Source organism: Triticum urartu, chromosome 1, assembly GCF_003073215.2.
Source record: "Triticum urartu cultivar G1812 chromosome 1, Tu2.1, whole genome shotgun sequence".
NCBI lineage: Eukaryota > Viridiplantae > Streptophyta > Magnoliopsida > Poales > Poaceae > Triticum > Triticum urartu.
In genome coordinates this window covers 130,660,930-130,733,018 of record NC_053022.1, presented here as the reverse complement: position 1 = coordinate 130,733,018, position 72,089 = coordinate 130,660,930, and positions in this window count along the sequence as shown.

The following is a 72,089-nucleotide window of genomic DNA, read 5'->3' as shown; positions in this document are numbered from 1 at the left end:
ACATCAAGATCGTCACCACGCCATCGTGCTGACGGAACTCTTCCCCGACACTTTGGTGGATCGGGGTCCGGGGATCGTCATCGAGCTGAACGTGTGCTAGAACTCGGAGGTGCCATAGTTTCGGTGCTTGATCGATCGGGCCGTGAAGACGTACGACTACATCAACCGCATTGTCATAACGCTTCCGCTGTCGGTCTACAAGGGTACGTAGATCACACTCTCCCCTCTCGTTGCTATGCATCACCATGATCTTGCGCGTGCGTAGGAAATTTTTTGAAATTACTACGTTCCCCAACAGTGGTATCAGAGCCAGGTTTTATGTGTTGATGTTGTGCACGAGTAGAACACAAGTGAGTTGTGGGCGATATAAGTCATACTACTTACCAGCATGTCATACTTTGGTTCGGCGGTATTGTTGGATGAAGCGGCCCGGACCGACATTACGCGTACGCTTACGCGAGACTGGTTCTACCGACGTGCTTTGCACACAGGTGGCTGGCGGGTGTCAGTTTCTCCAACTTTAGTTGAACCGAGTGTGGCTACGCCCGGTCCTTGCGAAGGTTAAAACAGCACCAACTTGACAAACTATCGTTGTGGTTTTGATGCGTAGGTAAGATTGGTTCTTGCTTAAAGCCCGTAGTAGCCACGTAAAACTTGCAACAACAAAGTAGAGAACGTCTAACTTGTTTTTGCAGGGCATGTTGTGATGTGATATGGTCAAGACATGATGCTAAATTTTATTGTATGAGATGATCATGTTTTGTAACCAAGTTATCGGCAACTGGCAGGAGCCATATGGTTGTTGCTTTATTGTATGCAATGCAATTGCGCTGTAATGCTTTACTTTATCACTAAGCGGTAGCGATAGTTGTGGAAGCATAAGATTGGCGAGACGACAACGATGCTACGATGGTGATCAAGGTGTCGCGCCGATGACGATGGTGATCATGACGGTGCTTCGAAGATGGAGATCACAAGCACAAGATGATGATGACCATATCATATCACTTATATTGATTGCATGTGATGTTTATCTTTTATGCATCTTATCTTGCTTTGATTGACGGTAGCATTTTAAGATGATCTCTCACTAATTATCAAGAAGTGTTCTCCCTGAGTATGCACCGTTGCGAAAGTTCTTCGTGCTGAGACACCACGTGATGATCGGGTGTGATAGGCTCTACGTTCAAATACAACGGGTACAAAACAGTTGCACACGCAGAATACTCAGGTTATACTTGACGAGCCAAGCATATACAGATATGGCCTCAGAACACGAACACCAAAAGGTCGAGCGTGAATCATATAGTAGATATGATCAACATAGTGATGTTCACCAATGAAACTACTCCATCTCACATGATGATCGGACATGGTTTAGTTGATTTGGATCACGTGATCACTTAGAGGATTAGAGGGATGACTGTCTAAGTGGGAGTTCTTTAGTAATATGATTAATTGAACTTAAATTTATCATGAACTTGGTACCTGATAGTATCTTGCTTGTTTATGTTGATTGTAGATAGATGGCCCATGCTGTTGTTCCGTTGAATTTTAATGCGTTCCTTGAGAAAGCAAAGTTGAAAGATGATGGTAGCAATTACACAGACTGGGTCTGTAACTTGAGGTTTATCCTCATTGCTGCACAGAAGAATTACGTCCTGGAAGCACCGCTGGGTGCCAGGCCTGCTGCTGGAGCAACACCAGATGTTATGAACATCTGGCAGAGCAAAGCTGATGACTACTCGATAGTTCAGTGTGCCATGCTTTACGGCTTAGAATCGGGACTTCAACGACGTTTTGAACGTCATGGAGCATATGAGATGTTTCAGGAGTTGAAGTTAATATTTCAAGCAAATGCCCGGGTTGAGAGATATGAAGTCTCCAATAAGTTCTATATCTGCAAGATGGAGGAGAATAGTTCTGTCAGTGAGCATATACTCAAAATGTCTGGGTATAATAATCACTTGATTCAATTGGGAGTTAATCTTCCAGATGATTGCGTCATTGACAGAATTGTCCAATCACTGCCACCTAGCTACAAGAGCTTCATGATAAACTATAATATGCAAGGGATGAATAAGACTATTCCCGAGCTCTTCGCAATGCTAAAAGCTGCGGAGGTAGAAATCAAGAAGGAGCATCAAGTGTTGATGGTCAACAAGACCACTAGTTTCAAGAAAAAGGGTAAAGGGAAGAAGAAGGGGAACTTCAAAAAGAACAGCAAGCAAGTTGCTGCTCATGAGAAGAAACCCAAATCTGGACCTAAGCCTGAAACTGAGTGCTTCTACTGCAAGCAGACTGGTCACTGGAAGCGGAACTGCCCCAAGTATTTGGCAGATAAGAAGGATGGCAAGGTTAACAAAGGTATATGCGATATACATGTTATTGATGTGTACCTTACTAATGCTCGCAGTAGCACCTGGGTATTTGATACTGGTTTTGTTGCTAACATTTGCAACTCGAAACAGGGACTACGGATTAAGCGAAGATTGGCTAAGGACGAGGTGACGATGCGCGTGGGAAATGGTTCCAAAGTCGATGTGATCGTGGTCGGCATGCTACCTCTACATCTACCTTCGGGATTAGTATTAGACCTAAATAATTGTTATTTGGTGCCAGCGTTGAGCATGAACATTATATCTGGATCTTGTTTGATGCGAAATGGCTATTCATTTAAATCAGAGAATAATGGTTGTTCTATTTATATGAGTAAAATCTTTTATGGTCATGCACCCATGAAGAATGGTCTATTCTTATTAAATCTCGATAGTGGTGACACACATATTCATAATGTTGAAGCCAAAAGATGCAGAGTTGATAATGATAGTGCAACTTATTTGTGGCACTGCCGTTTAGGTCATATCAATATAAAGCGCATGAAGAAACTCCATACTGATGGACTTTTGGAACCACTTGATTATGAATCACTTGGTACTTGCGAACCGTGCCTTATGGGTAAGATGACAAAAACACCGTTCTCTGGTACTATGGAGAGAGCAACAGATTTGTTGGAAATCATACATACAGATGTATGTGGTCCGATGAATGTTGAGGCTCGTGGCGGATATCGTTATTTTCTCACCTTCACAGATGACTTAAGCAGATATGGGTATATCTACTTAATGAAACATAAGTCTGAAACGTTTGAAAAGTTGAAAGAATTTCATAGTGAAGTTGAAAATCATCGTAACAAGAAAATAAAATTCCTACGATCTGATCGTGGAGGAGAATATTTGAGTTACGAGTTTGGTGTACATTTGAAACAATGCGGAATAGTTTCGCAACTCACGCCACCCGGAACACCATAGTGTAATGGTGTGTCCGAACGTCGTAATCGTACTTTACTTGATATGGTGCGATCTATGATGTCTCTTACTGATTTACCGCTATCATTTTGGGTTATTCTCTAGAGACGGCCGCATTCACGTTAAATAGGGCACCATCAAAATCCATTGAGACGACGCCTTATGAACTGTGGTTTGGCAAGAAACCAAAGTTGTCATTTCTGAAAGTTTGGGGCTGCAATGCTTATGTGAAAAAGCTTCAACCTGATAAGCTCGAACCCAAATTGGAGAAATGTGTCTTCATAGGATATCCAAAGGAAACTATTGGATACACCTTCTATCACAGATCTGAAGGCAAGACTTTTGTTGCTAAATTCGGAAACTTTCTAGAGGAGTTTCTCTCGAAAGAAGTGAGTGGGAGGAAAGTAGAACTTGATGAGGTAACTGTACCTGCTCCCTTATTGGAAAGTAGTACATCACAGAAACCAGTTTCTATGACACCTACACCAATTAGTGAGGAAGCTAATGATGATCACGAAACTTCAGAACAAGATACTACTGAACCTCGTAGATCAACCAGAGTGAGATTCGCACCAGAGTGGTACGGTAATCCTGTTCTGGAAGTCATGGCACTAGATCATGATGAACCTACGAACTATGAAGAAGTGATGGTGAGCCCAGATTCCGCAAAATGGCTTGAAGCCATAAATCTGAGATGGGATCCATGTATGAGAATAAAGTATGGACTTTGGTTGACTTGCCCAATGATCGGCAAGCAATTGAGAATAAATGGATCTTCAAGAAGAAGACCAATGCTGATGGTAATGTTACTGTCTACAAAGCTCGACTTGTCGCAAAAGGTTTTCGACAAGTTCAAGGGATTGACTACGATGAGACCTTCTCTCCCATAGCGATGCTTAAGTCTGTCCGAATCATGTTAGCAATTGCCGCATTTTATGATTATGAAATTTGGCAGATGGATGTAAAAACTGCATTCCTGAATGGATTTCTGGAAGAAGAGTTGTATATGATGAAGCCGGAAGGTTTTGTCGATCCAAAGGGAGATAACAAAGTGTGCAAGCTCCAGCGATCCATTTATGGACTGGTGCAAGCCTCTCGGAGTTGGAATAAACGCTTTGATAGTGTGATCAAAGCATTTGGTTTTGTACAGACTTTTGGAGAAGCCTGTATTTACAAGAAAGTGAGTGGAAGCTCTGTAGCATTTCTGATATTATATGTAGATGACATATTACTAATCGGAAATGATATAGAATTTCTGGATAGCATAAAGGGATACTTGAATAAGCGTTTTTCAATGAAAGACCTCGGTGAAGCTGCTTACATATTGGGCATTAAGATCTATAGAGATAGATCAAGACGCTTAATTGGACTTTCACAAAGCACATACCTTGACAAAGTTTTGAAGAAGTTCAAAATGAATCAAGCAAAGAAAGGATTCTTGCCTGTGTTACAAGGTGTGAAATTGAGTAAGACTCAATGCCCGACTAATGCAGAAGATAGAGAGAAAATGAAAGACGTTCCCTATGCTTCAGCCATAGGCTCTATCATGTATGCAATGCTTTGTAACAGACCTGATGTGTGTCTTGCTATAAGTCTAGCAGGGAGGTACCAAAGTAATCCAGGAGTGGATCACTGGACAGCGGTCAAGAACATCCTGAAATACCTGAAAAGGACTAAGGATATGTTTCTCATATATGGAGGTGACAAAGAGCTCATCGTAAATGGTTACGTTGATGCAAGCTTTGACACTGATCCGGACCATTCTAAATCGCAAACCGGATACGTGTTTACATTAAACGGTGGAGCTGTCAGTTGGTGCAGTTCTAAACAAAGCATTGTGGCGGGATCTACATGTGAAGCGGAGTACATAGCTGCTTCGGAAGCAGCAAACGAAGGAGTCTGGATGAAGGAGTTCATATCCGATCTAGGTGTCATACCTAGTGCATTGGGTCCAATGAAAATCTTTTGTGACAATACTGGTGCAATTGCCTTGGCAAAGGAATCCAGATTTCACAAGAGAACCAAGCACATCAAGAGACGCTTCAATTCCATCCGGGATCTAGTCCAGGTGGGAGTCATAGAGATTTGCAAGATACATACGGATCTGAATGTTGCAGACCCATTGACTAAGCCTCTTCCACGAGCAAAACATGATCAGCACCAAAGCTCCATGGGTGTTAGAATCATTACTGTGTAATCTAGATTATTGACTCTAGTGCAAGTGGGAGACTGAAAGAAATATGCCCTAGAGGCAATAATAATGTTATTATTTTATTTCCTTTATCATGATAAATGTTTATTATTCATGCTAGAATTGTATTATCCGGAAACATAATACTTGTGTGAATACATAGACAAACTAAACGTCACTAGTATGCCTCTACTTGACTAGCTCGTTAATCAAAGATGGTTATGTTTCCTAACCATAGACATGTGTTGTCATTTGATTAACGGGATCACATCATTAGGAGAATGATGTGATTGACATGACCCATTCCATTAGCTTAGCACCCGATCGTTTAGTATGTTGCTATTGCTTTCTTCATGAATTATACATGTTCCTATGACTATGCAACTCCCGTTTGCCGGAGGAACACTTTGTGTGCTACCAAACGTCACAACGTAACTAGGTGATTATAAAGGAGCTCTACAGGTGTCTCCAAAGGTAAATGTTGGGTTGGCGTATTTCGAGATTAGGATTTGTCAGTCCGATTGTCGGAGAGGTATCTCTGGGCCCTCTCGGTAATGCACATCACATAAGCCTTGCAAGCATTGCAACTAATGAGTTAGTTGCGAGATGATGTATTACGAAACGAGTAAAGAGACTTGCCGGTAACGAGATTGAACTAGGTATTGAGATACCGACGATCGAATCTCGGGCAAGTAACATACCGATGACAAAGGGAACAACGTATGTTGTTATGCGGTCTGACCGATAAAGATCTTCGTAGAATATGTGGGAGCCAATATGAGCATCCAGGTTCCGCTATTGGTTATTGACCGGAGACATGTCTCGGTCATGTCTACATTGTTCTCGAACCCGTAGGGTCCGCGCGCTTAAGGTTTCGATGACATTTATATTATGAGTTTTGATGTACCGAAGTTAGTTAGAAGTCCCGGATGTGATCACGGGCATGACGAGGAGTCTCGAAATGGTCGAGACATAAAGATTGATATATTGGACGGCTATATTTGGACACCGAAAGTGTTCCGGGTGATTTCGGGGAAAACCGGAGTGCCGGAGGGTTACCGAAACCCCCTGGGAGAAGTAATGGGCCTTATGGGCCCTAGTGGAGAGAGAGAGGGGCGGCCAGGGTGGGCCGCGCCCCCCCTCCCCCTCTGGTCCGAATTGGACTAGGAGAGGGGGGCGGCGCCCCCCTTTCCTTCTCCCTCTCCCCCTTCCTTTCCCCCTCCTAGTAGGAGTAGGAAAGAGGGGAGTCCTACTCCTACTAGGAGGAGGACTCCTCCTCCTTGGCGCACCCTAGGGCCAGCCGGCCTCCTCCCCTTGCTCCTTTATATACGGGGGTAGGGGGCACCCCTAGACACATAAGTTGATCCTCGTGATCGTTTTCTTAGCCGTGTGCGGTGCCCCCTTCCACCATACTCCTTGATAATATTGTAGTGGTGCTTAGGCGAAGCCCTGCGACAGTTGAACATCAAGATCGTCACCATGCCGTCGTGCTGACAGAACTCTTCCCCGACACTTTGCTGGATCTGAGTCCGGGGATCATCATCGAGCTGAACGTGTGCTAGAACTCGGAGGTGCCGTAGTTTCGGTGCTTGATCGATCGGGCCGTGAAGACGTACGACTACATCAACCGCGTTGTCATAACGCTTCCGCTGTCGGTCTACAAGGGTACGTAGATCACACTCTCCCCTCTCGTTGCTATGCATCACCATGATCTTGCGCGTGCGTAGGAATTTTTTTGTAATTACTATGTTCCCCAACAAGAGTTGTTTCATATGCCTCACGATAGCTCAAACCACATGAGTTGAATTATGCTACGCATGATTTGGAGTTAGCAGCCGTAGTGCATGCATTGAAAACTTGGAGACATTTTCTCATTGGAAACCATTGTGAGGTGTACATGGATCACAAGAGTTTGAAGTATATTTTCACACAGAAGGAATTGAACCTCGGGCAAAGGAGATGGTTGGAGCTCATCAAGGATTATGATATGAAATTGCATTATCACCCCGGAAAGGCTAATGTAGTAGCTGACACATTGAGCCGTAAAAGCCACGTCAACACACTAATGATGGGACATTTACCAAGGGAGTTAGCCGAAAATCTTCGAGAGCTATGTTTAGAAATAGTTCCAAGAGGCTATGTAGCAGCATTGGAGATTCAGTCTACTTTGATGGATAAGATCAGAGAAGCTCAAAAGACCGACAAGGAGATTGCCTCTATAAAAGAGAAAATGAGCAAAGGAAAAGCTAAGGGATTTCGTGAGGATGAGCACGATACCTTATGGTTTGAAGACCGTGTTTATGTGCCAAATGATTCGGAGATCAGGAAGTTAATTCTGCAAGAGGCCCATGATTCACCATATTCGATTCACCCAGGAAATACCAAAATGTACTTCGATTTGAAGGACACCTTCTGGTGGACCGGAATGAAGAAGGATATTGCGGAGTATGTAGCAGTTTGTGATGTATGTCAGAGAGTAAAGGCAGAGCATCAGAAGCCAGCAGGATTGCTACAGCCGTTGCCGATACCCGAATGGAAGTGGGATAAGTAAGGCATGGATTTTATTACAGGATTTCCCAGAACACGTTCAGGCTATGACTCGATATGGGTTGAAGTCGATCGTTTGACAAAGGTAGCTCATTTCATTCCAGTAAAGACTACCTATACCAGTGCAAAGTTGGCAAAGATATACATGACCAGAATCGTATGTCTGCATGGAGTTCCAAGGAGCATAGTATCAGATAGAGGAACCCAATTTACCTCAAAGTTCTGGAATCAGTTGCATGAAACTTTGGGTACCAGACTGGAGTTTAGTACAGCTTTCCACCCGCAAACAGATGGACAGACCGAGAGAGTCAATCAGATTTTTGAGGATATGCTGAGAGCTTGTGCGCTAGATTACGGATCTAGTTGGGACGAGAATTTTCCATATGCAGAGTTCTCTTACAACAACAGTTATCAATCCAGTTTGAAGATGGCCCCTTTCAAAGCCTTCTACAGAAGGAGGTGCAGGACCCATTGTCTTGGGATGAAGTTGGAGACCGCCAGTTGTTTGGACCGGATCTGATAAAGGAGTCTGAATAGAAAGTGAAATTGATCCGTGATAGGCTCAAGGTAGCTCAATCCAGGAAGAAGAGTTATGCAGATTCTAAACGCAAGGAGACAGTTTACGAAGTCGGAGACCGAGTTTATCTTCGAGTATCTCCACTTCGAGGAATTAAGCGCTTTGGAGTTAAGGGAAAGTTAGCGCCATGTTTTGTAGGCCCATACAAAGTTTTGGAGCGTATGGGAGAAGTAGCCTATAAGTTGGAATTGCCCGAAGGATTGTCAGGAGTTCACGACGTATTCCACGTTTCCCAGTTGAAGAAGTGCCGCGCGGAGATGGCTGATATACCTCTAAGAGACACAGTGCCGCTGGAAGCGATTCAGTTGGACAGTGATTTGACCTATGAGGAGAAACCAGTTAAGATTCTAGAGTATGCCAATCAAGTCACCTGCAGCAAGGTTATCAAGTTTTGCAAGGTTCAGTGGAGCCACCACACGGAGGATGAAGCCACCTGGGAACGAGAGGAAGAATTGCTGAAGGACCACCCTCACCTATTTTCTAGCCAACCCGAATCTCGAGGGCGAGATTCATCTTAAGGGGGGTAGGTTTGTAACATCCCAAATTTTCAATTCGGAATGTTATACACTAGATCATCATTGCATATCATATTTTATTTGCATTTTGGTTGATCCTAGAAAATTCTACGCAACTCAAGGACCCTTGGAGAGAGTTGGGGATTTCGTTATTTTCATATTTGAGTTTTCTCAAATTTTGAAAATAGGATCATTTGATTTTATTTATTTTATCTTCAATTATTTCTATTACAAAAATATGAGAGAGGGAATAAAATGACTTTCCAAAATAAAGAAATATTGAGGATTTAATAGAACAATCAAATAAGATTTTATTTTGGTTTTATTTGCTATTTTATTTGAATGAGGGAAAAAATTTGTGTTTTTCAAAATTGCATTTAGGCCCCAAATAAACATTCATCCTGTGCGGCTTGATTTTAGAAGGCGGGGAAATTTATTTCGGGATTTTTGGAGTCCGTTTAGTATTCCTTTTGTTTTTTTTCTGAGCGTAATTATTTAAAAAAAAGAGTCCGAACCGACCTTGGGCTGTAACCGGCCAGGACTCCGCCCGGCCGGGCCTTCAAATAGCGTCGCCGAGGCCCGAGGCCAGCCCAGCCGCGCCCCGCCCCCGAAACCCTAACCAAGGCTGCCGCCACCGACGCGTCGCCTCGCCGGACCGCCGGATCCGCCGCCGCCGGAGGTAGTTTTTTCGCCGCCGTTTTTTTTAGAAAACCGATCGGTTTTCCGTCGGTTTTGTTCGGGTTTTTTTAGTTTCGTTTTTTTAAATAGATCGGTTTTTCCAGTTTATTTAATTAGCGAGCGTTCGTCCGTTCGTTCATTTTAACGAACGTTCGTCGTTTTTCTTTTTCTCGAATTAAATCCGCGATTTATCTGATCACGATTCCTGATCCGATTGTCGTTTTAGTCTAACTTTTCGCTCGCTTATCGGAATCAGGCGATTCAAGCGCCTGGAGTTTCGTCTCGAAACCCTCTTTCTGTTTAACCAACTCAAACAAGTTTTTGCCACTGTAAAAATTGCCCTAGATCCAGAATAGTAAACGAAGCCTGTTTCTTTTGTCGTTTGTCTTTCGTTGCTTCGTTCGATTTGATTCTTTTTGCCAACCGGAGTTCTTAAGTTGAACTTTCTGGTTAGATCTTTTATTTGTGTTTTACCTGTGCATTAGTTGAGTACTTATTGTATGCTTGTTTGTTTGCGATAGAGTACCCGGAGTGCGTCGCTTGCTACTTCGAATCGCTAGGTTTTGCGGATCATCAGCAAGGCAAGTAACACTTTGATCATACTTCCAATTACCCAATTTTATTGCATTAGATCAATCCTCACACATTGCATGATTAGGATCTAATTAAATTGTGGGCTTGGGAAGTAGTTGAGGTAGTACCTATTACCTGTTATTATGAAACCGTTGGGAGTTACTTCTACGTTTGCTTATTGTGCCATGCTATGCTAGTAGACGTGGATTGGGTGAGTGTATCCATGACAGATGTGAGATTGTTAAATTAATGGTTTATCTAAGGTGGAAACTTAAATACACATCTGGGTGGATTAAGGCACCTAGGTATTCCAGCGATTGCCTGTTTTTTTATGGACCGCCACCCAGACTCAAAGGGATCATGAGATTATTCATGCTAGAAAATTCCGTGTGCAGCCACAAGCTACTATGGACTCTAGCATAGTTGAATAAGTTGTGCGAACTCTTACAGTGGTAGACTAGCAGATGTAGGGGAAAGTAGGTGTAACGGTCTACCCGATCGTAAGGTGCTAGCGCTTCTGAAAGACTATGTATCGGTCATCCGTTTCTCAAACACCATGTAGTGCGAGAAATCAAACGGAGGCGACCGAGTCTTGTGGGGAAAAGTGCACAAACCTCTGCAGAGTGTATAAACTAATCATGGTTAGCCGTGTCCCCGGTTATGGACATCTTGAGTATCTAGTACTTGGATTATCATGTGAATCTCATCATGTTACTCTAAAATTAATTTTGTTGGGTTTTGTTTAATGATGATGCTTAATTGGGATTGAGAATGCTGTCAACCATTCTCAATGTTTAACAACTACCATGATAGTTAAATAAAATGTATTCCTTTGCAGTAGGGAAAAATTGGCTTTACGCAAAACTGTAACCATAGAGCTTTCCACCAGCCAAATATGCACATAGAATAGCCTATTTCAGTCCATTACTCTCTATGTGTTACTTTGCCAGCATATTCCATGTGCTGACCTGTTTTGGGCTGCAACGTTAATGTTGCAGACTTTTTAGACGATGATTAAGGTGCTTTTAGGTCGTGGTTCTATACTCAGTGATGCCATTGGAGTTGATGGACACACTTATCTTCCAAGCCTTCTGATGTTATCGTTATTAGATGGCCTTAAGCCATATTTATTGTAATAAGTTCTCTTTTGAGACACTCGATGTAATAAGCGTGTGATCGCTACTCTGTTATAAATCCTTCTAGTACTGTGTGGTGTCAGCATTTCTGATCTAGGGATGACACCTGAGCACAAAGATTGGACCATTTGAGGTCTGGTCGCTACAAGATGGTATCAGAGCACACGCTGACTGTAGGACACAACCACTAAGCTAAAAGACCTAGATCACTACTCACTCTCTTCTCTTTCTGACTTCTCATCTTTTCTACTCTTTTAGGATGGCGGATGCAAGGAACAAGTTCACACAACCGGATGAAGATACACCCTTTGGACGTCACTTGAAGGAAGTCTCTAGATACCTGAACATAGGAGTACCAAGCTTCACTGGGACCTACAACGCCACTTTACCGGAAGAAGAGTGCTGGATGATTCAAGTTCAAGTTCCAGGAAGGACATTCATGCCAGTCACTGAGCCCATAGAGTTTTCTTTTGATGCACCAACTTGGGATCTAGGAAAGAGCATGGCAGCTCACATCGCCATGGGACGCATTAGAGAAGTCTACCGCAATGATCTCAAGGATACAATCTATCAAATTTGTGGGCGCTGAGATGAGCACTGGGAGATCATCAGCACCAGGAAGGATAGATCAATTGCAGCTTTTATCCAGGAGTTAAACCAGCACATTCGACGTCAGGATAACTAGATGTGCGCCGACATGATAGATCTGAAGAAGGCAAAGACAAGAATCAAGGAACTGGAGGAAGAACTCAAGGCTACACGTGAAGATTATGAAGAGGAAATTGAAGTACTAGTGGAGAAAAATGACGATCTGATCAAGAAGATTGGAATATTTATGGGAGGCCCTACACCGGTAGAAGAAGACGAGGAACCCAAGGAGATTCGCCCGGAAGACTACATCATCATCGACGACACCGACTCGGATCCAGATGATAGCGATGATGACTATGTTGATGAAGCTGAGCAGATATCATGGAGTCTGTAACCGAAGAATATTTCTAGTAGACCACCAAATCAGTAGTAGTCCACCATGTAAATATAGTAGTCCGAGCACTTCTGCGATAGTTAGATCGGTTGTATGCCCTTGTTTGATTGATTGAATGAAGTGAATTGTTTGCTTTTGTCTCATATGCATATGGGTAGTGTTTTCTCTTTAGACCCCCTCTATTCTTAAATCTCATCTTTTCTAAACCCTCAGATGCCTCCTAGACGTGACCCCGGATTTACCTTCCCACCGGAGCTCACTCAGTTGATCCAGCAGCAGAACACATTGATGCAGTTGCTAGTCCAGAACCAGAATCAGGGGAACAACAACAACAACCCACCACCACCACCACCACCTGTTGATCATTTAGCCCGTTTTCCTAGGCTGAATCCTGAAAGTGCAACTATCCCTAGGTGGTTTTGGTAATTCATAACAACATATAGCTCATTGAGCTAATGCTATTCCAAGATGATTATTTCAGTAAAGCTCGATGATTGGCATGGCATGGATGTGAAAGTGGAACCCTCAAAATGCCAAGGACAAAGGATTGGCTCAAGCTCAAAAGCTCAAGACTCTTCATTTTATATTTTAGTGATCCAAGATCACATTGAGTCTTTAGGAAAAGCCAATACTATCAAGGAGGGATGAGGTGTTGCTTAATGAGCCTCTTGCTTCATGTGCTTAGTGATATGCTCCAAAACCCTCAACTACTTTCCCATATCCACATATGACCTAAACCCTAAGCCAAACTCGGTCCTACCGATTCTTCCTATCCGGCGCCACCGAGTTTCACTTGTCATAAGCCACTGCCAAACCCTAGCAATTCGGTTCTACCGATAGGGATCTCGGTCTCACCGAGATGGGATTGCAAACTCTCTGTTTCCCTTTCGTAACTTCTCGGTCTCACCGAAAGAGCGAATCGGTCCCACCGAGATTGCAATGTAAATTCAGTGTTTCCCCTTTGTAACTTTTCGGTCTCACCGAAAGAGAAAATCGGTCCCACCGAGTTTGCCTGACCAACTCTCTGGTTAGCTAATTACCAAATTCGGTCTCACCGAGTTTGTGTAATCGGTCTCACCGAGATTACCTTATGCCCAAACCCTAACCATATCGGTCCTACCGAGTTGCATGTCAGTCCCACCGAAAATCTCTAACGGTCACTAGGTTTACATTTTCGGTCCGACCGAGTTTGTTGATTCGGTCCCACCGAGATTGGAAAACTGTGTGTAACGGTTGGATTTTGTGTGGAGGCTATATATACCCCTCCACCTCCTCTTCATTCGAAGAGAGAGCCATCAGAACACATACACCATTCCAACTCATATGTTCTGAGAGAGAACCACCTACTCATGTGTTGAGACCAAGATATTCCATTCCTACCATATGAATCTTGATCTCTAGCCTCTCCAAGTTGCTTTCCACTCAAATATTCTTTCCACAAAATCCAAATCCTATGAGAGAGAGTTGAGTGTTGGGGATACTATCATTTGAAGCACAAGAGCAAGGAGTTCATTACCTACACACTATTTGTTACTTCTTGGAGAGTGGTGTCTCCTAGATTGGCTAGGTGTCACTTGGGAGCCTCCGACAAGATTGTGGAGTTGAACCAAGGAGTTTGTAAGGGCAAGGAGATCGCCTACTTCGTGAAGATCAACCGCTAGTGAGGCAAGTCCTGTGTGGGCGATGGCCATGGTGGGATAGACAAGGTTGCTTCTTCATGGACCCTTTGTGGGTGGTTGCTTCTTCATGGACCCTTCATGGGTGGAGCCCTGTGTGGACTCGCGCAACCGTTACCCTTTGTGGGTGGAGCCCTCCGTGGACTCTCGCAACCGTTACCCTTTGTGGGTTGAAGTCTCCATCAATGTGGATGTAGGATAGCACCACCTATCTGAACCATGGGAAAAACATCCGTGTCTCCAATTGCGTTTGAATTCTCCAAACCCTTCCCTTTACATTCTTGCAAGTTGCATGCTTTACTTTCCGCTGCCAATATACTCTGTGCATGCTTGCTTGAATTGTGTGATGATTGCTTGACTTGTCCTAAAATAGCTAAAATCTGCCAAGAACTAAAATTGGGAAAAGGTTAAGTTTTTATTTGGTCAAGTAGTCTAATCACCCCCCTCTAGACATACTTTCGATCCTACAAGTGGTATCAGAGCTTTGGTCTCCATTTGCTTTGATCTCCTTAGCTTTTGGTGGTCATAGCCTTGGTTTCACAACCTAGGAGAGTATGGCGTCTAGCGAGGGAAATTATCACCGTAGAGGTCCCTACTTTGATGGTACTAATTTTGCTAGTTGGAAGCATAAAATGAAAATGCATATTCTTGGACATAACCCCGCCATTTGGGCTATTGTGTGTGTTGGTTTGCAAGGTGACTTCTTTGATGGGAGAGAACCAAACCGTGAAGCTACCGCGGATGAGTTGAAGATGTTGCAATACAATGCTCAAGCTTGTGATATTCTCTTCAACGGATTGTGCCCCGAAGAATTCAACAAAATCAGCCATCTTGAGAATGCGAAGGAAATTTGGGACACTTTGATTGATATGCACGAAGGTACCGACTCCGTCAAGGAATCCAAGTTGGATGTGCTTCAAAGCCAACTTGACAAGTTCAAGATGAAGGATGGTGAAGGTGTCGCTGAAATGTACTCTAGGCTTGCTCTCATCACAAATGAGATTGCCGGCTTAGGAAGTGAAGAGATGACCGATAGATTCATCATCAAGAAGATTCTAAGAGCCTTTGATGGAAAATATGATACCGTGTGCACATTGATCCAAATGATGCCCAATTACAAAGATCTCAAGCCAACGGAGGTGATTGGAAGAATTGTTGCTCATGAGATGTCACTTAAGGATAAAGAGGAACTTCACAACAAATCAAGTGGTGCCTATAAAGCCTCATGTGAAGCCCCTACATCATCAAGTGAGAAACAAGACTTCAATGAAGAATTGAGCTTAATGGTGAAGAACTTCAACAAGTTCTACAAGAGTAGAAGCAAAGATAGAAGCTTCAAGTCAAGGTCCTACAATGACAAAAGATCTTCTAGTCGAGAGCGAAACTGCTACAGTTGTGGAAGACCCGGACACTATTCCAATGAGTGTACGGCTCCCTACAAGAGAAGAGAAGATTCTCCAAAAAGAAGAAGCAAAGAATCACCACCAAGAGAGAGAAGGAGTAGAGATGAACGTTAGGAACGAAGATACTCACGGAGAAGCAAGGATTCGGAAAGGAAGGAAAAATCATCAAGGAGCTACACAAGACGAAGACATCAAGCTCATGTTGGTGAATGGGTATCCGGCTCCGACTCCGACAGCCACTCCGAGAGAAGTTATCACTCCGACTCCGAAGATACTCAAGATGAAGGTGTTGCTGGTCTAGCACTTGTCTCAACCAACTCCTACGACATATTTGACTCACCAAATGAAGGAATTGGAAGATGCTTCATGGCCAAAGGTCCTAAGGTAACACACCCCGAGTATGTTGATTTCAATAGTGATGAAGATGACTTGTTAGGTGATGATTTGCTTATTAACAACTCTAGTGATGAATACTATGATGAAATGTCAATTAATCATGCTAATCAAGATAAAACGAATGACAATGATAAGGAAAAGATTGAGGCTCTAACTAAAGAACTAAACACTCTTAAGTTAGCTCATGAAACTATCTTCGAAGATCATCGAGAACTTTTAAGAGCTCATGAGAAATTACGCTTTGAAAAGCTCAATCTTGAGCAAGAGCATGAGTTCTTAAAAGCAATCAATGATGATCTCCGTAAGAAAAGTTCTTCTTACATTGCCAAGCGTTTACTCTTATCCACTTACATGCCTCAAGTCAAGTCTAGTAACAAGAACAAGAAAGATTCTTCCTCTAGCAGTAACAATGATCATGCTAAATCCAATATTGTTGCTTCTAGTAGTTCTCTTGATTCCACTAATGACTCTCTTAGCAAAGTTACACTTGAGCAAGAAAATAGCTTATTGAAGGGAATTATAGAGAAAGGAGTGTACAAAAGCCTTGCCGGGAGCAAGCAATTCGAGGAAATTGTGCGCAAGCAAGGAATGCACCGGAAGAATCAAGGCGTTGGTTTTGAACGAAAGTTCAATGCCAATGGAGTTGAGTGGGAAGAAGATCAATACCCCAAGACAAAGTTTGTTCCTCAACAAGAGAAGTATGATACTTCTTTCAAGGGGACACAAGCTCAAGATGATCTTCCACCACAAGACTACAAGCAAAAAGGCAAGGACAAGCTTCAAGAGGAAATTGACGCATTTGAAGAAGCTCCTAAGACCTTAGTCAAGTGGATTCCCAAGACTACTTCAAGTTCCACTTCATCAAGTACGACTACAACTCCAAGGATTCCCATCAAGATGATGTGGATCCAAAAGAAGAAGAACTAGAGAGTCCTTGAGGGTGACTCCGCCAACATACTTCACTCTTATCATTTTGGCAAGAACAAGTGCAATCAACTTCCACATCCTGCACTAGTTCAAGGAGTCACAAACCCTCTTGTTGGTAAGACAAGGGACAAGGTAACCTAAAAGTTTCCATGGACATCATATTGTGTGTGCATCACTCTATGTCTATGGATATCCTTGTTTGTTCCTTGTGGGACTAACCCATGTAGGTATTGAAAGTGCAATTCACTCAAATGGATAGCTCCAAGTGATCTACATCAACATTGAGCATCCACATCTTCAACATCTACATGAAGTCATCATCGACGAAACCCAAGGTTAGTTCATCCCTCCAAGGGGGGATATCACATCTAGGGGTGGCTTTACTCTAAGACTTGAGCTAAAGCAACTCTAAAGATGTGAACACAACAATGCTTTATGTAAAAGTGGTAACCCCACCTGAGCTTAAACGATGAGTATGACCTATGATCAAGTGTTCTCACTTGACTCCTAAGTCAATATACTCATATATAGATGACCTTGTCATCGCAAATTGCTTGATAGATGCTAGAATTGGTTGTGCATGCCTTGCCACATATTTCATTTGCCATCTTATTGTGTGAGCATGCTGGTTGCATATTTTACTCATTCGAGGACATCCACTTGTTGTTTTGATCGTTTGGGTTTATTTCCTTTGCCAAGTGGATGGACAAGAATGCCTAAGAACCTCCTCTAGCTATCTATGCTTTTCTCGTCTCAAACTCTATTCATGCTGCATCACAAAATTTGATCAAGTCAGATTCGAACCACTCTGTGTGAGGAGCTCTCGGAGTCCCCGATTCGTCATAGACTTAAACTTCCAAAACCTCTTTATGATTCTCGGTCTGACCGATACCCCACTTTCGGTCCTACCGAGATCATAAGTTGATCTAGGTTTTCGATCTCGGTGCAACCGATTTGAACATTTCGGTCACACCGAGTTTCAGTAACTGCATGCAGTTATGAATCTCGGTGCCACCGAGTTGTTCCACTCGGTCACACCGACAGGGTCGGGCTATATATAGTCACGGGCAAAATTTGGAAATTTCTCTGAACCCCTTCGCCCGCGCGATAGTCTGCTCTGCCAACGTGGTCTCCGGATCATCTTCTCGCCGCCAGCCGCCTCCAGTCGCTGGTCTCCATCGCCGTCAACGGGAATTCTGCCCCGCCATTGCTGCCGTAGCGAGTCTCCGCCGAGCTAGGGTATGGACTCGATCTTTGTGCTATTCTCCAATCCAATTCTCAGCACATTGTGATCATCATGATTCTTGCCATGATTGAAACACTCCTATCCAGTCAATACGCCCGTAGATTAGCTTTGATTCGAAAATTTTAAGGTTAGGTTTCCGCCGAAACCATCTCGGACCCACCGAGTTGAAAAACTCGGTCCCACCGATTTGGCTTATGCCATTGCACAAGTGAGACTCGGTCTGACCGAGAATTACTTATCGGTGTGACCGATTTTGGAACTCTGTGAAACCCTAGCAGTCTCCGTGCCACCGAACTGTGACTCGGTCCAACCGAGTTCACTAGTTTAGGTTCCAAAACTGCTTCGGTATCACCGAGTTTAAAAATCGATAGATCCGAGATGATTTCAGTGGGAAACTAAAACTAAGTTTTTGGATCATTCTTTTGCAAAAATCTCTGCATTTTGTGACGCTCATTATTCTACCTCATCTATAAACTGTTCACAGGGTCAGCAGTCAGCTTGTTCAACATGTCAGATCAGAGTGACAGCCAGAATGTGTCAGAACAGCAAGTGGTGATGAGTGAGGGCACTAGTCCCTCCAGCTCTTCAGATGATGGCAGCAGAAGTACCCCAAGCAATCTGCCAAAAGCTGCCACTAGACAAAGGAAGAAGAGAACTTCTGATTCTGAAGATGAAGATTATGTGGCAGAGGAAGAGGCCACATCAAAGAGAGTTGAGCCAGCTCAAGGCACAAAGCCAGGACTAAAGATCAAAAGGCCAGCAGGCAGGCAGCCTATGTCAAAGGCTAGAGCTTCAACTGAAAAGCCTGCACCCAAAGAGCCAGTTGTTGCTGAAGGCAAGAAGAGGAAGGAAAGGGTCAAGAAGACCGTAGCCAGAGTGCTTGGAAAGGCTTCCATCATGGAAGAGGAAGAGGAAGAAGAGGTAGCTGCACCAGCACCTAAGGCACCCAAGCTGATGGGTGATGCCATAAGATCAGGGGCTACTGCATCTAAGCCCAAAGCTGCCTCCAAGCCAGAACCAAAGAGGAATACAAGGAGCATTCCTGCAGCTGAGAAGAACAAGGCCCCAGTGCCTGAGACTGTTGCTGAAGAAGAGGATGAAGAGCAAGTTCTTAGAAAGCTCAAGCGCAAGATCCCAGACCACAACGATGCTCATCCTGTGGCTGAGGACATGAAGCTCAGGAGAGATTCAGGGCTGAGGAAGTGGAGAGAAGCAGACCCGTATGCTTCAAGGAGAAGGACTGCTGTGGATTACAGATTTCACACCAAGGAACAGCAGGACTTCTATGAGACAGTGCTGCTAGATAAGAAGCCCATTGTTTGTGACATGAGATGGGTCGGCTGGACCTACATGAAGGAAAATGAGGAACACTACCCTGGAGTGTATGACAGCTTTAGTGCGTGTGGAGTTGCAGACTTTGTTGGGCAGAAGCTCACAAAGTGGAACGAGGAGCTTATCATGCAATTCTACTCCACAGCACACTTCTACCCAGATGGAAGGATCACATGGATGTCTGAAGGTACGAGGTACCAATCAACTATTGAGGAATGGGCACAGTTGATCAATGCCCCAGAGGAGCAAGCAGATGACTTGGACATTTATGCCAAGAAAAAGATGGATCATAACTCAATGTCCAACATGTACAAGGAAATTCCAAATGAAGATCTTGACACTTTCAAATTTGGCTCAGTGCATTATCTTCTGTCAGGGCTGCCAACCATCAATTGGATATTGAGGCACACCTTATTGCCCAAGTCTGGAGATCACAAGATGATCAGAGGCCATGCAATCAACTTGCTTCACATCTTTGATGTGCCACAGAAGTTCAAGGTCATGAGCCTCATAGTAGAGACTATCAAGAGGACTGCAGCAGATCAGAAGAGGAGCTGTGGATATGCACCTCAAATTCAGGAGCTCATCAACTCTAAGATGGGCATGGGCATATATTTATTAGACAAGGAACACCTACCCATCCGTCCAAATTTTGAGGACAATCAAGTTGTCATGACTGAGAATGAGCCATCGTCTGCCCAAGCACAAGCAAATAAGGAGAAGGCAAGGAAGGAGAAAGCTGCCAAGATGCCAACTCAAGAGGAGGCATCTGAGTATTTCTTGAAGACCAAACAAGAGCAGCTTGGTTACCTGATTGCATCCACCCTGCGGATTGAGAAAGGACTAGCCACCCTAACTCAAAACCAGGCAAGCCTAGAGAGAATCATGGAACAAAAGTTCTATGACTTGGATGTCAAGGTGACAGAGATTCAGACTGCAGTAGAGCAGCTCCAGGATGACATGCAAGAGAGGAGAGGCAGGACTACCACTCATGCCTTTGCCAGAGTGCCACAAGGTCCGAGGTCGTCTGCCGTGCCAGTTGCTGACACAAGAGCCACCACTTCTGCACCAGCTACAGCTTCAGTTCCACCAGCTCCAGCATCTACTTCAGCTCCAACTCCAGCGTCTACTTCAGCATCTACAGAAGCCTTCGTCCTTGGAGTGATACGGACTCCACCACCACCAGAAGATCAAGCCTGAGCGTCGATCTAGCACTATGCATTTTCTAGGAACTTTTTGGTAACTTGTTGCCAAAGGGGAGAAGATGTATAGATCATAGGCTTCGAGAGAGAGAGTGTGTTGCTTTTTTCTCTCTTGCTTTATTTGGTGGTTTTTTGAACTTGTTTGCTTTTGAGTGCTTGAGATACTATGTCATTGCTTGTGAGACATTGATGATCATGTGTTTGATCATAAGCTACACTTAATGCTTGCTTAATGCTATTATCTTATCTATCTTATGTGATCATTCACTATTCTTGGTGATGAGTGCATGTATTTCATTCTTATCATCTTAAGCGCTCCACCAAGATGTATGTGACATGGAAGAGTAACCCATGACTCTAACTCCTTGTGCATTTGCAGTCCAAAGCAAATTTTAAATATGCACAAACTTAGGGGGAGCTCTTACTTATCACATACTTCTCAAAGCGACGATATATTTCATGCTTACTATCATTTGTCGAAGCTTTGATCTATATGTTGTCATCAATTACCAAAAAGGGGGAGATTGAAAGTGCAACTATCCCTAGGTGGTTTTGGTAATTCATAACAACATATAGCTCATTGAGCTAATGCTATTCCAAGATGATTATTTCAGGAAAGCTCAATGATTGGCATGGCATGGATGTGAAAGTGGAACCCTCAAAATGCTAAGGACAAAGGATTGGCTCAAGCTCAAAAGCTCAAGACTCTTCATTTTATATTTTAGTGATCCAAGATCACATTGAGTCTTTAGGAAAAGCCAATACTATCAAGGAGGGATGAGGTGTTGCTTAATGAGCCTCTTGCTTCATGTGCTTAGTGATATGCTCCAAAACCCTCAACTACTTTCCCATATCCACATATGACCTAAACCCTAAGCCAAACTCGGTCCTACCGATTCTTTCTATCCGGCGCCACCGAGTTTCACTTGTCATAAGCCACTGCCAAACCCTAGCAATTCGGTTCTACCGATAGGGATCTCGGTCTCACCGAGATGGGATTGCAAACTCTCTGTTTCCCTTTTCGTAACTTTTCGGTCTCACCGAAAGAGCGAATCGGTCCCACCGAGATTGCAATGTAAACTCTCTGTTTCCTTTTTGTAACTTTTCGGTCTCACCGAAAGAGCAAATCGGTCCCACCGAGTTTGCCTGACCAACTCTCTGGTTAGTCTATTACCAAAATCGGTCTCACCGAGTTTGTGTAATCGGTCTCACCGAGATTACGTTATGCCCAAACCCTAACCATATCGGTCCTACCGAGTTGCATGTCAGTCCCACCGAAAATCTCTAACGGTCACTAGGTTTACCTTTTCGGTCCGACCGAGTTTGTTGATTCGGTCCCACCGAGATTGGAAAACTGTGTGTAACGGTTGGATTTTGTGTGGAGGCTATATATACCCCTCCACCTCCTCTTCATTCGTTGAGAGAGCCATCAGAACACATACACAATTCCAACTCATATGTTCTGAGAGAGAACCACCTACTCATGTGTTGAGACCAAGATATTCCATTCCTACCATATGAATCTTGATCTCTAGCCTTCCCCAAGTTGCTTTCCACTCAAATCTTCTTTCCACAAAATCCAAATCCTATGAGAGAGAGTTGAGTGTTGGGGAGACTATCATTTGAAGCACAAGAGCAAGGAGTTCCTTACCTACACACCATTTGTTACTTCTTGGAGAGTGGTGTCTCCTAGATTGGCTAGGTGTTACTTGGGAGCCTCCGAAAAGATTGTGGAGTTGAACCAAGGAGTTTGTAAGGGCAAGGAGATTGCCTACTTCGTGAAGATCTACAACTAGTGAGGCAAGTCCTTTGTGGGCGATGGCCATGGTGTGATAGACAAGGTTGCTTCTTCGTGGACCCTTTGTGGGTGGTTGCTTCTTCATGGACCCTTCGTGGGTGGAGCCCTCCGTGGACTCGCGCAACCGTTACCCTTCGTGGGTGGAGCCCTCCGTGGACTCGCGCAACCGTTACCCTTTGTGGGTTGAAGTCTCCATTAACGTGGATGTAGGATAGCACCACTTATCCGAACCACGGGAAAAACATCCGTGTCTCCAATTGCGTTTGAATTCTCCAAACCCTTCCCTTTACATTCTTGCAAGTTGCATGCTTTACTTTCCGCTGCCAATATACTCTTTGCATGCTTGCTTGAATTGTGTGATGATTACTTGACTTGTCCTACAATAGCTAAAATCTGCCAAGAACTAAAATTGGGAAAAGGTTAAGTTTTTATTTGGTCAAGTAGTCTAATCACCCCCCCCTCTAGACATACTTTCGATCCTTCAGAGCTTTGGTCTTTTTTTCGATCCCCTCTAGACATACTTTCGATCCTACAGAGAGGAAGAGGGATGCGGGGGAGAGGAGAGGCAACGTTTTGGCGTAGAGATATGCTCAAGGGTGCGGCTGCCCTACCTCTACCTCTCTATATATAGGGGAAGGGAGGAGGGGGTGGGGTGCCCGTTGGGTTGCCCCTGGGGGGCGGCGGCCAGGGCAGATGCGATCTCCCCTAGGGTGACTTGCCCCCAAGCCGGGAGGTGGGAAGCCCTCGGGGGGCGCCCCAGCCCTCCTCGTTACGTGAGATGGGGTGAGGGGGGCGCTCAGCCCCTTAGTGGGCTGGTTTGACCCCTCCCCTTGGCCCATGGGGCCCGCAACACTTGCTGCCCCTCCCCCTGAAACCCCTTTCGGTGACGCTGGTCATCACCCGGTACCCCCAGAACAATTCTGGACTCCAATACCCTTCATCCAATATATCAATCTTCACCTCCGGACCATTCCGGAGTTCCTCGTCACGTCCAGGATCTCATCTGGGACTCCGAACAACCTTCGGTAACCACCATAATGACTCAACTATACTTATATCATCACCAAACGTTAAGTGTGTAGACCCCGCGGGTTCAAGAACTATGCAGACATGACCGAGACACCTCTATGGTCAATAACCAATAACGGGACCTGGATGCCCATATTGGTTCCCACATATTCTACGAAGATCTTATTGGTCGAACCTCGATGTCAAAGGATTCAGCTAATCCCGTATGTAGTTCCCTTTGTCTATCGGTATGTTACTTGCCGAGATTCGATCGTCGATATCTCCATACCTAATTCAATCTCATTACCGACAAGTCTCTTTACTCGTTCCGTAATACAAGATCCCGTGACTAACCCATTGGTCACATTGCTTGCAAGCTCGTTGTGATAGTGTATTACCGAGTGGGCCCTGAGATACCTCTCTGTCATACGGAGTGACAAATCCCAGTCTTGAGCCATGCCAACTCAACAGACACCCTCGGAGATACCTGTAGAGGACCTTTATAGTCACCCAGTTACGTTGCGACGTTTGGTACACACAAGGTACTCCTCCGGTGTCAGTGAGTTGCATGGTCTCATGGTCATAGGAACGTATACTTTGAAGGAAATATGCCCTAGAGGCAATACTAAAGTTGTTATTTATATTTCCTTATATCATGATAAATGTTTATTATTCATGCTAGAATTGTATTAACCGGAAACTTAGTTCATGTGTGAATACATAGACAAATAGAGTGTCACTAGTATGCCTCTACTTGACTAGCTCGTTAATCAAAGATGGTTAAGTTTCCTAACCATAGACATGAGTTGTCATTTGATGAATGGGATCACATCATTAGAGAATGATGTGATTGACTTGACCCATCCGTTAGCTTAGCACTATGATTGTTTAGTTTATTGCTATTTCTTTCTCCATAACTTATACATGTTCCTATGACTATGAGATTATGCAACACCAGAATACTGGAGGAACACTTAGTGTGCTATCAAACGTCACAACGTAACTGGGTGACTATAAAAAAAGCTCTACAGGTGTCTCCGATGGTGTTTGTTGAGTTGGCATAGATTAAGATTTGGATTTGTCACTCCATGTATCGGAGAGGTATACCTGGGCCCTCTCGGTAATGCGCATCACTATAAGCCTTGCAAGCAATGTGACTAATGAGTTAGTTGCGGGGTGATGCATTACGGAACGAGTAAAGAGACTTGCCAGTAACGAGATTGAACTAGGTATTGAGATAGCGACGATTGATTCTGAGGCAAGTAACATACCGATGACAAAGGGAACAACGTATGTTGTTATGCAGTTTGACCGATAAAGATCTTCGTAGAATATGTAGGAACCAATATGAGAATCTAGGTTTCGCTATTGGTTATTGACCGGAGATGAGTCTCGATCATGTATACACAGTTCTCGAACCCGTAGGGTCCGCACGCTTAACGTTCGATGATGATCGGTATTATGAGTTTATGTGTTTTGATGTACCGAAGCTAGTTCGGAGTCCCGGATGTGATCACGGACATGACGAGGAGTCTCGAAATGGTAGAGACATAAAGATTGATATATTGGAAGGCTATGTTTGGACATCGGCATGGTTCAGGATGAGTTCGGGCATTTACCGGAGTACCGGGGGGTTACCGGAACCTCCCAGGGAGTCAATGGGCCTTATTGGGCCTTAGTGGGAGAGAAGAGGAGGCGGCGAGGTGGAGGGCGCGCCCCCCAAGCCCAATCCGAATTGGGTGGGGGCCGGCCCCCCTTTCCTTCTCTCTCTCCCCCTCTTCCTTCTTCTCCTACTCCTACTAGGAAGGGGGGAAACCGACTCCTACTGGGAGTAGGACTCCCCCCTTGGGCGTGCCCTATGAGGGTCGGCCCTCCCCTCCTCCAATCCTTTATATACGGGGGAGGGGGCACCCCATAGAAACACAAGTTGATGATTTAGCCGTGTGCGGTGCCCCCTCCACGGATTTCCACCTCGGTCATATCGTTGTAGTGCTTAGGCGAAGCCCTGCATCGATAACTTCATCATCACCATCATCACGCCGTCGTGCTGATGAAACTCTCCCTCGGCCTCAGCTGGATCAAGAGTACGAGGGACATCACTAAGCTGAACGTGTGTAGATCGCGGAGGTGCCATATGTTAGGTACTTGATCGGTTGGATCACGAAGACGTTCGACTACATCAACCGCGTTCCATAACGCTGCCACTTTCGGTCTACGAGGGTACGTAGACATACTCTCCCCCTCTCGTTGCAATGCATCTCCTAGATAGATCTTGCGTGATCGTAGGAATTTTTTTGAAATACTATGTTCCCCAACCGTGGCATCCGAGCCAGGTCTATGCGTATATGTTATATGCATGAGTAGAACACAAAGGAGTTGTGGGCGTGGGTATATACATATTGCTTGCCATCACTAGTTGATTCTTGATTCAGCGATATTGTTGGATGAAGCGGCTCAGACCAACATTACGCGTAGACTTACGTGAGATTGGTTCTACCGACGTGCTTCGCACACAGGTGTCTAGTGGGTGTTTGTTTCTCCAACTTTAGTTGAATCGGATTCAATGAACATGGTTGTTTCTGAAGATCAAAAAGCAATCACTATACCGCGTTGTGGTTTTTGATGCGTAGGTAAGAACGGTTCTTGCTAAGCCCATAGTAGCGACGTAAAACTTGCAACAACAAAGTAGAGGACGTCTAACTTGTTTTTTGCAGAGCATGTTGTGATGTGATATGGTCAAGACGTGATTATATAAATTGTTGTATGAGATGATCATGATTTGTAACACAGTTATCGGCAACAGGCAGGAGCCATATGGTTGTTGCTTTATTGTATGAAATGCAATCGCCATGTAATTGCTTTACTTTATCACTAAGTGGTAGCTATAGTCGTAGAAGCAATAGTTGGCGAGACGACAACGATGCTACGATGGAGATCAAGGTGTCAAGCCGGTGACGATGGTGATCATGACAGTGCATTGGAGATGGAGATCAAAGGCACAAGATGATGATGGCCATATCATATCACTTATATTGATTGCATGTGATGTTTATCCTTTATGCATCTTATTTTTCATAGTACGGCGGTAGCATTATAAGATGATCTCTCACTAAATTTCAAGGTATAAGTGTTCTCCCTGAGTATGCACCGTTGCTACAGTTCGTCGTGCCGAGACACCACGTGATGATCGAGTGTGATAAGCTCTATGTTTACATACAATGGTTGCAAGCCAGTTTTGCAGAAGCAAAATACTTGGGTTAAACTTGACGAGCCTAGCATATGCAGATATGGCCTCGGAACACTGAGACCGAAAGGTCGAGCGTGAATCGTATAGTAGTTATGATCAACATAGTGATGTTCACCATTGAAAACTACTCCTACTCACGTGATGATCGGACATGGTTTAGTTGACATGGATCACGTGATCACTTAGATGATTAGAGGGATGTCTATCTAAGTGGGAGTTCTTAAGTAATATGATTAATTGAACTTTAATTTATCATGAACTTAGTACCTGATAGTATTTTGCATGTCTATGTTGTTGTAGATATATGGCCCATGCTGTTGTTCCATTGAATTTTAATGTGTTCCTAGAGAAAGCAAAGTTGAAAGATAATGGTAGCAATTACACTGACCGGCTCTATAACTTGAGGATTATCCTCACTGCTGCACAAAAGAATTACGTCCTAGAAGCACCGTTGGTTGACAAGACTGCGGCAGATGCTGCTGACAACGTTAAGAACGTCTGGCAGAGCTAAGCTGATGGCTATTCGATAGTTTAGTGTGCCATGCTTTACGGCTTAGAATCGGGACTTCAACGATGTTTTGAACATCATGGAGCATATGAGATGTTTCAGGAGTTAAAGTTAATATTTCAAGAAAATGCCCGGATTAAGAGATATGAAGTCTCCAATAAGTTCTACAGCTGCAAAATGGAGGATAATAATTCTGTCAGTGAACATATACTCAAAATGTCTGGGTACCACAACCACTTGACTCAGCTGGGAGTTCATCTTCCTGATGATAGTGTCATTGACAGAGTTCTTCAATCACCGCCACCAAGATACAAGAGCTTCGTGATGAACTATAATATGCAAGGGATGGATAAGACTATTCCCGAGCTCTTCACAATGCTAAAGGTTGCAGAGGTATAAATCAAGAAGGAGCATCAAGTGTTGATGGTCAACAAGACCACCAATTTCAAGAAGATGGGCAAAGGGAAGAAGGGGAACTTCAAGAAGAACAACAAGCTAGTTGCTGCTCAAGTGAAGAATCCCAAGTCTGGACCTAAGCCTGAGACTGAGTGCTTCTACTGCAAAGGGACTGGTCACTGGAAGCGGAACTGCCCCAAGTATTTGGCGGATAAGAAGGATGGCAAAGTGAAAGGTATATTTGATATACATGTTATTGATGTGTACCTTACTAATTCTCGCAGTAGCGCTTGGGTATTTGATACTGGTTCTGTTGCTAATATTTGCAACTCGAAACAGGGGCTGCGGATTAAATGAAGATTGACTAAGGACGAGGTGACGATGCGCGTGTGAAATGGTTCCAAAGTTGATGTGATCACTGTCGGCACGCTACCTCTACATGTACCTTCGGGATTAGTTTTAGACATGAATAATTGTTATTTGGTGCCGGCGTTAAGCATGAACATTATATCTGGATCTCATTTGATGTAGACGGTTATTCATTTAAATCAGAGAATAATGGTTGTTCTATTTATATGAGTAATATCTTTAATGGTCATGCACCCTTGATGAGTGGTCTATTTTTACTAAATCTTGATAGAAGTGATACACATATTCATAGTATTGAAGCCAAAAGATATAAGTTTAATATTGATAGTGCAACTTATTTGTGGCACTGCCATTTAGGTAATATTGGTGTAAAGCGCATGAAGAAACTCCATGCTGATGGGCTTTTCGAATCACTTGATTATGGATCACTTGATGCTTGCAAACCATGCCTCATGGGCAGGATGACTAAGACTCCATTCTCCGGAACAATGGAACGAGCAACAGACTTATTGGAAATTATACATACTGATGTATGCGGTTCGATGAGTGTTGATGCTCATGGTGGGTATCATTATTTTTCCGACCTTCACAGATGATTTGAGCATATATGGGTATATCTACTTGATGAAACATAAGTCTAAAACATTTGAAAAGTTCGAAGAATTTCAGAGTGAAGTGGAAAATCATCTTAACAAGAAAATTAAGTTTCTACGATCTGATTGTGGAGGAGAATATTTGAGTTACGAGTTTGGTCTTCATTTGAAACAATGCGGAATAGTTTCACAACTCACGCCACCTTGAACACCACAGCATAATGGTGTGTTCGAACGTCGTAACCGCACTTTATTAGATATGGTGCGATCTATGATGTCTCTTACTGATTTACCGCTATCGTTTTGGGGTTATGCTTTAGAGACGGCTGCATTCACGTTAAATAGGGCACCATCGAAATCCGTTGAGACAGCACCTTATGAAATTTGGTTTGGCAAGAAACCCAAGTTGTCATTTCTTAAAGTTTGGGGCTGCGATACTTATGTGAAAAAGCTTCAACCTGATAAGCTCGAACCCAAATCGGAGAAATGTGTCTTCGTAGGATACCCAAAAGAGACTGTTGGGTACACCTTCTATCACAGATTCGAAGTCAAGATATTCGTTGCTAAGAATGGATCCTTTCTAGAGAAGGAGTTTCTCTCGAAAGAAGTGAGTGGGAGGAAAGTAGAACTTGATGAGGTAACTGTACCTGCTCCCTTATTGGAAAGTAGTTTATCACAGAAATTAGTTCTAGTAATTCCCACACCAGTAAGTGAGGAAGCTAATGATGATGATCATGAAAATTCTGATCAAGTTACTACCGAACCTCGTAGGTCAACCAGAGTAAGATCCACACCAGAGTGGTATGGTAATCTTGTTCTGGAAGTCATGTTACTTGACCATAACGAACCTACGAACTATGAGGAAGCGATGATGAGCCCAGATTCCGCAAAATGCCTTGAGGCCATGAAATCTGAGATGGGATCCATGTATGAGAACAAAGTGTGGACTTTGGTTGACTTGCCCGATGATCGGCAAGCCATAGAGAATAAATGGATCTTCAAGAAGAAGATTGATGCTGACGGTAATATTACTGTCTACAAAGCTTGACTTGTTGCAAAAGGTTTTCGACAAGTTCAATGAGTTGACTACGATGAGACCTTCTCACCTGTAGCGATGCTTAAGTCCGTCTGAATCATGTTAGCAATTGCCGCATTTTATGATTATGAAATTTGGAAAATGGATGTCAAAATTGCATTCCTTAATGGATATTTTAAAGAAAAGTTGTATATGATGCAGCCGGAAGTTTTGTCGATCCAAAATGTGCTAACAAAGTGTGCAAGCTCCAGTGATCCATTTATGGACTGGTGTAAGCCTCTCGGAGTTGGAATATATGCTTTGATAGTGTGATCAAAGCATATGCTTTTATACAGACTTCTGGAGAAACCCGTATTTACAAGAAAGTGAGTGGGAGCTCTGTAACATTTCTGATATTATATGTGCACTGGTGCGTGTCGGTCCGAAACAAACGGTTTTTAACCCATTTTGGCAACGACCCTCGGAACCGTCGCCAAGTGAGTGTGTGCGATAGGGGGTCCTTCCCACACGACCCAGAAATCGTCGGGGATATGGAACAGTGATCCAGAGGCCTTCCAAAATGTAGTCGTGTGCGATGCAGCACATACTAAATTCTTTCGCACGTGTGAAACCATACGGTCTGTCGTAACGAACTGTTTGGGAAACAGTATGTAAGGCACACGGGCCAACATATGAACTGTGTGCGATTTGTGCCCTATCGCACACGAGTTTTCTGTGTAACCCGTCTGCCATGCTAGACTCCGTCGCACACGTTTTCTAACAATTACCATCTGTGATAATGTTCTATCACAAACGGTTCAGGAGCCCCTCGCACACATACAACTATTGCAAACTGTTTGTGATTTGTTAGGTATCACCGACTTTTGCCGCAAGAGTGAAGTGTGCTTTTCATTTGGGATCCCACACGTTTCCTGGAAAAAAATACGACTGGGATTGTATTTCGCATTAGCCACGGTTTACTGCCAGTTCTCGTGTGCGATAACGTGATATCACAAACAGTTTCGGAGAACCTATGCACACGTAGTAGCGCTGCAAATCGTTTGCGATCTGTTGTGTATCACCAATGGTTCCGCTACGATTGACATATGCTTTCCGACGTGGATTGCACACACTCATTTAGTTGAACCGTGTGCGGAGCAATTGCCAGGTTAAAACAAAAATATCCCATTTTGAATCGGCACGCAAAAAGCAAATTCGCCACAATATTCAATTGAACAAATAAACAAAAATATCCCATTTTGAATCGGCACGCAAAAAGCAAATTCGCCACAATATTCAATTGAACAAATAGTGTCCACAGGAAGAACATTCATCAGATTTCGCAATAGTTGCAATTGAACATATGGTAGCTAAATTCCAATGATTTGTCCACACATATATGCATTACATAATTAATCATAGTGTACGAAACACGAAGACCTCATCAGATGGAAAACAATGGATCCACGTGTTATATGTTTAGCGGCTAACTCTTACTCAATGTTTTAGGAGAACGCATGCTGAAATCTTCATTATCACCAGTGGGATTGATGTAGTGATCCAGGAAGAAGTCACTGATAAATCTCCGAACCATCAGCAATTCACCAGCCGGGAGCGGTTCAGAGGTCCTCGGTTTTAAGATGAGCTGCAGTATTTTTAAGATCAGAATGTGCCATATGAGTACAGTAGAAGATATTAATTAAGATAGACTTACTTGTACTAATTCGCGAGGATCATCACAACTATCAACAGATTTGCAGATGGAGATCATGTGTCTGCAAACATAGTATCCACAAAGGTTGGTCCCTATTTCCGGACACTGAATTTTTTTGTACAAAATTAGTCATGTATTTGTCCTATTAGGAACAACCTAATCGGTGTTAGATGTATTATTTTTCCTTGGACAAAATAGAAATAGGTTTATTTAGAAGCTTGAACATTTGACTAGCATAAGGAAATTTATTTGCAGACTATTGGATAAATTTTCCGAAAATAATGGATTTTGGTGTGTTACCGGAGAAACGATCTCGTGCTGCAGAGGTTATGTCCTCTTTAACAGGTTCCCTGTTTTTGTTTCCCACAATGCGAGCACACTGCAAATGATGATGAATTTTGACAACATCAATTATTGAACTAGATATGAATGCAAATTAATTTCAACATCAGAGAATTCAATACCTATCCAAGAATTGTTGAACATGCATCAGATCCTGAGCGTTTGTTGACTCTCTGAGAGAATCAACGTAGTAAACCATGTCCTTGTTTGGAACAATGAATACCAATATCCAGTGATTTCTACATATTAATAAAGCCATGAACTTATGAATGATGTCGAAATCTGAAAGACAATCAGTGTATGCGTGGTTGTTTACTTGACTTACCGTTCATGATATGGCCAGAGGAATGATTCTGCATGGGACGTGTTTTTGAAGATACGAACAACCGTGTTAATGGCCTAGTCCCCTCGGTCCTTTTCATGTAATATTGTCCCATTTGCTAATATAGGATCTATGAAATACATACTCTCACTTTGTCTTCTCTGCGCATTCAATCCCCTGAGAGGAATAAAATGCACTTAGCTGTTTATTATTTACAGCCTTGTATGGAGAAGTTGATCAGAGTTTATTAAGTATTTACAAAAATCACGCATCTAACAAGAGTGGCATTGAGCACGTTGAAGTTGAAGAAGAGATGTAAGTCCTCAAAACACACAATGATGGAACCAGCATCGTGTCGGAAATGATCTCTATTGTAGTGGACTAGCAAATGGTGATGACCTTATGACATTTGATCCATGCAATATTCATGTAACTCGCGGCAACTGGAGCTGCACTCATCAAAGTATTCACCAACAAGAAATGGCTGGCCATGGACGTAATTCCGTGCTTCAAGTACGCCTGCTTTATTTTTAGCAAGCAACAAACGTACTTCTTCATCACCCATGGCGTCAGAAATAATATTACTCCCTGATTCGAACAAGCTGCTATTAATTTGGTTCTGGGCGATGAGTGCTTTAAGTAAGAGGCAATCGTTCTCTTTCCTCTTCACTTTCCCGCTGCGCTTCCTCGTGGTCGTGGTTGTAGCCTTTTTGCACTACAAAAAAAATACACTTCCGTGATGATACGTGTTTGTCACAATAGGTCATGTTTTCTGTCATGCATGTACATCCATGACAAATTTATGACAGAATCAAGATAGTCATCCCTGTGCTGCCGTAGAAGTGTTCGATGACATTACCAAAATTATCATCACAGAAGTGTCCACTTCCATGAAGATAAATCGTGCATCACAGAAGTGCTTTCATCAAGGGTGACCGACATGTGGCATCCACCGTAACGGAACGTCGTTAAGCTATTGGGTCCGGTTTTGGATCCGATAACCCGTTAACAGCCCCGGCCAATGGGGATTTTCCACGTGGAAAATCATCATTGGCTGGAGGAAACACGTGTCGGCTCACCGTTGGGACATATGTTATCCACTCATTAGACACAAAGCACCTACGATATGTAGACACGTGGCACGACCCCACGGAGGCTCATTCATGTGAAAAGGCTGGCCCGTTTGACTTGGTCAAAAGGTGGCGGACGGGCCCACGACAAGCCTGTTAACCGCATGTTCGCATATATCCCATTTACAGCCCGCTAACCTAGGGCCTGTTTACAGCCTATCCGAATTAGGCCCAATAGCGTCATCTGGGCCATCCAATATAATTCCAGCCCGTTATAACTACCGGCCCATGTATGGCCCATGACGTTTTTTGGAGCATATGAGGCCCTTAGTAACTCTCGGCCCATTAACGACCCGTGGTAAAACTGGCCCGTAATGAACATTGTATCACTTTATACCCATTAACAGCACGTGGTGAAACTGGCCCGTAATGAACAGTGTATCACTTTATACCCATTAACGGCCCATTATTTCGTTGGGCCGTTTCCAGCCCATGTTATCTTTCGGCCTTCCAGGGCCCATTTATTCTTGGGCTCATTTCCAGCATTCGTTTACGTATGGCCCGTTACTGCCATTTTCTGCTTGTGGGCCAAATTTAGCCCATGGTTACAGTCGGCCCGTTTGTGGCCCGTTAATACATTGGGACGTTTTCATAGCGTCATCAAATACGGCCGATTAACAATGGCCCATTATGGTTGGCCCATGAACGGATGATTTCAACTCTAGCCCATTTACGGCCATAATGTGGTCTGTTATTGGCCCATGTTTGGCCAACCGATCATACGTCCCGAAGAAGGCCCATTGATGATACGGCCCGTAGAAGGCCCATTGTGTCTATGACTCGTATAAGGCCCATTGTTTCTACGGCCTGTAGGAGGCCCATGTTAACTACAGTAAATATGTAGCTCATGGTTATTGTGGCCTAGTTTTAAAAAATAGGTTATTATGGCCACTTGCAAACCGCGGAAAAAGAACTACACTGACTAAGAGGAAACAAATAAACAAGACAATAAGGAAATAAATTAGCAAGCAACTTACGCTAGGCTATCACGGCTATTACACATATTACATCCACTGGGCATCAAAGTTCGCCACCAGTGCAAATATAGGGAACAAAGCAGCATATAAACGCCGCAGCAAAACAAGTCCAGCACTATAACCATTTCAGAAGAGCTCAAGAAACAATATCCTGGGTACCCATAATGCTGGCAAGATGCTTAGCAAGCTTATTAACTTTCTCTTGTTTGGCGCTTAAATCCTCCAGCACTTGTTGTTGCACCAGAAAGTATGCATCTGAATTCTGCTGGGACTTCCTCAGTCCTTCGGCTTCCTGTCGCATAACATCTGATCAATGTATTTCAACTTGAAGTTGAGACTCAAAAAGCCGAACTGATTCAGGCAGCGAGTTCGAAGAGCTGGTGCCAGCAGTAGTAGCCAGTAACTCGAACACTACATCAAGACAGGACTTTGGGGTTGTCTCAGTGTCTTCAATATAGTTTTTATCAGCTTTCTTGGAGACCAACAGGGATGTCTCACTATCTTGAACCTTATCTGCATTACTTCCTTTACCATTGCATAATGGGGTACTCTTCCTCAATATTTTAGCCGCGTTCTAAAAGAGAAACAAACAAACAAACAAACACATCACAGGTTTACAATGTAGTATATGAAACTCATTTTGGTAAACCAGTTCAGTAGTAAGGTGGACAGGATAACAACATGAAACAAACATATATCTATGTAGTATGGTCACTGTATGGCCTATATCATTCTAGTTTATGTTGCCAAATCAAGATAGATACAGTTCGAATCATATCTATTTAAGACAAAGCAACATAGACAGAATATAAGTGTGGGAAACTACACAGCAATAACAACACTTGTAATGTGCATGGCATGAGAACATAACTGTTTATTCAATTGAAACTAAAATCAACATAGAGCAAGTTACAACGGCAAACACGTTAAATAAACATGTTTAAAACATACCTGTTGCCCCATTGGAGTTTCAATTGCATCCTTCAAATTTGAAATTAGTTGGTATGAGTAAATACAATGATGCAAGAGCAAAGTAGTATGAACCATAGCTACGGAACCTGACCTGAGAACAATTCTTCTTCTGCTTTAAGCGTTGACTTGGGGTTCGGAGTGGTGGTCCTCGTGCTTTGGGCACCGGAGTTGCCTTACTAATTTCTCGTGTTTGGGTGCTCTGTGGTGGAGACGGTGCTGTGTCAACGGGAACTGGGTTACTATCTGCTAGGGTTGGGGTTAGAAGGGGTGTAGCTGGTTCTCTGTCCAACTGGGTAGGGGTACAATCTGCGTGAGTCTGGGTTATGTGTGGTGGGGCTGGTTCTTGGGCAAGTACAACCATGGTTCTATCTCCATCGACAGGTAGCACGATATTTTCTGAAGACCGTGTTTTTACTCCGAAAGATACTGCCATCACCCCCTCCAATTGAAATGGCTGATAAACAAGAAAAGTAATTGAATGTACAGACATTGTAAGATAGACAGGTGCAATGGATAGTACGGAAGAAAATAGGGCATGAAATAATTCACATTTATGTGGTCTAACTAAACAGAATAGCAGGACATAATTTTACATATATGATGGCTAATTAAACAGGATAGCATGACACAATTTCACATGTATGATGGCTAACTAAACAGGATAGAATGACATACTTCAAAATATGATGACTATGTAAACAGGATGACATGATATAACTATACAATATGTTTATTAAAGTGGTTGGCATGCCATAAATCACAAACATGTCGTCGATGGAAACATGATGGCATGATATAATTCACGGATAGAATGACATAATTCAAAATATGATGACTATGTAAACAGGATGAGATGATATAACTATATTATGTCTTTAGAAAATGGGTTGGCATGCCATAATTCAGATACATGCTGTCTATGTAAACATCATGGCATGATATAATTCAAATATATGATTTATATACTAAGGAAGTCAGCAGAGGGCAATCGCATATATGACGTGTCAACTAAGGAGATGGCATTCAATATCGTGTATATGATGTAAAAACTAAGCATTGCAATACAACATATGCATGATATGAGTAATATAACCCTGCCAAGTTTGAGCATACACCTCAGGGGGATAATAGGACTGGTCATCTGCCTCTGAATCCTCCTCTGAAGAGCTATCTATAACCAGTGATACGTCTCCGTCGTATCTACTTTTCCAAACACTTTTGCCCTTGTTTTGGACTCTAACTTGCATGATTTGAATGGAACTAACCCGGACTGACGCTGTTTTCAGCAGAATTGCTATGGTGTTATTTATGTGCAGAAACAGAAGTTCTCGGAATGATATGAAACTTCACGGAACATCTATTCGGAAATAATAAAAAATCCTTGCAAAAGATGAAGACCAGGGGGCCCACCACCTGTCCACGAGGGTGGGGGCGCGCGCCCTACCTCGTAGGGCCCCTGGAGCTCCTCCGACCTCAACTCCAACTCTATATATTTGCTTTCGGGGAGAAAAAAATCATAGAGAAGGATTCATCGTGTTTTACGATACACAGCCACCGCCAAGCCCTAAAACCTCTCGGGAGGGGCGATCTAGAGTCTGTTCGGGGCTCCGGAGAGGGGAATCCATCGCCATCGTGATCATCAACCATCCTCCATCACCAATTCCATGATGCTCACTGCCGTGCGTGAGTAATTCCATCGTAGGCTTGCTGGACGATGATGGGTTGGATGAGATCTATCATGTAATCGAGTTAGTTTTGTTAGGGTTTGATCCCTAGTATCCACTATGTTCTGAGATTGATGTTGCTATGACTTTGCTATGCTTAATGCTTGTCAATAGGGCCCGAGTGACATGATTTCAGATCTGAACCTATTATGTTTTCATCAATATATGAGAGTTATTGATCCTATCTTGCAAGTCTATAATCACCTATTATGTGTTATGATCCGTTAACCCTGAAGTGACAATAATCGGGATACTTACCGGTGATGACCATAGTTTGAGGAGTTCATGTATTCACTATGTGCTAATGCTTTGTTCCGGTACTCTATTAAAAGGAGGCCTTAATATCCCTTAGTTTCCATTAGGACCCCGCTGCCACGGGAGGGTAGGACAAAAGATGTCATGCAAGTTCTTTTCCATAAGCACGTATGACTATATTCGGAATACATGCCTACATTACATTGATGAATTGGAGCTAGTTCTGTGTCACCCTAGGTTATGACTGTTACATGATGAACCGCATCTGGCATAATTCTCCGTCACCGATCCATTGCCTACGAGCTTTCCATATATTGTGCTTCATTTATTTACTTTCCCATTGCTATTGTTACAATCACTACAAAATACCAAAAACATTACTTTTTCTATCGTTACCTTTTGCTACCATTACCTCTACTATCATATCACTTTTCTACTAAATACTTTGGTGCATATACTAAGTTTCTAGGTGTGGCTGAATTGACAACTCAGCTGCTAATACTTGAGAATATTCTTTGGCTCCCCTTGTGTCAAATCAATAAATTTGGGTTGAATACTCTACCCTCAAAAACTGTTGTGATTCCCTATACTTGTGGGTTATCAAGACTATTTTCTGGCGTTGTTGCCGGGGAGCATAGCTCTATTCTTTGAGTCACTTGGGATTTATACCTTCTTATCATTATGAAGAACTTGAGAGATCCAAAAACCAAGATTTATCCCTCAACTATGAGGGGAGGTAAGGAACTGCCATCTAGCTTCGCACTTGATTCACCTTCTGTTTTGAGTAAGCTTGCGACACCTAACATGCTTCTGCTATTCGTTCTGATATGTCACATGTTATTGATGATGCCACTTCTCCTATGCATGATACTTATGATGAAACTACTTCTATGCTTGATACTACTGTGCCACTTGATGAATTTCTTGATGAACAACTTGCTAGGGTTAGAGAGAATGAAAATATTGAATCTGATAATATTGATGAAAGTGACGATGAAGACTTGCCCCTTATTCCTAAGGGTTATGTTTTTGATAAAGAAGCTTCTTTAGCTATTTTAGCTTGCAAAGATAGTTATGAACTTAAGAGGTTATTAGCTAAATGGAATAAGAAATATCTAAATGCTAGGATGAAGCCTGACCCTACTTTTGCTACTTCACCTATCTTTGTTACTGATAAGGATTATGAATTCTCTGTTGATCCTGATATAATTACTTTGGTTGAATCTGATCCTTTTCATGGCTATGAATCTGAAACTGTTGTGGCACATCTTACTAAATTAAATGATATAGCCACCCTATTCATTAATGATGAGAGAACTCGCTACTTTTATATCCTTAAAATATTTCCATTCTCATTAAAGGGTGATGCTAAGATATGGTTTAAATCTCTTGATCCTGGTTGTGTGCGTAGTCCCCAGGATATGATTTATTACTTCTCTGCTAAATATTTCCCTGCTCATAAGAAACAAGCTGCTTTAAGGGATATATATAATTTTGTGCAAATTGAAGAAGAGAGTCTCCCACAAGCTTGGGGGAGGCTTCTCAAGTAACTTAATGCTTTGCCTGATCATCCTCTTAAGAAAAATGAAATACTTGATATCTTTTATAATGGACTAACCAATGCTTCCAGAGACTACCTGGATAGTTGTGTTGGTTCTGTTTTCAGGGAAAGAACGCCGGATGAAGCTGAAATTCTATTGAATAATATGTTGACAAATGAAAATAATTGGACACTTCCTGAACCAGTTCCTGAACCAACTCCTGAGCCTATTCCTAAACCAACTTTGAAGAAGAGGGGTGTTCTATTTCTCAGTCCTGAAGATATGCAAGAGGCTAAGAAATCTATGAAAGAAAAAGGTATTAAACCTGAAGATGTTAAGAATTTACCTCCTATTGAAGAAATACACGGTCTTAATTTACCGCCTGTTGAAGAAACATATGATCTTAATCCATTACCTATTGAAGAAACTCATGGTCTTGATAACCCGACACAGGTAGTAATGGTAAATTCTCTATATAGATATGATAAATCTGAAATCCCATTTACTAAGTTTGCTAGCCCATGCTTAGATGAGTTTGATAAATTTATGGTTAAGCAAGAAGACTTCAATGCTTATTTTGGTAGACAATTGAAATACAATTCAAATATGCTTGAACACTTGGGTGATTATATGGCTAATGTTAAAGGTGAACTTAAACTTATTAGTAAACATGCTTCTATGGTGACCACTCAAGTAGAACAAGTACTTAAAGCTCAAAATGATTTGCTCAATGAATTGAATAGTAAGAATAATGATAACGATGTTAGAGTTATGACTAGAGGTGGTAGAATGACTCAGGAACCTTTGTATCCTGAAGGCCACCCTAAGAGAATTGAGCAAGATTCTCAGAGAAATAATGTGGATGCACCTAGTCCTTCTAATAGGAAGAAAAAGAAAAATGATAGGACTTTGCATGCTTCTAGTGAACCTATTACTGAAACACCTGAGAATCCAAATGATATTTATATCTCTGATGCTGAAACACAATCTGGTAATGAACCTGAAACTAGTGATAATGTTAATGATAATGTTCATGATGATGCTCAACCTAGTAATGATAATGATATAGAAATTGAACCTGCTGTTGATCTTGATAACCCACAATCAAAGAATCAACTTTATGATAAGAAAGACTTTGTTGCTAGGAAACACGGTAAGGAAAGAGAGACTTAGGCTCAGAAACCCATGCCTTTTCCTCCCAAACCATCCAAGAAAAAGGACGATGAGGATTTTGAGCAATTTGCTGAAATGATTAGACCTATCTTTTTGCGTATGCGATTAACTAATATGCTCAAAATGAATCCTTATGCTAAGTATATGAAAGATATTGTTACAAATAAAATAAAGATACCGGAAGCTGAAATTTCCACCATGCTTGCTAATTATACTTTTAAGGGTGGAATACCAAAGAAACTTGGAGATCCAGGAGTGCCTACTATACCATGCTCCATTAAAAGAAACTATGTTAAAACTGCTTTATGTGATCTTGGAGCCGGTGTTAGTGTTATGCCTCTCTCTTTATATCGTAGACTTGATTTGAATAAGTTGACACCTACTGAAATATCCTTGAATGGCTAATAAATCAACTACTACACCTGTCGGTATCTGTGAGGATGTGCCTGTTGTGGTTGCAAACGTTACTATTTTAACAGACTTTGTTATTCTTGATATTCCCGAGGACGATAGTATGTCTATTATTCTTGGAAGACCTTTTTTGAATACTACAGGGGATGTTATTGATTGCACTAAAGGTAATGTCACTTTTCATGTTAATGGTAATGAGCATACGGTACACTTTCCGAGGAAACAACCTCAAGTTCATAGTATCAACTCTATTGGAAAAATTCCTTCGATTATATTTGGAGGTTTTGAATTTCCTCTTCCTAATGTCAAGAAGAAATATGATATTCTTATTATTGGGGATGTGCACATCCCCGTTGAGGTAACATAGTGTTATTCGAAATTTCTCCGGTTCCATGTTATTCGGAATGAGTTCGTTAACAAGACTTGATCAACCTTGTTAGTGGATTCCTTTTGATGAGCATGAGATGGATGAAACTAGAAGGCACAACCTTCTGTACCCTACTTTTACTTTGTATTATTTATTTTAAATAAAATAAAAATAGTATTTTCTGTCTATTATCTGAATTATTTGTGCAATATAAAAATACCTCGAAAATAAAAGTTCTCCAAATGCCCTGAAATTTAAATATGATTTTTTCTGGAATATTTGAGAATATTTGGCACTGTGAACACAGCAGGAGGAGCTGGCACCTAGCCACGAGGGTCAGGGGCACGCCCTACCCCCCTGGGCGCGCCCCCTGCCTCGTGGGCCCATGGTGGCCCTCCTACATTTATTCCTGCACCCACACACTCCTTCTTCCTCCCACAAACATGAGTATCTAGCTCAAACCCGAGTCCAAGCTCATTTTGCTGCCATTTTCGATCTCCTTGCTCAAAGCACCTCTCACAAAACTGCTTGGGGAGATTGTTCCTTGGTATGTGACTCCTCCATTAGTCCAATTAGTTTTTGTTCTAGTGCTTTATTCATTGCAAATTTGTGCTGCCTAGCTGACCATGTTCTTGAGCTTGCATGTCAAATTTATATGGTAAAAAGTAGTTCTAATGCATGATATAGGCTCTAGGCACTTGTAGGAGTAGTTTCTATCAATATTATTGAGTTTGGTTCACTTTTATTTTGAAGTTACTACAAATTTCAAAAAAAAATCAGAGGAAGAAATATGTTTAGGAAAATGTACCAAGGGGGCTCTTCAAGGAAACAAGAGCCCAGGCTTGCAATGCGTGATGCTGATGATGAGCCACCAAGAAATGCTCCAGTGCGTCCTTGGGAATGGCCTTCGGAAAACTTTATGGATCAAGTGGGAATTAAGGAAGAATTTAATGCATATTTGCGTAACGTTGATCTTGTGAGCTTCGAGGAAGAAAAATGCCGCCAGTATCACTATCTCACTAGTTCCTTTGTGAGGAGGCAAAAGGAAGATATGTTATTACCAGAGAGGAGGCAGATGAGTACGAGAGGAGGGCGGAGGCCGCTCGTCGCCACACTGCAGCTCAGGAGGCGATAGCCGCTGCATCTCAGTACGACCCCAACTATTACTATGGATATTAGCCAGGCCAACTATGGCCATAGACCAACTTAGGCCAAAATCCTAAGCTTGGGGGAGTACGCATTTCCCATCGACATTATATTCATGTTCACACACTCATTGCCAGATGTCAGTGCTCATACTTTTTCATTTTATCATCCATGCTAGTTTATTTCCCTTTTTATGCTTTCTTCTTGTGTGTTTAATAAACCTTAAGAAAAACCAAAAAAAATTAGTTGTAGCTTTTAGCTAGTTTTAATTTCTATGCTTGTAGTAGTAATTAAAAAGAAAACCCAAAAAGATTTCATGTTCTTCTTTTGCTTGTTGGGAGCTTTCCCGTGTAAATAGTTTTATTTCTTTTCTTTTCTTTGGGGGTCGATAGGAGAAGACCATAATTAAATTGTTGAAGTAGCTCTTATATGCATTATTATTGATCTAACAAAAGAGCCCATATTGCCTTGTCTTCTCCTGTTTAGTGAATGCTTGCAGATTCCAACTTAGTCCAATGCACATGCACTATTATTATTATTCACACTATTCGATCGTGCAAGTGAAAGGCAATTATGAAGATATATGATGGACTGACTGAGATGAGAAAAACTGATATGAACTCGACCTCTCTTGTTTTTGTAAATATGATTAGTTCATCGTTCCTGATTCAGCCTATTATGAATAAACATGTTTGCAATGACAACTAGAGATCATAGTTTCTTGTGCCATGCTTGATTAGCTAGGAGCTTATAATGGTTTACCTTGCGTGCCAACATGCTATTAAAATGGTTGTGATGTGGTATGATAGGGTGGTATCCTCCTCTGAATGATTTAAGTGACTTGACTTGGCGCATGTTCACGCATGTAGTTGAAACAAAATCAACATAGCCTTCACGATATTTATGTTCATGGTGGATTATATCCAACTCATGCTTGCATTCGGTGTTGATTAATTTTAATGCATGTTCATGACTGTTGTCGCTCTCTAGCTGGTCGCTTCCCAGTCTTTTGCTAGCCTTCACCTGTACTAAGCGGGAATACTGCTTGTGCATCCAACTCCCATAAACCCCAAAGTTATTCCATATGAGTCCACCATACCTACCTATATACGGTATCTACCTGCCGTTCCAAGTAAATTTGTATGTGCCAAACTCTAAACCTTCAAATAAATATCCTGTTTTGTACGCTCGAATAGCTCATGTATCAACTAGGGCTGTCCGTATATTCCATGTTAGGTAGGTTATTCTCAAGAGGAGTGGACTCCGCTCCTCACTCACGAGAAGATGGCTGGTCACCGGGATTCCCAGTCCCATGGTTTATGCAAATCAAATCAAAATAATTGCAAACAAAACTCCCCCTGGGACTCTTGTTAGTTGGAGGCACTCGTTGTTTCGAGCAAGCCATGGATTGATGCTTGTTGGTGGAGGGGGAGTGTCGGTGTCAAAACCGGCGGATCTCGGGTAGGGGGTCCCGAACTGTGCGTCTAAGGCGGATGGTAACAGGAGGCAGGGAACACAATGTTTTGCCCAGGTTCGGGCCCTCTTGATGGAGGTAAAACCCTACGTCCTGCATGATTAATATTGATGATATGGGTAGTACAAGAGTAGATCTACCATGAGATCGGAGAGGCTAAACCCTAGAAGCTAGCGTATGGTATGATTGTATGTTGTCCTACGGACTAAAACCCTCCGGTTTATATAGACACCGGAGAGGTTAGGGTTACACAAGGTTGGTTACAAAGGAGGAGATACACATATCCGTATTGCCTAGCTTGCCTTCCACGCCAAGTAGAGTCCCATCCGGATACGAGACGAAGTCTTCAATCCTATATCTTCATAGTCTAACTGTCCGACCAATGGAGATAGTCCGGCTGTCTGGAGACCCCCTTATCCAGGACTCTCACAGGGAGTATAAACTTTACCATTCTGTTTGGGAACCGCCTATAATGTGTGTAGCATGGAAGATATCGCCATCTCTTGGTTGTTATGTTGACAATGAAAGTATACCGCTCAAAATATTATTCATCTCTATTTCAAAACCGAGCTCTGGCACCTCTACAAATCCATGCTTCCCTCTGCGAAGGGCCTATCTATTTACTTTTATGCTGAGTCATCATCCTCTTATTAAAAAGCACCAGTTGGAGAGCATGTAAGTGCATCTAGTGCCCCTTAGTGATTTTGGTGTATTGAAGACTTATAGGTTAAGGGACTAATGCGTTTTTGAGTGTACATAGGTCTATAAGTCTATGAGGAGTTTGATATTTACAGAGAAAGTCGACCCCTAAAAATGTAGTTCTTCGACTGAAGACTTTGGATTTCTGAAGACTTTCTGAAGACTTTGAAAGTGAAGAAATTGGTGTGACCTTGAAGACTTGGTATTCATTTGAGGAATATGAAGCGTGAAGACTTTTATTTTCATAGTTTCATTTTCCCTTTCTTGAGTCATAGGAAACACCGTACTGTTAAAGGGGGTGGAGGAAATACTAAGGAAAAATTTCCATGTGATGCTCAACTCAAAATCCTACACCTACCAATCCCTTCGAGTGAAGCCATTGGAAATCTCATACAGTCCACTCATATTCTTCAGTGATAGAGACGGAATTCTTTTGTTCTCTGAGGAATTTGCTCTGACTGAGGAGTTAGGAATTCGCCAGTGCGGATTGCCTACATAGTGAGGAACATGATAGCCCTGAGGATTTTGCTACTCAAAATTCCGACCATTGTTGTGCTATGCGCTAGCTGTCCCAAAATATCTACCCACCTAACGGTCATATCATTGAAGAGCATTTATGTCTTATCATGTGAGGCTGCTCCCTAGGCTATAAATAGCCGCCCCTACAACCACTAGCTGGTTGGTTGCTCTGAGAGAAACTGACACTTGTCATTTGAGAGCATCCCATCCTCCGAGGACTTTGAGCGAAAATCATCAAGTGAGGAAAACCAAAACCCAAACCCAAACACCTACAAACCCAAAGTGATTGAGCATCATTGAAGAGATTGATCCTGCGTGGATCCAACGCTTGTTACCTTTGAAGACTGTGCTTCTTCCAGATGGTTAGGCGTCAAGGTCTAGAGCATCCAAGAGGAATTGTGGATCACCGAGTGACCATGTTTGTGAAGGTTCGGAAGTCACCTGAAGACTTACCGCGAGTGATTGGGCGAGGTCTGTGTGACCTTAGCTCATGGGGAATACGGTGAGGACTGAGTGTTCTGAACTGCGTGTTCAGAACTGGGTGTCCGGGACTGTGTGTCCTCAGGTTTAAATACCTAGCCGCCCTAACCAAACATACAACTGTCACAGCAATTGGAACTGGTCTACCAAATCATTGTCTTCACCAAGTTACCTGGTTCCATTTCCTCAACTCTTTCATTTCCTCATATCTGTGTTTGAAGACTTTGACTGAAGACTTTCTCAATTTCCTCAGTTCAATTTCTTCAGTCGGTTTGTCTTCATCCTGTGTTATCCTATGCTTACGCTTTCTGTACTCTGTGCCTGTCTTCATTTCATCATGATGACTATGCTTGTATTCTGTTATGTTTACTTTTGAGTACTTATTCCGCTGCTAGTAGTTCTTTGCTAAGGAATTTCCTCTCCTGCAAATTCCTCAGTGAAGAATTCATAAAAATCGCCTATTCACCCCCCTCTAGTCGATATAACGCACTTTCAATTGATATCAGAGCGAGGTACTCCCTTGTTCTGTATGATTTTGGTTTAACCGCCTGGAGTTTAGGTATGTCGACCGCAGGTATGAAGAAAGTGGCATGCCCCATCTTTGACGGTCACGAGTATCCCAAGTGGAAGGCCATGATGAAGAAGCGCCTCATGGCGATGAACAGCGAGCTGTGGACCGTCACTGAGATTGGTCTGGCCGATCTGTGCAAGATGGCGGAAGCAGATGACATTCGGAAGTACACTCTTCTCAACCTCACGGCGAAGGACGTCATCTGCTCCTGTCTGTCTCAAAATCAGTTCAGGAATATCATGCATCTTGATCATGCGAAGCTTATAGGGGACCGCCTCTTTGAGGTCTATGAAGGTCATCAAACCTGTCATGATCCTTGGTTTGAGGACTTCAAGGAATCTCTCAAAGCGATGACATTCGAACCAGAATCATCATCTTCTGCATCATGCCTTATGGCAAAAGATGCTAAGGTAACTGAATGCTACCTATCCGAGTCTAGTGATGATGAATCTAGTGATGAATTTGGACCCAGCTATGTCAAACTTGCTTCCCTTGCCACTAAAAAACAAAGAGCTTTGGAAAAAGTTCAATACATGCTAAATAAGAGCGATGATATGTTGGGTGAAGAAATGGATCAGTCAAAATCTTTGGCTGAAAGTCTTCAGAGACTTCATACTAAGTATGACACCCTTCAAGATCATCATAACACTCTCTTATCTGATCATGAGAAGCTTTCTTATGAATTTCTTCAAAGAAAGCAAGACCTTGAGAAGCTAAGGGTGAGTTATGAAGATCTTCAGAAGGAGCGCGATTCATTACTTGCTCAACAAATCAGCGCTTCTCAGGAAGAATTTGTTCCTCCATGCTTGAAGTGCATTGAACGTGAATCTGCTAATTCTTCACCTGAAGGTTCTAATGCTGCTAATGTTTCAAATTCTTCACATACCTCTGCTATCACTAATTGCTCATCTGAGGACATTGCTAGTATCACTGACGATGCAGGGTTGAAGGAATTGTACATGACATGCATGTACAAAAGCCTCAAAGGGCATTAGACTCTCTGTGATGTGCTTAAAAAGTAGATCCTCAATAGGAACCCTAGGAAAGAGGGTATTGCCTTTGAGAGGAAACCCAATGCTCATGGTACATATTGGAAGCCTGAGCAGTACCCCAAAACCTCATGGGTTGCTGCAAAGGGACCTCCCGTTGATCCATCTAATCTATCTGGCTTTTCATGTGAATCTCCTCATTCTTCTGATGAGTCATTGACTCCAACTATAAATTGTTCAAGAATCAGAATGGTGAAGTATTTGCTAGATATGTTGGCACTAACTACACGAACAGTCCCCCTATAAGAAAATCTGGGTTCCCAAAAGGTGCCTTGAAAGTCTTCAGGTGAATGTCCTCAGGACACCACCTGTGAAGAATAGGAACCCCAGATCAAATTCTTCATACGGACCAAATTCCTCAAAAGGATAAAAGTCCTCACATGAATATCATCGTGCTAACAACTCTGTTTCGCAGGGAAGAGATAAGGGCTATGAATATGAGCATTATTCTTCTAATCATCATGTTCATAAGTCCTCGAAGAATTTCTCTGCTTATTCATATGCTTATCCTAACTCCTCTTATGTGAAACGAAATGGACTGGCTTCTATGCCACCTTTCTCGTATGGAGCTCGCAGAGTGATGAACTCTTTGCCACCCCTTCATATGTGGGTGGTGAAGAAAAAGAACTAATCTCTTCTGCAGGGTCAGGTCTCCAGACGTACGTAATCGTCTGAAGAATTTGCTGGAGACCTGAATATGCCTGATAGGACGCATGCTAACCATGAAGAAATGAACTTTCATTTCTCACGTCCTCATACCGCTTTAGCTGTTCTATTGCTTGATGAAACTGATCTGATGAATTGATGTCATATTCTTCACTGATGAAGTATATGAGTTTGTAAGTTGCACTAATTCATCTGCAAGATGATCAACCCAAAGCCACTGAGTGGGTCCTCGATAGTGGATGTACAAATCACATGACTGGTGACAAGAATCTATTAATGGATGCTCCATTATCTCCATCGCATCTGAAGCATATCATCTTTGCTGACAAAGGCAAAAGTCAGGTATTGGGTCTAGGTAAGGTTGCGATCACAAAGGATCGACACATGGACAAAGTCATGCTTGTCGAGTCCTTAGGATACAACATCATGTCTGTCTCAACGCTTTGCGATCTTGATATGGTTGTTGTCTTTGGCAAGTACTGTTGTGTTGTGGTTATGGAAGTTGACAATTACATAGTCTTCGAAGGCTTTAGAAGAGGAGACCTGTATATTGTTGATTTCTCTATAGGACCACAACCAGCCGCGTGTCTACTTGCAAAAGCTTCAGAAGGCTGGCTCTGGCATCGACGACTTGGTCATGCAGGCATGAGGAATTTGCACACGCTTGCGAAGAAGAAGCATGTCATAGGCATCGAGAATGTCAAATTCCTCAAGGATCACTTATGCGGAGCCTGTGAAGCTGGGAAGATGACAAAGGCTAAGCATCCAGCGAAGACTATCATGACCACTACTTGTCCATTTGAATTGCTTCACATGGATCTCTTCGGTACTAACCATTATTCTGCAGTCTCAAATGAGGCATCTCAATATGGCTTTGTTATTGTTGATGATTACTCTCGATACACATGGGTACACATTGTTACTTACAAACATGAAGTGCAGGAAGTCTTCAAACAATTTTCCTCGAGGGCTTCAACCAACTTTGGTGTGAAGATCAAGCACATCAGAAGTGACAATGGAACTGAGTTCAAGAATTCTGGTCTTGGTGACTATCTTGATGAACTTGGTATTACACATGAGTTATCTGCTCCTTATACTCCTCAGCAGAACGGCGTCGTGGAGCACAAGAACAGGACTCTTGCTGAGATGGCTCACACTATGCTTGATGAATACAAAACGCCTCGTCATTTTTGGATTGAGGCAATTAATACTACGTGCCACATCATCAATAGAGTATATCTTTACAAATTCTTCAAGAAGACTGCCTATGAACTCCTCAGTGATAAGAAACCCAATGTAAGTTATTTCAAAGTCTTCGGTGCTAAATGTTGGATTAGAGATCCTCATCACAACTCAAAATTTGCACTGAAAGCACATGAAGGTTTTATGCTTGGTTATGGAAAGGACTCGCACACCTACAGAGTCTTCAACAACGTTCTTCACAAGGCTGTTGAAACTATAGATGTGCGGTTCAATGAAACTAATGGCTCGCAAAGAGAGCACCTACCTACTGTGATAGATGAACCAGCACCTGAGGAAACTATCAAGTTCAAGGCTACTGAGGATGTCATTCCTACTGAAGAATCTACTGAAGAATTCATTCCAGAACATGAAGAACGTCGAGCTAATGCACCTGAAGAAAATACTAAAGAAAATGGTGCTGAAGAAAATGCTAATCAAATTCCTCGACGACAACCAGCTCATCCTCGCGTTGCAAAAGAAGTGCAAGTTGAAAAGATCATCAATGACATTAAAGCGCCAGGTCCTCTCACACGCTCAAAAGATTCACATTTATCTAACTTTTGTGGGCACTATGCTTTTGTCTCTATCACAGAGCCCACTAAGGTAGATGAAGCATTTCTAGAGCCTGAGTGGATTCAGGCCATGCAAGAAGAATTACATCAGTTCGAGCTCAACAACGTCTGGGAACTGGTCAAACGTCCAGATCCTCGCAAGCACAATATCATTGGCACAAAATGGATCTATCACAACAAGCAAGATGAAAATGGCCTTATGGTGAGGAATAAGGCACGACTTGTAGCTCAAGGCTACACACAGGTTGAAGGAATTGATTTCGATGAAACTTTTGCACCTGTTGCTAGACTTGAGGCTATTCGCATATTACTTGCTTATGCTAACCATCATGATATCACTCTATATCAAATGGATGTGAAAAGTGCATTCCTCAATGGTAAGCTTGAGGAAGAAGTATATGTTGCTCAACCCCCAGGTTTTGAAGATCCAAAGAATCCTGACAAAGTCTTCAGACTCAACAAGGCCCTCTATGGCCTCAAGCAGGCCCCTCGGGCGTGGTATGATACTTTGAAGGAATTTCTCATGAAGAAAGGCTTCAAACCCGGTTCACTCGACCCTACTCTTTTCACTATATCTTATGATGGTGAATTGTTTGTGTACCAAATATATGTTGATGATATTATCTTTGGCTATACTGACCAACGTTATAGTGATGAATTTGCCTATATGATGAGTGAAGAATATCAAATGTCTATGATGGGAGAGTTGAAATTCTTCTTAGGTCTTCAAATTCATCAACAACGCAATGGCACATTCATATCTCAGGAGAAATACCTCAAGGATGTACTGAGGAAATTCGGCATGCAAGATTGCAAAGGCGTCAAAATTCCTATGCCCACAAATGGCCAACTGTGCACTAATGAAAATGGTATTGACTTCGATCATAAGGTATACCGCTCCATGATTGGTTCTTTATTGTACTTATGTGCATCTATGCCAGATATAATACTTAGTGTTTGCATGTGTGCCCGATTTCAAGCTACACCGAAGGAATCACACCATGAGGCTGTGAAGCATATTCTTCGATATCTATCTCACACACCAACACTTGGATTATGGTACCCCAAGGGCTCGGCTTTTGATCTCATTGGATATTCTGACTCTGACTATGCCAGTGATCGTGTGGACCGCAAGTCAATGTCTGGTACATGTCATTTCCTCGGACGATCTTTGGTCTGTTGGTCCTCGAAGAAGCAGAACTGCATATCACTATCTACTGCTGAAGCTGAGTACATTGCCGCTGGCTCTTGCTGTGCTCAATTGCTATGGATGAAGCAAACTCTCAAGGACTACGGCATCAACATGAAGAATGTGCCTCTCTTCTGTGACAATGAGAGTGCCATCAAGATTGCTCACAACTAGTTCAGCACTCAAAGACAAAGCACATTCAGATTCATCATCATTTTCTTCGTGATCATGTGTTGAAGGGCGACATTTCTATTGAGCATGTGAAGGCTGAAGAACAGTTTAGCCGATATCTTCACAAAGCACTTGGATGAGAAGAGATTTAGCAAGTTGCGGTGTGAGATAAATATCCTAGAATCTTTGAATGTTCTCTGAAAAGGACACTCATCCTAACACTTATGCAAAATTGATGACTTAGATGTGCAACACATGAAGAAACGTTTTTATTCAATCAATGAAGAATAACACTCTAAGTGTGAAGAAATTAACGAAGAATTTGATTCTCAGAACCCTACAACAATTGTACGCGGTGTCTGAAATCATCATTCTTATACGGTGGGTCACGCCACCACCAAAAGTTGAAATTCCTCAGTTGTTCAAGTTCTTCAACTTTGCATTGTCTTCACTGTTTCCGTCGTTTTTCTTCATTGGCTATATATATATATATATATGAGTTTATGTCCTCTACAGCATTCACTTATAGCTATTTCTTCAAGTTGGTTTTTCTGCTAAGTGAATGTGATCGGACCCTTCCCCCTCTATGCTATACTCAACCCAATCTGTTCACAAATTCTTACTGTGCGTTCTATTTGAAACTCGTTCAAAATCTTCACTGTGTCCTTGTCAGCTGAAGAATTTGTGAACGGAAAGTTAAAACTTATCTTATCCAAAATTTTGGCTTTGCCGCTCAAACCGTTCTGCATCCCACGATATACTTATCTATTCACCCACGATCTAACACGATCTCCACTTCTCAGTACGTGGGTGACACATGTCATGCGAATGAGAAGGCTTAGGGGCACGTTCGTCCAAATTCTTCGGGTGAACGGTTTTTTCAACATGGCTATAAATACCCCCTTCCCCTTCCTCACTTCCTTTACTCCGCTCGACCTCTCTCCAGCTCAAGCTTCTCAAACCCTAGCGCCACCGCTACTTCATCATCGCCAGTGAGGAAGAGCTTCACTGCCTCGACCTCGTCACCGCCGTACTCGCGCCGGCCGCGGAAATCATCACTCTGCCGCCGCCGTAGCTGTCTTCCTCTGCCAAGTTAGGGCGTGGAAGATCCGCACTGACGAACTTCACATCTCCACACTCTAGTTCGTCATGTTCTTTGTCCAGGGTAATTAAAACTTACTTTTACTGCCCTCGTTGATTCAAATGATTTCTATAAAATCCTCAAAGGTGTTTTTTTCTTCATATCTTCACACAATAAAACACCTAACATATCATCTGTTCTTGATTCGTTTCTCTGAGCTATGTTTTTCTTCAAGATTCCTCAAATGTGTGGATTTTTGATCTACACATCTCTGGAACCTAAGACAAAGAACGCTTAGTGAAATTCTTCAAGACTCATCTGGTCAAATTCCTCAAACTTGTTCTTTTTACAAAACCTTCTGAGAACGCATATGACCTCTCCAAATTCCTCGCAAATATACTCTATTCACAAGTACTCATGTTCGCTGCTGAATCACTAGGTTCTCATCAACTTAACTCATTTGCAGCATTCCTCGAAGAAAAGTTGCATACTTCCTCAGAGAATTCAATTGTTCAAATTCCTCATGTGAAGAAAATGGCTGATGGTAAGAAGCCACAGAAAGGAGGAAAGAGGCCTGAGGTCAACACAGTGTTTGAAATCCCTGATGACATATACAAAGATTACTGCACTCCTGATGAGGTCAAGTTTGGAAAAGAGGACAAAAATTAGCGCAAGGTGCGCATACAGAGGATAGAGAGGAGACGGGCTAGAGAGTGGAGGGAGTACATATATGTAACTCCCAAATACATGAAGAAATTCACACTCAATCCTCCATGCCCAAGACCTCCATTGGCACCTGGCCAAATAGCTGATCCCACCAGCCTCAAGCGTGGTGAGGATTATCCTGATGAATGGGCCAAGCACCAGGCCAAGTTGGCTAGACAAGCCAAAGAAGCTGTGAGGAAATTCAACGAAGACTCTGCTACTGCTGCTGCCGCTGAGGCCTCTATCAAGCCTAAGAAGGCCATGTCAAAGAAGCCTGCGCACAAGCCAAGTGCTTCGCCTTCAGTGCCCTCAAGGCCAAGTTCCTCAGCAATGCCCTCACGGCCAGAATCTTCAAAGCCCTCAAGGCCAATTCCTCATGTTGCTCCTGCTCCTCCCAAATCCTCAACTCCTCAAAAGTCCTCAGCAGCTCCTCCAAAGTCCTCAGTTGCTCCGACAAAGTCCTCTGCACCTGTGCATCTTGCCACATGCCAAAGGACCACATGTGTCTCAATTGCCTCAGGAGCTTCAGCTAGTTCCTCAGCTGCACCAAATTCTTCAACAGGACCCTCTCTTCTGAAGACAAAGGCCACTGTTGGACGAGGTCCTCACCCTAGTCCTCAGAAGAAGCAGGTCGCCTTCCAAGTGCCATCTGAAGAAGACGAGGCTGATGATGAAGAACTTGCTGAAATCATCAGAGATAGGCAAGTCAGGGCCGCTAGAGCCAAAGGCACAAGTGTGCCTCTACTTTTGGATCCAAAGTTGATCCTCGAATACATTCATGTTTGGCACAAGGACCCCAACACTCCCATGCCTAACTTCAAGCTAACTCCTGGCCAAAGTCACATGCTGACCCAATTCATACAAGAAGAAAAATGGAAATATGAGAAGGCCAGGTAGATCAAGAAAGCGCAGTACAAGAAGGAGCGCTATCTAAAGAAAAACGTTGTCTCTATGACAACTGAAGAACTTGTCACTGTTCAAACTGAGATCAAGAAACTCAGTGATGAATTTGACGCATCACGCGCTGATTGGCTTGGAGCCAAGGTTCGCTTTGTGATACTTGCTGATAACTTCACCTCAAATGTTGCAGCCCCAACGCAACAGGAAACTCCTCAGGCTGAAGCATCTGCTCAGCCAACTGAAGAACATGCCAGCACCACTGATGACTTTCAGGCTGCTAAAGAAAATGTGAGTTCCAGGGCTGATTACTGCATTCCAGCCGCTGAAGAAATTGCCAGGGCATCCACTAGTGGTGCGTCTGGAGAAAATGAAGAAGTCAGGGCAACTGCATCAGTTGTGCCTTAAGAAAATCAACCAGATTCCTCTGCTCCTCCTGCACCTACACCAACTCCGATCCTTCCATCTGCATCAGATGTGAAAAAGACCAAGGCTGCAAAGCGTGCAGCTGTGTAGAAAAGGAAAGCATCAACTACTTCAGATTCTTCAGCTCCGCAGAAAATGAAGTCTATGACAAGTTCGTTCCAAAATCCCATTGATGTTGTGCCAATCTCTACCATGCCATCAAAGGACCTTGTTCCTTTTCATGAAGAATATGTGATCCCTAGCGGATCTGATGTAGAAAATCCTTCTGCTGCTTCGTCAGAGCAGATGGATGAAGAAATTGAAGCGGATCAAATCCCTTCAACACCAGTTATTTCCTCGCCTATGCCTCAGTTCACTGCTGAAGAGGCTAGCATTGAAGAAATGGAAGATGAAGATGTGGACGTTGGCTGCTCCACTCCAGTGATGAATTATGAATTCTGGGAAAGTCAGCATCCCAACTCTCCAATGTTCACACCTTTACAGCAAATACCTCAGTCCCTTGTCCAAACTGTTCAAATGGGCTCTGAAGAAACTCACCCCACTTCATCTGTACGTGAAGAAGTTCCAGCCACTAGTGCTGAAGAAACTGCTGCTGCTGAACATCTGAAGACGCACACTGCCACTGAAGAGGAACCAGAAATTCCTCAGCCTAAAGAACCTGAGATTGCGATTCATGAGGTTGTGATGCAACTCACTGACACTCCTCTACCCAAGCCAAAGGATCCATTCTCCAGGAAGCAAAAATTCAAGGCTGATGAGTTCTTCGGCGAGCACGTATTGTTCACAGACTACAACCCCTATGACTCTGCTTGCATTAGGAAGAGGCGTTTCTGGACTACCAGCAAGGCTAATTTCTATTCCTCAGTGATGTTCAACAAAAACAAAATCTTCTACCATGAGCACATTCCTCACGTGGATATGGAGTCTCTGCCGTGCTTCATGCCAGTCCTTAGTGTTCTTCACGACGCTGGACTGTTAAATTTCTGCACTGACATCTGTGATTGGAATGAAGAACTCATTCTTCAATTTTATGCGACGCTGCACATCACAGGAGATTCTGAAGATGTGAATTCATGGGTACTGGACTGGATGTCTAAAAACACTCACTACACGGCACCAGCTACTGAATTGCTTCGTGCCTTACCACTCAGTCCTCCCCTTGAAGCTGCTCGTTGCGCCTACAGTGAACCTGAGCTTACAAATCACTACATGCAAGTTCTGATGAAGCCTTTGAAGCCAGGTCAGGCCCCACGAACCAAATTCCTCGTGAAGGAATTACTATATGTGCCAAGAACTGTCTATCGCATTCTGACGAGAACAATGAGTCCCATAAAAGGCCACAACTCATCTGATCAGGAAATTGTTGGCATCATGAAGAATCTGGTATTCAATATCGTTCATGGCATTCCTGTCAATTATCATGATTTCTTCATGAGGACTCTGGCAAATGTTGCACTTTCTCCGTTTGAGCTGAAGCCTTATGCGCCCTGGATCATGAGATTCAGGACAAGGACTTCCCTCAACTACAAAGCTGATTTTGAGAATCACCTCAGCTACTTGCCCCCGATTGAAGTCCTCAAGCGGACCTATTCCTCAGTTGACGAAAAGGGCAAGGCACCAGCTATTATAGATGAAGGCATTCGTCCATTGGATGGTCAGTTTTGCAAAGCTGCATCTTATTCCACCAATGATGACTCTGCCACACATGACTCCGCCAATGCACCCACGTCTACTCCTCAAGCCACTGCTCCTCGTGTGATGACTGACCGTGGGCTTCTGCTGAGTCTTCACCAGAAGGTGGATCGAAATCATGAATGGGTAAAGCGTTAGTTTGGTTCATTTCTTCAGAACATGATTGCCACACACAATGCAGTGAAGAAAAACCATTACTACCTCCATGAAGTTTTCAGTCGCACCTGGGCCATTCTGTCACATCTGTATGGTGAAGAAGATCTCAAGAACATGGGTCTCAAGGAAGATTTTGACTGGTCTGCACCTCCACCGAAGAAATTCAAAAAGGTCAAGGTTCCTTCCTTGGTGGCCAGCTCATATTCCTCATCGCGCGACACCGATGAGCATGAAGACTTGGATGACACTGCAGTAGGCCCTTCCACGACAAATGACCCCAACAACGCTGGCGCTCCTTCATCAACTTGATATTCTTCAAGGGCGTTAGTCCTCATTTTCGATCCTTTTGGTCATTTGATGACAAAGGGGGAGAATTTTGAGTTAGTCTTCAAGCAGGTCTATCTATATGGGCGTTTTTCTGCTAAGTTACAACTCCCGTTCTTCTGAAACTTTATTGGATCAAGTTGTAAAATTAAACCTGATGGTGTTCTGATACTCTTGATGCTTTTTCTGCATGCTTATTCTTCATATATGTTAATGCACGCATGCTGAATTACATCAGTCACCATATTTCATCATGCATTCCAAATTCTTCATTATGATATGTCAAATGCGTGTATGAATTACAAGATATAGGGGGGTATCTCCATGATTCTACTCTTCAAGTGTGCAATGCTTCAAAAGCAAATTCCTCGCCATGCACATATTCAGGGGGAGTTCTTCTAAATCTTGCAATCAAATTCCTCAATATCAGTATTTACACTTCATATGTTTATCCCTGTTGAAAACTTAACCTATATTGTCATCAATCACCAAAAAGGGGGAGATTGTAAGTGCATCTAGTGCCCCTTAGTGATTTTGGTGTATTGAAGACTTATAGATTAAGGGACTAATGCGTTTTTGAGTGTACACAGGTCTACAAGTCTATGGGGAGTTTGATATTTACACAGAAAGTCGACCCCTAAAAATGAAGTTCTTCGACTGAAGACTTTGGATTTCTGAAGACTTTCTGAAGACTTTGAAAGTGAAGAAATTGGTGTGACCTTGAAGACTTGGTATTCATTTGAGGAATATGAAGCGTGAAGACTTTTGTTTTCATAGTTTCATTTTCTCTTTCTTGAGTCATAGGAAACACCGCACTGTTAAAGGGGGTCGAGGAAATACTAAGGAAATATTTCCATGTGATGCTCAACTCAAAATCCTACACCTACCAATCCCTTCGAGTGAAGCCATTGGAAATCTCATACAGTTCAGTCATATTCTTTAGTGACAGAGACGGAGTTCTTTTGTTCTCTGAGGAATTTGTTCTGACTGAGGAGTTAGGAATTCACCAGTGCAGATTGCCTACATAGTGAGGAACATGATAGCCCTGAGGATTTTGCTACTCAAAATTCCGACCGTTGCTGTGCTATGCGCCAGCTGTCCCAAAATATCTACCCACCTAACGGTCATATCATTGAAGGGCATTTATGTCTTATCATGTCGGGCTGCTCCCTAGGCTATAAATAGCCGCACCCTAGAACCACTAGCTGGTTGGCTGCTCCGAGAGAAACTGACACTTGTCATTTAAGAGCATCCCCTCCTCCGAGGACTTTGAGCAAAAATCATCAAGTGAGGAAAACCAAAACCCAAACCCAAACCCAAACACCTACAAACCCAAAGTGATTGAGCATCACTTAAGAGATTGATCCTGCATGGATCCCACGCTTGTTACCTTTGAAGACTGTGCTTCTTCCAAACGGTTAGGCGTCAACGTCTAGAGCATCCAAGAGGAATTGTGGATCACCGAGTGACCAAGTTTGTGAAGGTTCGGAAGTCACCCGAAGACTTACCACGAGTGATTGGGTGAGGTCTATGTGACCTTAGCTCAAGGGGAATACGGTGAGGACTGAGTGTTCTGAACTGCGTGTTCAGAACTGGGTGTCCGGGACTATGTGTCCTCAGGTTTAAATACCTAGCCGCCCTAACCAGACGTACAACTGTCACATCAGTTGGAATTGGTCTACCAAATCATTGTCTTCACCAAGTTACCTGGTTCCATTTCCTCAACTCTTTCATTTCCTCATATCTGTGTTTGAAGACTTTGACTGAAGACTTTCTCAATTTCCTTAGTTCAATTTCTTCAGTCGGTTTGTCTTCATCCTGTGTTATCCTATGCTTACGCTTTCTGTACTCTGTGCCTATCTTCATTTTATCATGATGACTATGCTTGTATTCTGTTATGTTTACTTTTGAGTATTTATTCCGCTGCTAGTAGTTCTTCGCTAAGGAATTTCCTCCCCTGCAAATTCCTCAGTGAAGAATTCATAAAAATTGCCTATTCACCCCCTCTAGTCGATATAACGCACTTTCAGAGCACCGATGTCATTTGCATTCATTACTATTAATTTACATTGAGTATGACTTGACTGGATCTCTTTTACCATGAATTACAATGTCTAGTCAGTCCTTGTTCTTTAAAGGTGCTCTAGATTTATGTTTTGCGGTCTCAGAAAGGGCTAGCGAGATACCATCTTGTTATATCATATTATGATTGTTTTGAGAAAGTGTTGTCATCCGAGATTTATTATTATTTCTCGCTAGTTGATTATGCCATTGATATGAGTAAACTTGAGACCTAAACGTTATTGTGAATGTGGTTAGTCATAATCTTTGCTGAAAACTTGAATGCTGGCTTTACATATTTACAACAAAAAGAGCAAACAGAGTTTGTAAAAGTTTTTCTTTATCACTTTCAGTTTATCAACTGAATTGCTTGAGGACAAGCAAAGGTTTAAGATTGGGGGAGTTGATACGTCTCCATCGTATCTACTTTTCCAAACACTTTTGCCCTTGTTTTGGACTCTAACTTGCATGATTTGAATGGAACTAACCCGGACTGACGCCGTTTTCAGCAGAATTGCTATGGTGTTATTTATGTGCAGAAACAAAAGTTCTCGGAATGACCTGAAACTTCACGGAACATATATTTGGAAATAATAAAAAATCCTTGCAAAATATGAAGACCAGGGGCCCACCACCTGTCCACGAGGGTGGGGGCGCGTCCCCCTACCTTGTGGGCCCCCTGGAGCTCCTCTGACATCAACTACAACTCTATATATTTGCTTTCGGGGAGAAAAAAATCAGAGAGAAGGATTCATCGCGTTTTACGATACCGAGCCGCCGCCAAGCCCTAAAACCTCTCGGGGGGCTGATCTGGAGTCCCTTCGGGGCTCCGGAGAGGGGAATCCATCGCCATCGTCATCATCAACCATCCTCCATCACCAATTTCATGATGCTCACCGTCGTGCGTGAGTAATTCCATCGTAGGCTTGCTGGACGGTGATGGGTTGGATGAGATCTATCATGTAATCGAGTTAGTTTTATAAGGGTTTGATCCCTAGTATCCACTATGTTCTGAGATTGATGTTGCTATGACTTTGCTATGCTTAATGCTTGTCACTAGGGCCCGAGTGCCATTATTTCAGATCTGAACCTATTATGTTTTCATCAATATATGAGAGTTCTTGATCCTATCTTGCAAGTCTATAGTCACCTATTATGTGTTATGATCCGTTAGCCCCGAAGTGACAATAATCCGGATACTTTTCGATGATGACCGTAGTTTGAGGAGTTCATGTATTCACTATGTGCTAATGCTTTGTTCCGGTACTCTATTAAAAGGAGTCCTTAATATCCCTTAGTTTCCATTAGGACCCCGCTGCCATGGGAGGGTAGGACAAAAGATGTCATGCAAGTTATTTTCCATAAGCACATATGACTATATTCGGAATACATGCCTACATTACATTGATGAATTGGAGCTAGTTCTGTGTCACCCTAGGTTATGACTGTTACATGATGAACCGCATCCGGCATAATTCTCCATCACCGATCCATTGCCTGCGAGCTTTCCATATATTGTTGTTCGCTTATTTACTTTCCCGTTGCTATTGTTACAATCACTACAAAATACCAAAAACATTACTTTTGCTATCATTCCCTATTGCTACCGTTACCACTACTATCATATTACTTTCTACTAAATACTTTGTTGCAGATACTAAGTTTCCAGGTGTGGTTGAATTGACAACTCAGCTGCTAATACTTGAGAATATTCTTTGGCTCCCCTTGTGTCGAATCAACAAATTTGGGTTGAATACTCTACCCTCGAAAACTGTTGCGATCCCCTATACTTGTGGGTTATCAACCAGCAAGATATTTGCTTCAGCAGGTAGCATTGTCTGCTCTGAAGACCTTGTTTTCACTCCAGATTTCTCCATCACCAATTCAAATGGCTGATGCACTGGAAGACCAGTTGAATATACAAACATTGTCGACAAAAGCAATGAGCAATACAAAAAAGGACGACATGATATAATTCACATATATGACGCTTGGCTAAACAACATGGCATTGCATAATTCACATATATAATGCTTTGCAACAAGATAGAATTGCATAATTCACATATATAATGTCTTACAACAAGATGGCATTGCATAATTCACATATATGGTAATTAGACACTAAACAGGTGGCATTCACACAAAGCATGTCTAAACTAAGCAACTGGCATAGCAATGCAAGATACCATACGCACGATATGAGCAACATAACCCTGCCAAGTTAGAGCACGCACCTCGGGGGGGGGGAATAGGACTGGTCATATGTCTCTGAATCCTCCTCTGAGGAGTTATCTGTAACCAGCAAGGCATGCGCTTCATCAGATAGCATTGTCTGCTCTGAAGACCTTGTTTCCACTCCAGATTTTTCCATGACCGTGCCGAATGGCTGATGCACAGGAAGAGTAATTGAATGTACTAAAATTGTTGACAAATTTAACACGTAATAAAAAATGATGTCATGATATAATTCACATATAAGATGACTGGCTAACCAGGGTGGCATTGCAAAATTCACATTTATGATGCCTGGCTAAACAAGATGGCATTGTATGATTCACATATACGATAAAGAAACTAAACAGATGGCATTGACACAAAGCATGTCTAAACTAAGCAGATGACATCTTTGATGTATACAGTAAGCAATGCAAGGCACCATATGCATGATATTACCAACATCAGCATGCCAAGTTAGAGCGAAGACCTCATGGGGTAAATAGGAGTGGTCTTCTGCTTCTGAATCCCCCTCAGAACAGTTATCTTCCTCTTGATTACGATCCGAAATGGGTGGAGGGGGCTGCCTTTGCGCCCACCATGGAGTGATGTCTGCATGAAATTTTATTTCGACGCAAGGCTCGTCTCTTTTGCTCTACATGTTCAGTTCCGTTGTGTACAATTACTGACATGCATAGGAATAAAACATAGTGAGATTATGTAAGGAGTGCATGCACAAATCTAGAGTGATGGTAGCAAACTGTGGATAGACCCAAATCCAATGATAGCAGGCAGATAATAGCTTTAGTTAAAAAATACAGATAATGGCTCCTTTAATGTTTGTTTGCACCCAACATGAAACACATAGTAGACACCCGATATTAACCAGATAGTAGACAAATAGTACTGATTCCTGCCCCAATATGTACCCCACAACCATTTAAAAACTCAACTTTCAGCATAAGTTTGGACCTGACTAGGAGTCTAATAGGTGAACACGATGATAAAGTAGCATGTCATCATATTAAGCGATGCATAACGTAAGCAGAAACGGAAGAGTGCGACCTCTCTAGCGGAACCGTGTAGTCCTAAAGGTCATCTGCTCAGTTGATGATGGTAATGCAGTTGTCGTGGTTGCTGGTGGCGGGGAAGAAGATCTGAGGCAGCGAAAGATAGTCTGGAGAGCGGATACCTACTGTGGTGAACCCTTCCATCATTGGAGCAGCTGAGCTGGGGCGGAACACAGCACCGCAGGAGCAGGACAAACCACACAAGGTTTTCTTTGACACATATTTGTAACAGAAGTAATTGTGTAAGGGCTTGTTTGAATTTGAGGATTCTAACAATGCAGGGATAGGAAATAGACAGGAATAGGATAGGAATGCACATGCAAAATAGAGAATTTAAAAACCCAGGATTTCTGCCGATCTGGGTGTTTGGTTCACAAGAATTGGAAGAAGACATGATTCAAAGAAGCATGGTGAGATTAAGTCAAACCACAAGAAAATGTACGGTTATAATGCTATTATGCAACTATCTCTTAGTCTTGTGCTTCCTGAATAGGAATTTGAAAAGGAGGACAAGTGGAAATTAAAATTCCTACGGTTTTTCTTTCAAGGAGAGACTAAAGGAACAAATCCTACAGTTTTCCTTTGCTCCATTCCTTTGCACCAAATTCATGAAAAGTAGTACCATAGGAAACTTTCCAATTCCTATGTTTTTCATTCACTTTTCCTTTCAAGCACTGGCAATTCTAGTAGGCAGGCTTGAGCAAGGAAAAGCCTACACTAAAAAATGTTTTTGTGCTACTTCTATTACTTTGGACCCAGGCCACTGCCCTACTAGCTCAGCTCCCAGGGCCATCGACAAATGCACAGCTCAAACGCGCAGAGATAAATAATGATGGCATTCAAGAGAGTCCATCACGGATAGCTAAGTTTCCTGGTACCTCACTGCTTGTCATATAGTGGGATAAAATAATCGTATTTCCCGTTACTCTGTGTGCTCAGTGGATAATATATATAACATGCAGAGTAAAAAAGAGATGCAACAAGTGTACAACCTCTTTGATGAAGCCATGTCGATCTCAGCGTGATTGGGTTGGCCGGTGAGGATGCTCCGGCTGACTTGGCTGTCAGAGGAGGGGAAGAAGATCTTAGGCGTCTGGAGATGGAGCCAGAGGTACTGCTCCGCTATGATGGAGGGTTTCGTCGTTGGAGCAGCTCCGGCGAGTTGTACAGCGCCGAGACTAAAGCAGGACAAGAGAGACAACGTTAACCTGAGTGGAATTCTAATAGCATCTCTAATAGATGACGTAAAATACATAACCACAAAGTGCTAGATGTAAAATACATCAGCCGCTCATCTCTGAACTTAACTGTCGAAACTAAATTTAACTGTCGAAACTAAACTTAACTATCAAAACTGAATTTTTGTGTCGAAACTGAACGCACTAGAGGTGAGGCTACACGTTAGTCGACTGACTTTTTCATCTCTGGTCAGTCGGTTTTACAGCCGTTGGATACGAAATCAAGGGCCTGTAGTTCATCTTCAACCTCCACCCCCCTGAGCCGCTAGCCACCATCGGGCAAACAGCCGCCCCCCGCCGCCCATGGCCGGCGGTGCGCCGCCCCGCCCGCCCCGAAAACACACCCCACTGCCGGTCCGCCGCCGCCCCGGCCATCCCGCCAGGCCCCCCCGTGCCGAGCTTTTTCTCCGGCGATCCCCACGCCACCGCCCCACCACCGCCGGCGACAACCGCCCCCACCATGAACCCTAAGATAGATAGTGGGGTACCTCTCCGGCGAGCCCCTCTCCCTGCTGCGGCTAGTTCTTCCTTAACTCCGGCGAGCCCCCCACCCCATGAAAATCGACTAACCAAAAGTTGATTTAGTCGACTGAAGTATAGCTAAATCGGAGCAACATCGCAAGCAAGAGCAAGAGCCAGAGCAGCAGCGAGAGCAAGAGCAAGAGTAAGAGCAGACAAGGCAGGGGACCGAGAGCAAGAGCAGAGCAGAGCAGCAGTGCGAGCGAGAGCTAAAGCAGCAGCAACTCCTACTGATGTGCATGTCACTGCCGAGGGAGCGACGCCGTGGAGGAAGTGGCCGGCGACGCCGCCGTGGATGGAGCCACGCCGTGTCGGCTCGGGACTGAGTGTCGGTAGCACTGTGAGATTGAATCAAGAAGAAAATGCGGTGATTAGGGTACAACCTCTTTGGTGGCGCCAATTAGGCCACAACTTCGTCCGAGGAAATGGTGATGATGATGCTCTTCTGATGGTGCAAGTGAAGATGGCGGTGTGGGAATTGAGGTGGCATGAAAGACGAGGGGAACATGGGGGCAGCTCCTTGGAGGTGGAGGACGGGGTGGTTGAACCGGTGGGACGACCAGATCAACGACGGATCCTCATCCGGTACGGTGGATGAGGGACGTCGAGGTGTTGCTATGGAAGACGTTGTCAGGGAAGAGGCTCCGGCTGGGTGGCAGACGGAGGAGGGTGTGGGGCTTCGCGGGTTTTCCCGACCTCGGTGTACGAATGGGTGGGCGGATGGGATGGGAGTGGGGAACCATGGCTTAGGGACGCGATTATCCAAAATGTGGGGTAAGTTACGAAAGTACCCCCACCTATTTGAGGCGGTTCTTTCAGTTCAGGGGTATCACGGGCATTTCGTGTGTGGGGATTTCACAGGAGGTGGGAGTTTTCGCGCGCATTGTAATTTTGGAATAGCAAGGCGCGGGTTGAGATGGAGGGTGTTGTCGGAGCACAACGAGACAAAGATATATCTTAAATATTTCGGGCTAACAAGGCGCGGGTTGAAATTTCCGGACAAGCCTAATGTGTACTATACCAAATCAATTCGCACTACAAATGTCATTCAAAACTTTGAATTCATGTTATGTTCAATTAAAATATTTCGCTGCGTGTATAATGCATGCAACCTACTACTCAAATGAATGTTTTAGTGCATTCCAAACGTATATACTACCGCTTCAATATGAACTAAATTTGAATTCATTTCTCTATTTGAATAAGATCTACAATAATGATTGTTGTGAAGTCTAAGCATTTGAATTCATTTCTCTGTTTTAATAAGATCTACAATCATCATTATTGTCAAGTTAAACCATCGTTTGTGTATTATCTTCACAGCACACCACATGATTAGTCTCGAGTTACATATGAACTATGTGTACTATATGAACTCGAACTCGATTTTTTGAATCCACATTATGTTGATTTCAAATCATAGTACATTTCAAGCTCTAGCTAGATCTTCATAATCTGAACCATGTCTCATATGTATAATGTGTTTATCACATTATGTATGGCGCCCCGCCCCCTACGCCTACAAGTATTTAGATGTGAGTTGCAAATACCACACATTACCACAAATTCAAATAAAATGTGAGAATGTTCGATATATAGTATTGTTTAGATTGTTCGATATTTAGTTGTAAGCTGCAAATGCCACACATTATCACAAATTCAAATAAAATGTGAGATTGTTCGATGTATAGTATGGTTTAGATTGTTTGACATTTAGCTATGAGTTGCAAACGCCATGCATTATCACATTATGGTATAACATGTGCAAAACCACAACACACGTATCACCGCTATATTCATGCATGCATATGTTTAAAACACTATGATCTCCTATTTAGATATATGAATCCACTTTCATATCAAATTATGATCTTTGCTAGTCTCTTACACCCACACAATCCTCTAACCTTTGTAGCTACCACTAACTTTCTCTCGTGCATGCACACGCCCTCCTCACCCTCCCCCTCCCTCAGCATTCAATCCATCGCGCACATTCATTTTTTCTTTAGGTCGTTCTCCCACAGTCTCCACAACTCCTTTCTGACACACACCGATCGATAAACCTCTCCAGCGATGTCTGCCTACAACATACACACGCACCTTCAATCTCCTCCTTTATGTGTCCTTGCCTCGTGTCTCTCATATAGTCTCAAACACGTGTAAACTCTCGCCCCTCTTTTCATCGATCTCACAACCGCACACTCCTCCCCCTATATAGCTAGTAGCTGGACCTCTCGCACCACCTCCTAGCTCCATTCTCTCTGTCTATCTATCTCGCCGGGCCTTATTTGCCTCTAACAAATGGACGTACACCGACCGATATCCCGCTATACATATAGCTAGCTAGGTCCTTATAACTCTTTTTGCCCACGTGTTGATCGATCTACCTCATTAGTTATGTCTCTCCCTTCCTCTGACAAACAAAAATTGATCTACCGATCTAGTTAGGTTTGCTTACCAAACACATGGTTCCCCTTCATCATCCATGGATGCGTCCCAACAGATATATCACGCACAGGCACACACAGAAACACATCCCCACTCTTATTGATAATATTGCAGTTCCACCCTCAGTTTGTCTAGTAGGCCTCTCCCACCATCTTCGAGAAGCAACTCCATCACCCATCCAGCACTCTATCCCTCTCCCTCCCTTTGTCTCCTCTCTCTCTCTCTCTGTCCCATCCTATTTCCCGTCCTTCAGTTATGTATGGATGTCGATCGATCTCCCTCAAGACATAGTTGGGTCTCTCCTTCTCAACACATATACGAGTCGTTCTACCCTATAGTTAGGCCTCTGCCTACCCCTCCCCCCACCCCCTCCCACACACACACACAACGATACATCGAGCGCTCTAGTCATGTCTCCCTGCCACACACAAACTTGACCTGTGCCCTTTGACGTTCCGGTAGGTCAGTCACCCTATATCTTTGACTTGCACACACACACAATTTCGATGGCTCTCTTCATCGATCTCGCACCGACCCACTTGATCCTAACTTCGACTCTATCGATATCTATGGCCCCTCCCTCCCTTCTTGTGGATCACCCGCTGTCTATATATGATATGGATAGGCCTCCAGTTCACACACATTGCATGCAAAATTTTGTTTGAGATGTCATCGACACATATTCCCACATATACATTCACGAAATCAACCCCCCTCCCAAAACAACAAACACTCACGAACGCACAAGCCATTTGTCTAGGTTTGTATCTCTCACACACACCCATGCAGGTGGGGGCTTGAACGGAGAGAAGAGGTGCACGCACGGCGCACGTACTCCCATCTCTTTCCCAACCACACCCGCACGGGTACACGGTGGAGCTCATTTCTATACGAAAAGGCAGCCCACGCGGTAATTTGACATGTGTACTGGTTGTCCACTAGATGGAGGGAGGATCGTCTACCACGGGTGAACAAACAAATTGCGACTTGACGCGTTATGTTAATAAAGAGGCAAACCATGTGGGGCCTACCTTAGAGGCAAGGCTCTATACAGTGGAGTACTTTTGATGTGTCCCGTCAACTCGCAGAATGAGGAGAAGCTTGCTTAGTATGCCGTCTCCCCCGCCCACGGGCGTGGTGGCTCGCGGGATGAGGTGACGCTTGCTTACTAGTAGTAGTACTGTACGCCTTATGCCTGCTCCCTCGCCCACGCGCGCGGTGGCTCATAGGACAAGGAGAAAATTTTACTACTCCCTCTGTTTACACCTCGTCCCTACTACTACCTTGGTTAGAGAGATTATCATATTGTGTGGAATATATATGCCCTTTAGTAGATTTCAATATGAACTACTAGTACATACTCCAAACACTGATGTATATAGATGTATTTTAGAGTGTAGATTTACTCATTTTGCTCTGTATGCAGTCCATATTGAGGCCCTGTTTGGTTCATAAGTCCTCGGACTTTTTCTAGTCCCACCTAAAAATTCCCTACTCCTTACTCCCTGTTTGTTTTCAGGGACTAAAAAGTCCCTAGTCCCTCCCTAGAGGTTATTGAATGACCATGTTACCCCCAGTATACAGAAAAATAACAACCAAACAACACCATGGGGAGGCGGGGCAATGGGTGTAGGGAGGGGCATTGTAGGAAAAGTCCCCAAAAATACTATTATTGAGAGTCTTCTTCATTAAGTCCCAAAAAGCAAGTTTTAGTCCCTAGTAGTCCCTCCTGTTTGGTTAAAAAGTCTCTAAGAGGGACTTTTTCTAGTCCCTACACTAAAAAGTCCCTGGAAACAAACACCCCCTGCATAAATTTGAGACACTTATGTTGGAACGGAGGGAGTACATATTTGCTATGATCTGTCAATCATTGAGATGCAATAGCATGCATGTTAGTCTCCTTTGTATTTGATGAAATGTTGCAACAGGCAACCTTGGACGCAAGATACATGTAACAGAAGCTGGAAGCTTCATAGCATTGTACTATCTCGCTGATAAATTACAGTATGTACTATACTAGTACTTCCTCCGTTCATAAATATAAGTCTTTGTAGAGATTTCACCATGAACCACATACGGATGTATATAGATGCATTTTAAGTGTAGATTCATTCATTTTGTTCCGTATGTAGTCCACCTAGTGGAATCTCTAGAAAGACTTATATTTAGGAATGGAGGGAGTACTATGTAAAGAGTTAGGTGTCGCACGGTGTCCAGAAAATATGGTGATAGTGTGAGGTGGGCCATGTAATCACCGAGCCTGCGTGTTTTCACTGCTCTTGCACTCCTCCGCTGTAAGAATGGAGAAAATTGTAATCTAGTAGTACTACCTCCTTTCGCCGAAAGTGTGGGACATCCAGCAGTCCTACCACCTCAGTAATAATGACCAATGAGCCATCAAATCACATAGACCCAACAGTAAGTTGGACGGATGAAGCAACCATCACTCATGAATCCGCTTCTCCCTTCCACGTGGGCGCCAGTGAGAGGTCGCGTCCGCTCTTCCCGGGCATGAATGCGACATCGATTTTGTGGAGTGGCGCTGACCGTTTCAGGCGGGAAGCGCGCGGGCGATGGAGGGGCTTTGGGTGGGCCATGCTAGTTAGGAGCGGGCGTGGCAGCTGTCCGCCTGTCCCTACCGGACGCCCGAAAACAAGAGGATGCACCAACTCTCATGGATAAAATCGTACACTACACACCATCTCTTTGTAGGAGTTGGTCGATCTGTCGCTCTCTCTAACACACATGATGTTAAACACACACACACACACACGCACACACACAGGTTCATAGAATAGGAAAATCGTGCGGGTGCAAAGCCACAGGAAGTGAGATACAAATGGAGTGCGTACAAGAAGCGAAGAGGTGACGAATATTCCATCAAACCTGGACTGAGGAGTAGTACTCCCTCCGTCTAGGTGTCAAGTCATCTTACGGAAATCAAATATTCCCAAAATGTTTAGGCTTCGTCCATTAACTTCGCATCTCAATCCCTTCATGGCCTCGTTGCTAGCGAGCATTGTTACTTAGGGAGCGTTTGGATCCTTAGAAAGAACAACTTATAGCATAGCCGGGCAAGGTTAGGCGTTTGGAACTGTTAAAATATGTTAGCTTTTGTGGGCCAGCTAGCTTGGGTGGGCTAGAAAAACCTTGCTAGCTCAGGAGAGCCAGATCGGCTCGCTTCCGCCGGCAAACTTCGTGTAGTAGTAACATAGACTAGTAACATATGCATGTTACTAGTCCAAGGTACTCAAAACTATGACCAGCCTAAGCAATGTAACCAAACGCTCCTTACTCTGCCATGTTATCTCCCCCGGAAACCCAATGCATGGAGCGCAACTACGCGTTGATCAGTCAAGAAATCAAAGTCAGCTTGCATGCGAGTTAATACGTGGCCCTGCATGGTAGCTAAAACGGCATCTCTTAGTTGTTTGGATTAATTGTTGCGTTTAGAGACAGAAATCAGGGCTTTGATTGGAGGAATGACCGGTCAAGTTTCTCCTTCTCCTCCAATCTGCTTGCACCTTAGGTCCTGCTGCACCTTCTAACGTGACTTATTACACCTAGATGGAGGGAGTCGTACGAGACACGGTGGCACACTGACTTAGGTCGAATACAAGTGCCCAAAATTGTGTGCATGTTATAATAAGGATTCACTTAAAATAGTACGTGAGCGAACAGGGGGGTCAATTGGACAGTGTTCCCGAGCAGTAGCGAGATGTGTGAGGTAAGATACACCACTGGCACTTTTAATTTTTCTTATTAATTTGTTTGTTTCACCCTCTGACTGGTGGGACCCAACGTACTATGTGGAGAGAGGTAAGGTGACTAAGGCTGCATTATTTCTGCACCACTGTGGATAGTCTTACCACCAAAGCCACATGACACAATTATGATTTAAATCCCAATGACTCCCACAAAAAAACATGGCATGCTTGTCACACGAATGCAGGAACATATAAAAGGTTATTTTCCTCTCGTTGAACATAACGGGAGGGTTGTGTAGCTGGTTAGCCTGTTTGCTCATCAAACTTGAGGTCTCGGGTTCGATAACTACACTTGAGCATAATTCGTACCAGGAGGATTCTTTGACTGCTCAAAATGGATGGATACGTAGCTATACAATCAGCTGGAGCCTCGGCGCTTGTTTTCTAGGGTTTTCACTCTTCACACTCTCTCCATTATATATATACATGCTGGAGCCTCTTGTAGTTGCTCTGTTCACACTCTCTCACCCTCTCCAGATCTAAACAAGACTTCATTGGCCTCTCTCTCTCTCTCTCCCCTCACTGCTGGTCTGCTTGTAGTTGCTCTCTTCACACTCTCTCACCCACTCTAGATCTAAACAAGACTTTGTTGGCCTCTCTCTCTCCCCTCACTGCTGGTCAAAGAGCCAGCAGGATCCGTCCATCGGGAAGGGAAGGAGGCTTAACGTTGTCGCCGTCGGCGAGGGAGGGAATCCACTACCAGTGCAGCTGTTCACTTTCACCCAGCGGCGCGCGGGAGGGCCTCCGACCCCTTCTTCACCGCCGTACATAGTGTGGGCCAAAGGGCCTCCGGTCGCCCACCAAACCACACCCCAAGAACCTTAAGGTATAATTTACTTATTCCACATGCATTGATCTAGCTGCATGTGGGCTTTTTCCGCTTCTGCACTCGAATCTAGGTGTTGGATCAAATAGGAAAGTAGTGGGGAAAGTTGTATACCATGAATCTAGGACGTGGTTCAAAGAGGAAAGGAATGGGGGAAAGTAGTGGGAAAAGTGGTATAGCATGAATCTAAGACGTGGTTCAAAAAGGAAAGGAAGGGGGAAAGTTGTATCGCATGAATCTAAGACGTGGTTTAAAGAGGAAAGGAATGGGGGAAGTGGTGGGGAAAGTTGTATAGCATAAATCTAGGATGTGGTTCAACGAGGAAAGGAAGGGGGAAAGTACTAGTACGGACTGGCTATCTAGCACCTACATTGGTCGAAAAGGGAAAACAATGACAAACGCAGTACGCACATCTGTAACGAACTGATCTTTTGTTTTGGGGGACAAGGCTGTAGAGTTTGAGCAGGACTAGATTTGCTGCGCTCACATAGGGAAAGGTGCCTAAAGATAACAAAACTAGGACCAACACAAATATGCTCCTTGGTTGTTTGTTCTTTGTTGCAACAGACTATGCATCACCACAGTACATCGGTAGATGCACATGGTGCTGGTGCGTCCATTGTCCCGTGCAACTCATTAGCTGTTGTTAATCTAAGGCCCTGTTTGGTTAAAAACTCCCTAGTCCATACCTGCTTGGTTCCAGGGACTAAACATGGACTAGAGGTTATTAAATGACATGCTAAAAGACCATGTTACCCCTAGTAATGAACTAATAGAGACAAGGTGTGATGCGTGGCAGGGGCAACTGTTGGGAAAAGTCCCAAAAAGACTCTCCCTCGAGGTCTTCTTTCTTTAGTCCCAAATGCCCACTTTTAGTCCCTAAAAGTCCCTCCTGTTTGGTTTAGATGGGACTAACACGGAGTTTTTTTAGTCCCTCCACCAAAATGTCCCTGTAAACAAACACCCTCTAATAATGCCGCTGGAAAATTGATGCAATGCCACAGTTAAAAGCAAATTACATATTTAACGAATTTTATTGTTGATATAATATCTCCGTTAATATTAATCAATGCCACTGTTTGAGAAATGCTATTGTCTTGCTTTCTTTCCCATTTAGATAAGGTAGATGCTTCTTTTTGTTGGCTTATGTGTCATCCACCGTTATTGACCACTAGTTGTTTCCTTTGCACCTCTCTGTAAATAGGGTTATCTACTTCACCTCGTTGCCATTGTGACCTTTTGTTGCACTGCACAAAACACTTCTGTTTTAGGAGTGTTTTGTGTAGTTCAACCAAAATGTCACACCGACAACGTTGCTTGGTTGCTTGATCTTAGTGGAACTGCACAAGAGGAGATCTTAGTTCCTATCCGTGTTGGCAAATTTGGCTCAGATCTTCTTCTTGTGAGTTGTTTGAATTCCACGTCATGAGAGGTCAGTACTAGCCTTCCTTCACATGATTCTGCAGTGTGCTTTCATATGTTGTGCTACTTGTACGGTAATGTTGCTTGATTTTAGTGAACTGCACACATGGAGACAAGACTTCCAATCTGTATGTGCACTGTAATGTCCCATTGAGGTAAGATAAGGATATTTCACAACTGTTGGCCTGTATTTTGCCACTTTCATTAGAAAATTAATGTCATTGTTTAGTGCTATACTTGTGCAACCTAATTGACATGCCAAATCTTACATTGAAGGTGAAGCTTGTCTGTTATTGAACCAAGTGATGAAGGGGAAGAACAAGCTAAAGGAAAACAAAAATCAACTCCCGGTGCTGTACTGAAGCACTGGAACTATGATGACACAAGTAATGATATAGTTTTGCATCTTAATTTATTGCTATGGCTCGAGCGAGCAATTGTTTTGCCACTCATTTGATGCCACTCTTAAGGTAATACGTAATTATCTCTACTTGTGCAAACAGGGATCTTCTTTGAAGATACCATATATTTTAGTGGAACTGCACAAGAAGATGTCGGAAACATTAAACTAATAGAGGAGTATATAGTAAGCATGGCCACCACAGTAGATAGCAACAGATGGTTCCGGAGAAGTGCTTCATCTGTATGCTCTACACAATAAGCCTCCTGACAAAGGTTGGTACTCGCCCACTGATTTCATCCATATGATTGAGCTTTGTCATCTCTATTGGTGTTGTGCTACTGTTTTGATACTGTCATGAAAAAGTGGTATTGTCCTTGAGAACTGCTTCATCTGTGATGTTTTAAATATTTCCTTTCCTTTTTTCGAGCAAACAGGGATGCTAGCATTTAGTTGTCCTCTTGTCTTTGCACAACGGGATCATCCTCCTCTGAAGAAGAATATGGAGT